Here is a 70,000-nt window from a genome sequence, read left to right as displayed (position 1 = left end):
CATCCAGTGACTTGGCCTCCACTGCCCTCTGTGGCAGGGAATTCCATAAATTCACAACTCTCTGGGTGAAAACATTTTTTCTCACCTCAGTCTTAAATGACCTCCCCTTTATCCTAAGAACCTCCCCTTTATTCTAAGTGCCTTCTCCCATAACCCCTGACACCCGCACTAATCAAGAACCTATCATTCTCTGCCTTAAAAAATATATCCACTGACTTGGCTTCCACAGCCTTCTGTGACAAAGAATTCCACAGATTCACCACCCTCTGGCTAAAGAAATGTTTCCTCATCTCTTTCCAAAAAGAACGGCCTTTAATTCTGAGGCTGTGACCTCTGGTCCTAGACTCTCCCACTAGTGGAAACATCCTCTCCACATCTACTCTATCCAGGCCTTTCACTATTTTGTACGTTTCAGTGAGGTCCCCCCCTCATTTTTCACACAGAGAGTCGTGAGTCTGTGGAATTCTCTGCTTTTGAGGGTGGTGGAGGCCGATTCTCTGGATACTTTCAAGAGAGAGCTAGATAGGGCCCTTAAAGATAGGGGTTATGAGGAGAAGGCAGAAAAACGGGGTACTGATTGTGGATGATCAGCCATGATCACATTGAATGGCAGTGCTGGCTCGAAGGGCCAAATGGCCAACTCATGTACCTGTTGTCTATTCTTATAAACTTGATACAGGCCCAGTGCTGACAAACGGTCATCAGAGGTTAATTTACTAATTCGTGGGATCATTCCTGTAAGGTGTACTGCTCCCACAGAGTTATCTATCTCTGTGGCTGTCGTATCTGCTGACTGCTACTGCCACAGCTCTGTGGTCTGACCACAAACGACAGCAAAGCAGTTATCACGGCAGAGTCCAGGTAAGGTGGGTTATAGGAACACACTACCCCGGCAGTGAGCAGCGGTACCCACTGAATCTGGCAGGACGCAGCCTGGCAGCTGTGTGACCGGGCTGAACATTCACACAACCGTTGACACAAAAAAGCTGGAGCAACTCAGCGGGACAGGCAGCATCTCCGGTGAAAAGGAACGAGGTTGAGTCCCTTCGTCAGGCTGAGAATCGCGGACAGGGAAGCAAGAGAGATATAGACTGTGATACAGCGAGATATAGAACAAATGAATTAAAGATATGCAAAGTAACGATGATGAAGGAAATAGGCCATTGGTAGCCGTGGGCTAGGTGAAACAAGTTACAGGAAATGAGACTCAACAGGATAATTTTCAAACAGGTACAATGACTTGGAGGTGGGGGAGGGACGGAGAGAGAGGAGATGCAAGGCTTAGAAAAAACAATATTCATACCGCTGGGGTGTGAGCTGCCCAAGCGAAATATGAGGTGCTGTTCCTCCAATTTGCGTTTGGCCTCACACTGACAATGGAGGAGGCCCTGGACAGAAAGGTCAGTGTGGCAATGGAAAGGGGAATTAAAGTGTATGGCAACCAGGAGGTCGGGTGGGCACATGGTGTCAGCCTTCTTTTAATCATCTATAAATAAATGGGTGGGAGATTGCAACCTTCACTGTTTCGACGAATGCAATCATCCCGGCATGCACAATTAATAGACAATAGACAAAAGACAATAGGTGGAGGAGTAGGCCATTTGGCCCTTCGAGCCAGCACCGCCATTCAATGTGATCATGGCTGATCATCCCCAATCAGTACCCCGTTCCTGCCTTCTCCTCATATCCCCTGACTCTGCTATTTTTAAGAGCCCTATCTAGCTCTCTCTTGAAAGCATCCAGAGAACCGGCCTCCACTGCCACCCCGGGAATTAACCTCGTAAACCTACGCTGCACTCCCTCAATAGCAAGAATGAAATAAGATCAAATAGACCAAGTTTAGGCTGTGCACGCCATACGCAGGAAGAAGAAGAAATGTTAGTTCCAGGCAGGGCAAGGAGGAGGTGTGTGAGTGTTCTGCTCCTCAGGTACAAGGCAGCCCCACCTGCAACTAAAACACCTTGCCCTTTGCAACTGCAGGTATATCCTCACAGCCCACCTCTCCTTCTCCAGTCCCTTCTACTCCAGTGCTCACACCTTTCTCCAACCTCCACTCCCCCACCTCCCTCCCCCCAGTCCCTCTGCTCCTTTCCCCTCCCTCTACGCTGATCTCCCATCCGCGACTCTCCCATTTTCCTTTTATCCGTATCCCTCCCTCTGGCTTTACATTTCACTTTCCCCTCCTTATACATGGACGATAGGTGCAGGAGTAGGCCATTTGGCCCTACGAGCCAGCACCGCCATTCAATGTGATCATGGCTGATCATCCCCAATCAGTACCCCGTTCCTGCCTTCTCCCCATATCCCCTGACTCCGCTGGCCTCACGAAGAGCTCTATCTATCTCTCTTGCACCATTTCCTCTCCTTTTCACCTTCAGCCTTTGTACTCCACCCATTACCTAGCTTGCCCCCCCCCCCCTCCCCCCGTCTGTATTCTCCTGCCACTTGCCAGGCTTTGTCCCAGCCCTACCTAGCTTTACTACCTTTCACCCGCCTACTCCAGTGTGAGGATGGTGCTGGCCCGAGGAGTGGCCCGCCCATCCCCTCCCCCAAGTGCTGCCCCTGTGTGTCCGTGCTCTCTCTGCATCATGTGCGGGCTGGCGATGACTGGGCTTTGCACACACACACACACAGCTCCGCCTGCCTGCCTGCCCAGGGACACTGCAGCGGGTGCAATCAATACTTCACCACAGATCGCTGCCTGCCCCTCCCCGCTCAATGGCAAGTCACACAGACCCATCCGACCTCTCACTCCCGACCCCGCTCCCACTGACAGGTCACTGGGGTGCAGCTCCAGACCTGTGACAAAGCGATGCCTGCCAGAGTGGGCAGCGACACACACACAGCCCCAACCCGAGTAGCTCAGAGCCCCACGTCAGTGTACTGCCAACCAAAGTGATGCTGCAATCAGCTGGCACTGCACAGCAGTTATATAAAACCGCAAGGGCACAGCATTATGTGCCACACCACAGATGGGGCAAGGATTCACAGCTGATTCCTGGAAGGGTTATTACTGAGGGAGGGGTAGTACTGAGGGAGGGGCAGTATTGGGGGGGCGCCGCACTGTGTGGGGGGGGGGCTTTGGTAAGGGGAGACAAGGGGGCGCCTCACTGTGGTAGGGGCGGGGGTGAGGGGGGGGAGGGAGTGCGCACTGTGTGGGGCGGGGAAGAGGGAGCGCCGCACTGTGTGGGGGGGTAAGGGGGCAACTCACTGTGGGAGGGGCGGGGGGGTGAGGGAGGGGGAGGGGGGGGGTGAGGGGGAGTGCCGCACTGTGTGGGGGGGGGGGGGGGGGAGGGAGTGCCGCACTGTGTGAGGGGGGGGGGGGTGAGGGACAAGGGGATGCATCACTGTGGGAGGGGGCGGGGGTAAGGGGGGGGGGGGGTGAGGGAGCTCCGCACTGTGTGCGGGGGGGAGGGGGAATGGGGTCAGGGAGCGCCACACTGTGGGGGGATGGGGTGGGGTTGCGGTGAGCTCCGCACTGTGTGCGGGGGGGGGGGGGGACAAGGGGATGCATCACTGTGGGAGGGGGTTGGGGGGGGGGAGCTCTGCACTGTGTGCGGGGGGGGGGGGGTAAGGGGAGGCAAGGGGGGCTCCGCACTGTGGGAGGGGCGGTGCTAATAGTGGACCACAATGTTTAAAGGAATCATGTTTTAATGTAATGTCAAACCAATGAGCCATCTGGTCATAGACATTTTGTAAACAGGTCATTCGGCCCATCTTGTCCATGCCAAGCAAGATGCTCAGGAAAGGTTTAGAGGGACATGGGCCATAGGTGGACAGTGTAGATGGGGCATCTGGGTGGCATGGACAAGTTGGGCAGAAGGGCCTGTTCCCATGATGTATGAGAGGCATTTAGATAGGCACTTGAACCAGGGGGATATAAATCTGGAGCAGGCTGATGATATTAGTTGAATGTGGCATCATGGTTGACGGACACTGTGGGACAAAGAGCCCGTTCCTGTGCTCCATGCTTCCGTGTTTTCAATATAAGCACAAGAGTTGTTTCTGGTGTGCTGGGGACAATATTTATCCCACAAGCCCACACCACTAAAATAGATGAGCCGACTCCTTCTCATGTTACTGTTTGAGGATCGTGGCTGCTGCATTTCACCAAATACACAACACAGAACAGGACGGCACAGAAACAGGCCCTTCGGCCCCAACGTCTGTTCTGGACATGATGCCAAGTTAATCTCCTCTGACGGCACATGGTCCATATCAATGTCACCATCTAAAGGACCTTTAAACACTAATATTGTATCTGCCTCCAGCGCCACCCCTGGCAGCACGTTCCAGACACCCCCTCGCCTTTGTGTAAATAAATACTTGCTCTGCTCATCTCCTTTAAACGTTGCCCCTTTTACCTTCAAGCTTTGACCTCAATCCTTTGATATTTCCATCCTTGTGCACAATTACATGACCTTGTGCCCCCTCCTTTGGGGGAGTCCAGAACCAGGGGCCACAGTTTAAGAATATGGGGTAAGCCATTTAGAACGGAGACGAGGAAACACTTTTTCTCACAGAGGGTTGTGAGTCTGTGGAATTCTCTGCCTCAGGGGGCAGTGGCGGCAGGTTCTCTGGATACTTTCAAGAGAGAGCTAGATAGGGCTCTTAAAGATAGCGGGGTCAGGGGATATGGGGAGAAGGCAGGAACGGGGTACTGATTGGGGATGATCAGCCATGATCACATTGAATGGCAGTGCTGGCTCGAAGGGTTGAATGGCCAACTCCTGCACCTATTGTCTATTGTCTTCCACATCTGGAGGCGAGCTATCGTTAGTGTTGTTTCCAATGACGCTGGTTATGGAGCTCATACGGGATTTGAACCGCAATCCAGAGAAAACAATCCAAGTCTGTCCAACCTCTCCCTGTAGCTAACAGCCTCTAATCCAGGCAACATTCTGGTAAACCTCCTCTGCACCCTCTCCTCTGCCTCCGCATCCTATCTAGTGGGGTGACTAGAAATGCACGCAATACTCCAAATGTGGCCTAACCGATGTCCTATTTGATTAAAAAAATACATCTCTTGATGCTCCTGAACACATCATCAGTGATGTAACCTGGGGTCATTGGGTGTTTCGGGTCTTTCAACATCAGACACCCTCACCCAGGCGACCCAGCCGTGGTTGATCAGACCACGACTTGTGTCCAGGTGGCATTCGCTCCTCCCCGTGGACCTCCTCTCCTGATCCAGAGCCATCTTGAGACCTTCTCCACTACCTCTGTGGTGTTCTTGACGGCCCTTCTCCTTGCCACTCCGTTGATGCCCAGTGCACTCAAGGCTTTGTAGAGCGATTGCCCTGCAAAACCTCTGCAGCCAACCTCGATGGGCATACAGCTTGCCCTCCAGCCCTGCTTGCGGCCGTCTATGACCAGCTCTTCGTGCTTGGTCATCTTCCTCTCGTGGGCCTCCTCCAGACGGTCCTCCCACGGCTCTGTCAGTTCCAACAAGACGATGTTTTTGGTCGCCTCTGAGACCAGGAGGATGTCTGGCCTCAGGGTGGTCGTGGCAATGTGCTGTGGGAACTTCAGCTGTTTCGCCAGGTCTAGTCCTGCGCAGTCGCCAGGATTCCTGACGGATTCCCTGGCTGCTGTGGTTCTTGGCAGCTGCACTCCGGCCTTCACGAAGGTGATCATCTGGGTGTTGGGGTGTGTTTGTCTGCTGCAGCATGACTTCTAGACTCTTACACTCAGTGCCCTGACCGATGAAGGCCAACATATCATACTCCTCCTTTACAACTCAATCCACTTGTGTAACCACTTACAGCGAGATGTGGACTTAGAACCCAAGATATCTCTGTACAATCGCTGTATCAATGCTGTTAAGGATAGTGTCTCAGTTAAACGCTCTCTGACACTTCTCCGCCCATTTCTGTAGCCAATCTTATCTCACGCTCTCTGCTTTTACAGCCTGCACCCTGTTTGCTACTCCAGCACTCTTGGTGTCATCTGCAAACTTACTAACCAACCCATCCACATATACATCCAAGTCATTTATACATTTCACAAACAACAAGAGTCCTAGCAGAAGGTAGACAAAAATGCTGGAGAAACCCAGCAGGTGAGGAGCGAAGGAAGAGACCCTTCGTCTCGACTCGAAACGTCGCCTTTTTCCTTTGCTCCATAGATGCGGCCTCACCCACTGAGTTGCTCCAGCATCTGCAGCTACTTCTTCAACAAGGTCCTAGCAGAGATTGCTGCAGAACTCCACTGGTCACAGATCTCCAGCCTGGATATAGCCCTTCCACCTCAACCCTCTTTCTTCTCTCAGTAACAAGTGTGAATCAGCCTACCATGTGGAACCAAAGACCACACGAACGATAAAATGCACTCAGACCAGGATAAATGATCCATTAGGAGATACAGGAGCCATGAAACTGTGACCACCAAGTTCAAGAACAGGGTCTGAAGAAGGATCTCGACCCGGAAACATCGCCTTCCTTCTCTCCAGAGATGCTGCCTGTCCCGCTGAGTTACTCCAGCATTTTGTGACTATCTTCGGTGTAAACCAGCATCTGCAGTTCCTTCCTACACATGATCTACCATGGACAGGTTTTTATTGACAATAGACAATAGGTGCAGGAGTAGGCCATTCGGCCCTTTGAGCCAGCACCGCCATTCAATGTGATCATGGCTGATCATTCCCAATCAGTACCCCGTTCCTGTCTTTTCCCTATATCCCCTGACTCCGCTATTTTTAAGAGCCCTATCTAGCTCTCTCTCTAAGGCATCCAGAGAACCTGCCTCCACCGCCCTCTGAGGCAGAGAATTCCACAGACTCACCATTCTCTATGAGAAAAAGTGTTTCCTCGTCCCCGTTCTAAATGGCTTACTCCTTATTCTTAAACTGTGGCCCCTGGTTCTGGACTTCCCCAACATCGGGAACATGTTTCCTGCCTCTGGCGTGTTCAAATCCTTAACAATCTTATAAGTGTCAATGAGATCCCCTCTCATCCTTCTAAATTCTAAAACATTTGGTTGCATATTTTTTTACAAAACTTTTTACAGTCGAACCCTCGCCAGTGGTTACGAGGGATGTCACGTGACGTCATGGGTTAATGGAAGTGACCTAGTACTTAAGCAGATCTCACCTGGAGATCATCAGTGTACAGGTAGATGAGCTCGAGACAACACCCTCACTCAGCAGCAGCAGTGACAATATGTTAGAGGACCAAACAACCATGTAATATCTGAATAAAGCAACTGTTTGTTCACCACAGTTGGTTCCGCTACACTATATTTATTTGTGTAATGTATTAACCAGCCTATAAAGCAGCAACAATTTAATTTTTCTGTTACCAGTACGCACTCTTGACTCACTACGTGAGCGTGTATAACCGAGTATAAAATCATGAGAGGAATAGATCGGGTAGATGATGCACAGTCTCTTGCCCAGAGTAGGGGAATTGAGGACCAGAGGACATAGGTTTAAGGTGAAGGGGAAAAGATTTAATAGGAATCTGAGGGGTAACTTTTTCACACAAAGGGTGGTGGGTGTATGGAACGAGATGCCGGAGGAGGTAGCTGAGGCTGGGACTATCCCAACATTTAAGAATGAGTTAGACAGGTACATGGATAGGACAGGTTTGGAGGGATATGGACCAAGCGCAGGCAGGTGGGACTAGTGTAGCTGGGACTTGTTGGCCAGTGTGGGCAAGTTGGGCCAGTTTCCATGCTGTCTCACTCTATGATTCTATGACCTTCTTCTTTCATTAAGAAGGTTGATCAGAGAGTTTCTACAGTTTAAAACCAGTGTCCCTTTACTGCTTCCCTCCCACCAGCAGCAGAGATCACAGTCAGCTCAGTCCTGCCTCACCTGAAGGTCAAAGGTGGACAAAAAGGCTGGAGAAACTCAGCGGGTGCAGCAGCATCAAAAGATGCTGCTGCACCCGCTGAGTTTCTCCAGCATTTTTGTCTACCTTCGATTTTCCAGCATCTGCAGTTCCTTCTTAATCACCTGAAGGTCACCTGTCCACCTGAGGTCATGCATACAGTTGGGACAACCGTAATCCCATTCCGATCGTGTTGACATTTCCTTGTCCTTCACTGGCACAGGCCACGGCTGACTGCATGCATTTTGTGCAGGGATTTTTCAGTTGAAATCCTCCCACAGGCGAGATGAATGTGAATAAACTTTGCAACAACTCCACCACACTTTATATCACAGTAAACCACTTCAGCCCAGCCTGGGAGGCTGCTCGGGACTTCCCCCCGCACTCCCCACTGGTACAGATAGAAATCACATTTCCGCATTTCTGTCATTAGCTGGGAATGTTTGAGTGCTGTAGGCAGACCCCTCCCTGCCCCGTCTTGACTAACATAGAAACATAGAAAATTGGTGCAGGAGTAGGCCATTCGGCCCTTCGAGCCTGCACTGCCATTCAATATGATCATGGCTGATCATCCAACTCAGTATCCTGTACCTGCCTTCTCTCCATACCCCCTGATCCCTTTAGCCATAAGGGCCACATCTAACTCCCTCTTAAATATAGCCAATGAACTGGCTTCAACTACCTTCTGTGGCAGAGAATTCCACCAATTCACCACTCTCTGTGTGAAAAATGTTTTTCTCATCTCGGTCCTAAAAGACTTCCCCCTTATCCTTAAACTGTGACCCCTTGTTCTGGACTTCCCCAACATCGGGAACAATCTTCCTGCATCTAGCCTGTCCAACCCCTTAAAAATGTTGTAAGTTTTGTTTTGTAAAGGACCGAACCATGTTTTGCAGCTAGTCACAAGCTCACATGTTATAGTAGGATCGAATCCACTCGCCATTCAATCATGGCTGATCTCTGCCTCCTAATCCTATTTTCCTGCCTTCTCCCCATAACCCTTGACACCCGTTCTAATCAAGAATTTGTCTATCTCTGCCTTAAGAAATATCCACTGACTTGGCCTCCACTCCTCTCTCCTATCTGGGACACATGACAATAAACTCACTTGACTTGACCCTCTGACTAACAAAGTTCCTCCTCACCTTTCTAAAAGAGTGCCCTTTAATTCTCTGGTCCTTGACTCTCCCACCAGTGGGAACATCCTTTAGTCCTAGAGTCATCCAGCATGGATACAGATCCTCCAGCCAAACTTTCACAGGCTGACCAACACTAACCATCTATCAAGAACCAGAGGACATAGGTTTAAGGTGAGTGGGGGAAAGATTTAATAGGAATCGGAAACCTATTTAGACAAACGGTGTATGGAACAAGCTTGCAGAGGAGGTAGGTGAGGCAGGTATTATCGCAACATTTAGATACACGGACAGGTTTAGAGGGATATGGGCCAAATGCGGGCAGGTGGAAGTTGCATAGATGGGACAAGTAGGTGGATGAAGTAGGCTGAGGGGCCTGTTTCCAGGCTGTAAGACTAGGGCTCTATCTACAGATCCCACTTGCCTACGTTTGGCACATATCCCTCTAAACCTATCCATGTACCTGTCTAAATGTTTCTTAAATGTTGCCATAGTACCTGCCTCAACTACCTACCCAGGCAGCTCGTTCCATACACCCATCACCCTTGTGTAAAAAGGTTACCCCCTCATGTTCCTATTAAATCTTTCTCTCCTCACCTTAAACCTCTGGTTCTCGATTCCCTTACTCTGGGCAAGAGACTCTGTGTGTCTCCCCGATCTATTCCTCTCGTGATTTTGTACACCTCTATAAGATCACCCCTCATCCTCCTGTGTTCCAAGGAGTCCTAGCCTGATCAACCTCTCCCCATCGCACAGTCCCTCGAGTCATGGTAATGTCCTCATAAATCTTCTCTGTACCCTTTCCATCTTGACAACATCCTTCCTATAACATGGTTCCCCTCAGTATCTGGATAACTAGTTCCCCTTCATCCTGTTGGTCAGTGAGTTGACCTCAGTCTGCTCCTGACATGAGCACCCTCATTTTCACTGGGTAATCCCTCTAGTAAACAATAGACAATAGGTGCAGGAGTAGGCCATTCGGCCCTTCGTGCCAACACCGCCATTCAATGTGATCATGGCTGATCATCCGCAATCAGTACCCCGTTCCAGCCTTCTCCCCTTCTCCCCATTCTCCCCTGACTCCGCTATCTTTAAGAGCCCTATCTAGCTCTCTCTTGAAAGTATCCAGAGAACCGGCCTCCACCGCCCTCTGAGGCAGAGAATTCCACAGACTCATAACTGTCTGTGAGAAAAAGTGTTTCTTCATCTCTGTTCTAAATGGCTTACCCTTAATTCTTAAAATGTGGCCCCTGGTTCTGGACTCCCCCAACATCGGGAACATGTTTCCTGCTTCCAGCGTGTCCAAGCCCTTAACAATCTTATATGTTTCAATGAGATCGCCTCTCATCCTTCTAAACTCCAGGGTGCACAAACCCAGCCGCTCCATTCTCTCAGCACATGACAGTCCAGCCATCCCGCGAATTAACCATGTAAACCTACGCAGCACTCCCTCAATAGTATTGTGGGCAGTTCTGGTCGCCCCCATTACAGGAAGGATATCGAGGGGGCAGAGGAAGTTCCCCCCATCTGAAGAACAGTCCTGGTTCAACATCATCTGTCCATTCCCTCCACAGATAGTGCCTGACCCACTGAGCAAACCTTCCCTCTGACCGCACGGTGAGCTGCCCCACACACACTGTGGAGTAAACCAACCTATACCCCACACCGTGACCCTCATAGAACCAAAATGCTGGGGTAACTCAGTAGCAAGAATGTCCTTCCTCAAATGTGGGGACCAAACCTGCACACAATACTCCAGGCGTGGGCTCACTAGATTAACCAATCTCTCTCGGGACCTCTGCAGCCATCTGCCACAGTCACGGTTAGGTTCCTCTTCCTAATCCCAGCAATACTGCAGGAGGGGGCCAGGTTGTTGCCAGCCTGCAGTGCCAGGCTACAGATGCAACTGGAAACTATACTAAAGATAGACACAAAAAGCTAGAGTAACTCAGCAGGACATGCAGCATCTCTGGAGAGAAGGAATCGGTGACGCTGAGTTACTCCAGCTTTTTGTGTCTATCTTCAGTTTAAACCAGCATCTGCAGTTCCTTCCTATCCAGGCAAAGGATACCAGACAGCTCTGGGTGGTGAACTAAACCCCTGGGTGAAACACAGGCAGGCACGGTGGCGCAGCAGTAGAGTTGCTGCCTTACAGCACCTGCATCGCCTGAGACCCGGGTTCCATCCTAACTACGGGCGCTGTCTGTACAGAGTTTCTACGCTCTCCCCATGACTGCGTGGGTTTTCACCAGGATCCTCGGTTTCCTCCCACACTCCAAAGACCTACAGGTTTGTAGATTAATTGGCTTGGTGTATATGTAAAAATTGTCCCTGGTGTAGGACAATTTGCGAGGATCACTGGTCGGTGCGGACTGGGTGGGCAGAAGGGCCTATTTCCATGTTGTATCTCTAAACTAAACACTGAACTAACCCACTGGGTGAGACACAGGGCAAGACTGACGGCAGAACAGCACTCAGCCGATAGAATCAACAGATAATAAAGCAAGAAGGATCCCACAGCCACTCCCTGTCTCCTTTCCACACGTACATTTCCCAATTAATTAACCTCGCAAATTATTCCCAGTCGAGTGTGTGAATCAAGCAGCCCAACTCGACTGCGGCAACAAGAAGCCCCACCTAAACCCGTTCTAACTGCCTGCGCTTCATCTCAGGATGAAGGCAACACAATTAGTTAAACTAGCATCTGCAGTTCCTTCTTATACAATTAGATAGTGACAGAAAAAGACACATGATATGTAGAGGAAGGAACTCCAGATGCTTGTTTAATAACCTTGATAGAAGCAAAAAGGTGGAGTAACTCAGCGGGTAGGCCAGCAACTCTGGAGAAAAGGAATAGGTGACCTCTGAAGAAGGGTCTCGACCTGAAACGTTGCCTATTCCTTATCCCCAGCGATGTTGTCTGACCCACTGAGATACTCCACATTTTTGTGTCTGCCTAAGGCAGGGGTCCCCAAGCTTGTTCATCCCGTTTACCCCTGGCAGCTATAACAGCACATAACAATGTTATTTCACTTATTTATGAACAACTAATGATGAACAGATAGCAGAACCAAACACAATCAGTCAATGAGAACAATATGTACAAATCCACAATGAACAACCCTAGCTAGGTGACATTTACCCCCTGGGTTGGGAACCCTTGGTCTAAGGCATATGATATGTTTTCCTTCATCACATTTTTGGAGGTCATGTTGAGTATTGTGGGCAATAGAGAATAGACAATAGGTGCAGGAGTAGGCCATTTCAATGTGATCATGGCTGATCATCCCCAATCAGTACCCGTTCCTGCCTTCTCCCCATATCCCCTGACTCCGCTATTTTTAAGAGCCCTATCTAGCTCCCTCTTGAAAGCATCCAGAGAACCCGCTTCCGCCCTCTGAGGCAGAGAATTCCACAGACTCACAACTCTCTGTGAGAAAAAGTGTTTCCTCGTCTCCGTTCTAAATGGCTTACTCCTTATTCTTAAACTGTGGACCCCGGTTCTGGACTCCCCCAACATCGGGAACATGCTTCCTGCCTCTAGTGTGTCCAAGTCCTTAACAATCCTATATGTTTCAATGAGATCCCCTCGCATCCTTCTAAACTCCAGGGTGCACAAACCCAGCCGCTCCATTCTCTCAGCACATGACAGTCCAGCCATCCCGCGAATTAACCTTGTAAACCTACGCAGCACTCCCTCAATAGTATTGTGGACAGTTCTCGTCGCCCCCATTACAGGAAGGATATCGAGGGGGCAGAAGAGGTTCCCCCCCATCTGAAGAAGAGTCCTGGTTCAACATCATCTGTCCATTCCTTCCACAGATAGTGCCTGACCCACTGAGCAAACCTTCCCTCTGACCGCACGGTGAGCTGCCCCACACACACTGTGGAGTAAACCAACCTATACCCCACACCGTGACCCTCATAGAAAAAGAATGCTGGGGTAACTCAGCGGGACCCGAAACATCACCCATTCCTTCCATCCAGAGATGCTGCCTGTCCGGCTGAGTTACTCCAGCATTTTCGGTCTATCTTCGGTGTAAACCAACATCTGCAGTTCCTTCCTACACTCAGTGACCCTTCCCTCCCCAGTCTCAAACACTGAAGAACCACGCAATAGTTTTGAGGAAATGTACACAATTATATCTTTAAAATTCAGAAGATACTGATGAAATGGAACATCCAGGAGAACCAACAACATTCTCTTCTTATTATGGATAGGAACAGGGATGTGGCTGAAATGGGACTAGCATAGAGGGGCACCTTGATCAGCATGGACTAGTTGGGCCGATGGGCCCGTTTACATGCTGAATGACTCTATCTCATCTGTAGACTATAGAATTTGGAAGGATGAGAGGGCATCTTATTGAAACATATAAGATTATTAAAGTTTTGGACACGCTAGAGGCAGGAAACATTATTCCCGATGTTGGGGGAGTCCAGAACCAGGAGCCACAGTTTAAGAATAAGGGGTAAGCCATTTAGAACGAAGATGAGGAAACACGTTTTCTCACAGAGAGTTGTGAGTCTGTGGAATTCTCTGCCTCAGAGGGTGGTGGAGGCCGGTTCTCTGGATGCTTTCAAGAGAGAGCTAGATAGGGCTCTTAAAGATAGTGGAGTCAGGGGATATGGGGAGAAGGCAGGAACGGGGTACTGATTGGGGATGATCAGCCATGATCACATTGAATGTCGGTGCTGACTCGATGGGCCGAATGGCCTACTCCTGCATCTATTGTCTGTAGACGTGTCCCAACATGCCGACCTCTGTGGGGCTTAGGGAGAGCCAGTGAATAAGCTTGAGCCAAGGGCGGGTGCAGGAAGAACACTCTGCAAGCTCAGGCATGACTGTGCTGAACAGATGGTGTAACTGGAATACACTCGCTGCAACTCACCCCACTGATGTCAACATACAAACCCAAGCCAACACTCCCAGTCTGAGACCGAGGTACACCACGCCAGCGGGGCATTCATAAGGTTATAAGTGATAGGAGAAGAATTAGGCCATTCGGCCCATCAAGCCTACTCTGCCATTCAATCATAGCTGATCTATCTCTCCCTCCTAACCCCATTCTCCTGCCTTCTCCCCATAACCCCTGACACCCGTACTGATCAAGAATCTATCTATCTCTGCCTTAAAAATATCCACTGACTTGTGGCCTCCCCAGCCTTGTGTGGCAAAGAATTCCACAGATTCACCACCACTGACTATGTATAAACACTGCTGTAATTTTTACATGAAAACACAAAATGTATAAAAATGGCCTTTATTATCTGAAGAATCGTTTCAGCCCGACACATTGCCTATTTCCTTCGCTCCATAGATGCTGCCTCACCCGCTGAGTTTCTCCAGCAATTTTGTCTGGCCTTTATTAAAATCTGACATTGTGCATTTTAACCACATGTGATTTTTTTCGATTACAAATCTCAAATTGTGGAGTACAGAGGCAAATAAATAAATGTTGGATCTTTGTCCCAAACTATGGAGGGCACTGTATCTATCTCTACCTTAAAGATATCCACCGACTTGGCCTCCACAGCCACCTGTGGTAAAGAATTCCACAGATTCACCAACCTCTGGCCAAGGAAATTTCTAATCTCCTTCCGTCTATGAACTCTGAAGCTGTGACCTCTAGTTCTAGTCTCTCGGTGGGGGGGGTGATTGCTGATTGTCCACTGTAACCAAGTGAGGGGAGTAAAGTTTAACCCAAGGCGGGGAGTGAAGTTACATGGAATTGGGAAGGAGAGGGTTAAAGCAGTGGGAATTCACCGTGTGGGGAGCCACAGAGCTCCCGGCCCCACACGCAATGCGCCAGGTAATCACGCCATCTTCATGCCGCTCGCTCTCTTCACTCCCGCAACCAGTAGCTCCCGTCACATGGTCACCGGGTAACCGGCGGGGGTGGGGGGGGGGGGGGGGGTGGGCTTTACAACGGGACCCTCAGTCCGCTATAACACAAAATCCTTACTATAGAGGGCTGTTATGATACAATACGATCAAACTTTATTTATCTATTCAGCCATGATCACATTGAATGGCGATGCTGGCTCGAAGGGCTGAATGGCCTCCTCCTGTACCTATTGTCTACCTCTGAAGGGAAATTGAGCTGCCAACAGTCATAAAACACAACAAGGTACATGGAACATTAAAGTGACGAGTGGAAAGTCCATGATTGGGGATGTGCAAAGATTTGGGGGGGGGGGGGGGGGGGGGGGGGGGGGGTGGAAGTAGAGTCAGTCTACCCCAGGGAGACGAGTTGTACAGTTTGATAGCCGCAGGGAAGAGGGCGTTCTGTGCGCGTTGCGATGATTGATTGTGTTAAATTGAGGTTCTCATCCAGTCTAATTGTGAGATGGGTTGGAAAGATCACTCTGATTGTCTGCAGCTTGCAAGAACGCTATCAAGAGCAGGTTTTTGTTTGCTGAGGCAGATTACATGGTCATTATTCCATCACCGCCTTGTGAGAGTTTACTGTGAGCGGTACTGCTGCCTGGTTTGCCACAGTAGACGCGCACTTTAGATTCTATCCCCCAATTATAATCAGCTACAATATCCTGGGGGCATTTAAATGCATTAGCTAAACAGTGCTGGTGCTGGAAATGCAAAATTAAAAGAGGAATTGTAACTCTCAGGGGCTCAGACAGCAGCTGTGGAGAGAGGAGTAATTGTGAGTGGCATTGTGGTGTGGCGGGTAGTGCAGCTGCCTCACGGCACCAGTGACACGGGTTCCATCCTGACCCCGGGTGCTGTCTGTGTGGAGTTGCACCTTCTCCATGAGCTCATAAGTGAGTGAGCCCCCACCTGGGTGCTCCGGTTTCCTCCCACATCCACAGACGGGCGGGTTATTTTCCTGCTAAACATTGCTCCCAGTGTACTTGGGTGTTGGGAGAATGGTGGGAAGTGTTAGAGGCAATGGCGACGAGACAATTGGTCACAGGGGAATAAACGGGACAGATGGAATTAGAGAATAGGCAATAGGTGCAGGAGTAGGCCATTCGGCCCTTCGAGCCAGCACCCCCATTAAATATGATCATGGCTGATCATCCACAATCAGTTCCCCGTTCCTGCCTTCTCCGCATATCCCCTGACTCCGCTATCTTTAAGAACCCTATCTAGCTCTCTCTTGAAAGTATCCACCGCCCTCTGAGTCATGAGAACAATTGCCCAAGAGAACCAGCACAGCTGTGAATAGCCAAATGATCTTGCATGGAATCATAGGCATACAGCATGCCAAAAATGCCCTTCAGCCCAACTCAACCATGCTATCCAACATGTCCCACCTAAGCTAGTCATATTTGCCTGACTTTGGCTCATATCCCTCTAAACCTTTCCTACCTATATATCTGTCTAAATGTCTTTTAAATGTTATTACATTACCTGCCTCAACTACCTCCTTTTTAGTTTAGTTTAGTTTTGAGATATAGCGCAGAAACAGACCCTTCAGACCACCGTGTCCGCGCCGACCAGCGATCCCCGCACATTAACACTATCCTACACACACACACACTAGGAACAATTTACATTTTATCAAGCCAATTAGCCTACAAACCTGTACGTCTTTGGAGTGGGGGAGGAAACCGAAGATCTCGACGAAAATCTACGCAGGTCACGGGGAGAACGTACAAATTCCATACAGACAGCACCCATAGTCAGGATGGAACCCGGGTCTCCAGCGCTGCATTCGCTGTAAGGCAGAAACTCTACCGCTGTGCCACCGTGGCCTCCTCCGGCAGCTCCTTTCACATAGCCGCCACCCTCTGTGAAACAGTTCTCCCTCAGAACTCCTTCAATTCTTTCCACTCTCATCTTAAACCTATACCCTCTAATCATAGCAATACAGCACAGAAACAGGCCCTTCAGCCCAACTCGTCCATGCTGACCAAGATGCCCCATCTAAGCTAGTCCGGGTTTGATTCGTGATGTGTGAAAAAATGGTAGAAAGTAGTTAGGCCTCGAGCGTTAAGTCCATTTCTAGCCAACAACCTTTCTTAAAAAGACAGGTTACACAAAAAAGCTGGAGAAACTCAGCGTGTTCAGCAGCATCTATGGAGCGAAGGAAATAGGCAACGTTTCGGGCCGAAACCCTTCTTCAGACTGATCGGGGGCGGGGACAAGAAAGGTAAAAGGAGGAGTAGCCAGAAGGCTGGGGGATGGGAGGAGACAGCAGGGGGGCTGAGGAAGGGGAGGAGACAGCAAGGACTAACAAAATTGGGAGAATTCGATGTTCATGCCCCCGGGGTGCAGACTCCCCAAACGGAATATGAGGTGCTGTTCCTCCAATTTCCGGTGCTGCTCGCTGTGGCCATGGAGGAGACCCAGGACAGAGAGGTCGGAGGCGGAGTGGGAGGGGGAGTTGAAGTGCTGAGCCACCGGGAGGTCAGCTTGGTTATTGCGGACCGAGCGGAGGTGTTCGGCGAAACGATCGCCCAACCTCCGCTTGGTCTCACCGATATAGATCTGCTGACATCTAGAGCATAGATGACAGAAAGATACATGGATGGAAGGATTGAGAGGGATATGGGCCAAATGCAGGCAAATGGGATTGGCTCAGTAAGCCAACTTGGACGGCATGCACAAGGTGGGCCGAATGGCCTGTTTCCGGTGACTATGACACCCAGCACAGCTGCTGCCTGACTTGCTGAAGATTGCCAGCATTTTCCAGTCTAATTTGCCATAAATCCAGAGGTGTTCTTTCTGCTTGAGTCTCCACAAGGTCAATGGACAGCATCTCCTAGATCTTTTCATGGATCTGGCATTGATATGCAGATCCGAGCAGCTTCAGAAAGTAAGATGTTGGAAATGGGCATTGAAACAGAAAATGCTGGAAGTGTTCAACAGGTCAGGCAGCATCTGCGAAGAGAGGAACAGTCAGCGACCTTTCATCAAAGTGGGAAATGTTAGAGTTCAATAGAATAGACAATAGGTGCAGGAGCAGGCCACTCGGCCCTTCGACCCAGCACCGCCATTCAATGTGATCATGGCTGATCATCCCCAATCAGTACCCCGTTCCTGCCTTTTTCCCATATCCCCGGACTCTGCTATTTTTAAGAGCCCTATCTAGATCTCTCTTGAAAGCATTCAGAGAACCATGACTCCACCGCCCTCTGAGGCAGAGAATTCCACACTCATCACTCTCTGTGAGAAAAAGTGTTTCCTCGTCTCCATTCTAAATAATGTGCAACAATGTGCAGGAGCGTGCCACAATGAGTAACAATGCTCAACAATGAGTAACAATGTGCAACAATGTGCATTAATATGCATCAATGTGTAAAAATGTGCAACAATGTGTAATAATGTGTACCAATATGTAACAATGGGCAACAATTTGCGACAATGAGCCATAATGTACTACAATGATCAACAATGCGTAACAAGTTGCAACGTTGTGTAATAATCTTTAAGAGCCCTATCTAGCTCTCTTGAAAGTATCCAGAGAACTGGCCTCCACCGCCCTTTGAGGCAGAGAATTCCACAGACTCTTCTCTGCGTGAAAAAGTGTTTCCTCATCTCCGTTCTAAATGGCTCATCCCTTGTTTTTAAACTGTGGCCCCTGGTTCTGGACTCCCCCAACATGTTTCCTGCCTCTAATGTGTCCATGTCAAACATGGAGAAGAGGGTGGTGGGCGTAATGGGAATTTACTTTTAGAACCACCCCCGAAGATCTGAAGAAGGGTTCAAAACGGAAACGTCACCTATTCCTTTTCTCCAGGGATGCTGCCTGACCCGCTGAGTTGCCACAGCATGTTTTGTCTACTTCATAAGGCTTGAGCAGTTGAGAATCCTCCTGAGGCCTGGCAGCGTGATCACAAACGGCCACAGCCCAAAGATGGACACAGAGTGCTGGAGTAACTCAGTGGGTCAAGCAGCATCACATACACCCACAGCCCACAGATGGACGCAGTGCTGGAATAACTCAGCGGGTCAAGCAGCATCTCTGGAGAAAATGGATGGGTGACGTTTCGGGTTGAGACCTTTGTTCAGACAGAAATTAGGGGTGGGACTGTTGAAGAGCTGGAGGTGAGAAAAGACCAAGATCGATCAGGGTCGGACATAAATGATCGCAGCAGGGCGGTGCCTGGTAGGTCCATTGTTTTGCTGAGGAAGGTGTGATCTCAAGAGGGAAACAGTCCACACAGGAAACCACTGCACAACACCAACACACCCCACCAGGCAGAACCCAGAGAAATGCATTCCCACTGGGATCTGGAGCAGTAATAGGGAGCCAAGGATATGGATCAGGACTTCCGATCAGGATCTGATTTCAGAGTCAAGGCTGATGGTCTGGAATTTGAGTTGGGATTTTGGTCTGAGATATGTGCTCAGATCAGGAAACAATCTCCTAGCATGGGTTACAGGGTGGGATCAGGAAATGGGATATGGACTGAATTTTTGGGGAATTGGGATCACAGGCTCGGAACCTGGCTATGATCAGCAAGGGGAAGATGGGGTGCTCCAGAATCCAGGACTGACGTCAAGGACAATAAACCCAACTTGACGTGCCGGATCGGGATAGGAGGCTGGGGTCAGATTCAGATTCAGATTCAGATTCAATTTTAATTGTCATTGTCAGTGTACAGTACAGAGACAACGAAATGCATTAGTGGAGGTGAACTCTCTGCAACTGGGACACAGCTAGATTTGACAACAGGCATCAGGGTCGAGAAACACGCACTGGATCAGGAGTTTAAACAATGTTTAAGCAACGTTTGCACAGGTACATGGATAGACAGTAGACAATAGGTGCAGGAGTAGGCCATTCGGCCCTTCGAGCCAGCACCGCCATTCAATGTGATCATGGCTGATCATCCCCAATCAGTACCCGGTTCCTGCCTTCTCCCCATATCCCCTGACCGCTTTCTTTAAGAGCCCTATCTATCTCTCTCTTCAAAGTATCCAGAGAACCGACCTCCACCGCCCTCTGAGGCAGGGAATTCCATAGACCCACAACTCTCTCTGTGTGATAATGTGTTTTGTCGTCTTCGTTCTAAATGGCTTACTCCTTATTCTTAAACTGTGGCCCCTAGTACTGGACTCCCCCAACATCGGGAACATGTTTCCTGCCTCTAGCGTGTCCAAACTCTTAATAATCTTATGTTTCAACAAGATCCCCTTTCATCCTAAACTCCAGAGTATACAAGCCCAGCTGCTCCATTCTCTCAGCATATGACAATCCCGCCATCCCGGGATTAACCTTGTAAACCTACGCTGCACTCCCTCAATAGCAAGAATGTCCTTCCTCAAATTAGCGGACCAAAACTGCACACAATACTCCAGGTGTGGTCTCAGTAGGGCCCTGTACAACTGCAGAAGGATCTCTTTGCTCCTTTATAGGACAGGTTTAGAAGGATATGTGTCAAACGCAGACAGGTGGGACTAGTGTAGATGGGGCATGTTGGTCAGCATGAGTAGGTTGGGCCGAAGGGCCTGTTTCCATGCTGTATGACTCTATGTCTCGGGAAAAAGTACTGGGATTAGGGTCTATGTTTTGGTTAATTAGTAAAATACACCCAAAGTACAGTGAAAAGCTTTGTTTAGCATGCTATCCAAACATCAAATATACCACACGTAAAAACAATCAGTCCAAACACAAGTACAACAGGTCAAGCAAAGGGGAAGATACAGAGTGCAGAATATAGTTCTCAGCATTGTAGCGCATCAGTTCCAGAGACAAAGTCCAATGTCCGCAATGGGGTAGAGGTGAATGGGACAGTACCCTAGCTTATGGAAGGACCGCGACTCAGTAGCCTGATAACAGCGGGGAAGAAGCTGTTCCTGAGTCTGGTGGTGACAGTGAGGGTAAAGATCAGAGGATTGACGTTGGGATCTGGGATTGGATACAGGGATCAGAGCTTGGGTTCAGGAATGTGGATCAGGTTCTGGGTTCAAAGTCTGGGCTCAGTATTTTGGACCATTGACAAGGATCAGGGTGGGGTCAGGGTGTGGGATCAAGGAAAGGAAATACTGAATAGGTTAAGGTGTTAGAATGGGGGACCAGAATTGGGATCGGAGACCTGGGACATTGATCGGATTGGGACCAGGATCACAGAATGGGATCAGGTTCTGGGACCAGGATTGGGATCTGGGACTGGAATCAATGATCCAGGAGAGGAGCAATAATCTGGGAATGGGATCAGAGATTGGGATCGGGATTCGGGACAGGGACCACATCCAGCACCAGGGGCCACAGTTTAAGAATAAGGGGTAAGCCATTTAGAACAGAGACAAGGAAACACTTTTTCACACAGAGAGTTGTGAGTATGTGGAATTCTCTGCTTGGTGGAGGCCAGTTCTCTGGATACTTTCAAGAGAGAGCTAGATAGGGCTCTTAAAGATAGTGGAGTCAGGGGATATGGGGAGAAGGCAGGAACGGGGTACTGACTGGGGATAATCAGCCATGATCACATTGAATGGCGGTGCTGGCTCGAGGGGCCAAATGGCCTACTCCTACAACTATTGTCTAATGACTGGGATTACAGAATTGGATAAGGATCAGGAACCTGTAGCCGGGAATAGGAAGGGGATTCAGAATCAAGGACAGGATCCGGGGTATGGGATCTCAGCACGGGATAGGAGTATGGGGCTGGGATCAGTCCTGGATCAGGGATCTGTGACCAGGGTCTGAGATTAGAAGCAATGATCCGGGGTCAAGGACAGGGATGGGGATCCCAGCAAGGGATGAGGATAGACAAGACAATAGATGCAAGAGTAGGCCATTTGGCCCTTCGAGATGTGGGGCCAGGATCAGAGACTGGGATCAATGATCCAGGATCAGAGACTGGGATCTGGGAAAGGGCTCAGGAGTCTGGGTTGAAGGACATGACTGGGATCAGTGTCTGGGATCTCTCAGTCACCCACCGTCTGTCTACCCGGGAACCAGACGCTCCCTCACTCCCCCCGGCGCTCCCTCACTGCCCTGACCCCCCTCACCCCTCGGGCGCTCCCTCACTCCCCGGGCCCCTCACTCCCCGCGCTCCCTCCCTCACTCACTCACCCTCCGTCGCCCCGGGCCGCAGCGCCGCCATTGACAACACGTGACGTCACCGCGCCGCACTGCGTCAGCCGGGACAAGCCCCGCCCCGTCCCCTGACTGACACCCGGGCGGACCAATGGGAGGCCGGACCCCCCACACCGGCCAATCAAGGCCCAGCCCCCGCTCACCTGCAGGTCCCGCCCTCGCCTCATGTCCACACCTGGGCGGCAGGTGGTCACTGGCCAGGTGATGCTCCACACACGCCAGGTGATGCACCACACACGCCAGGTGATGCACCACACACGCCAGGTGATGGTCCACACACGCCAGGTGATGGTCACACACGCCAGGTGATGGTCACACACCCCAGGTGATGGTCACACACGCCAGGTGATGGTCCACACACGCCAGGTGATGCACCACACACGCCAGGTGATGGTCACACACGCCAGGTGATGGTCACACACGCCAGGTGATGCACACACACGCCAGGTGATGCTCCACACACGCCAGGTGATGCACCACACACGCCAGGTGATGGTCACACACGCCAGGTGATGGTCACACACGCCAGGTGATGCACCACACACGCCAGGTGATGCTCCACACACGCCAGGTGATGCACCACACACGCCAGGTGATGGTCACACACGCCAGGTGATGGTCACACACGCCAGGTGATGCACCACACACGCCAGGTGATGGTCACACACGCCAGGTGATGCTCCACACACACGCCAGGTGATGCTCCACACACGCCAGGTGATGCTCCACACACACGCCAGGTGATGGTCACACACGCCAGGTGATGCTCCACACACACCAGGTGATGCTCCACACACGCCAGGTGATGCTCCACACACGCCAGGTGATGCTCCACACACGCCAGGTGATGGTCCACACACGCCAGGTGATGCACCACACACGCCAGGTGATGCTCCACACACGCCAGGTGATGCTCCACACACGCCAGGTGATGCACCACACACGCCAGGTGATGGTCACACACGCCAGGTGATGCTCCACACACGCCAGGTGATGCTCCACACACGCCAGGTGATGCTCCACACACGCCAGGTGATGGTCCACACACGCCAGGTGCTGGTCACACACGCCAGGTGATGCACCACACACGCCAGGTGATGCTCCACACACGCCAGGTGATGGTCCACACACGCCAGGTGATGCTCCACACACGCCAGGTGATGGTCCACACACGCCGGGTGATGGTCACACACGCCAGGTGATGCACCACACACGCCAGGTGATGGTCCACACACGCCAGGTGATGCACCACACACGCCAGGTGATGCACCACACACGCCAGGTGATGCACCACACACGCCAGGTGATGGTCACACACGCCAGGTGATGGTCCACACACGCCAGGTGATGCTCCACACACGCCAGGTGATGGTCCACACACGCCGGGTGATGGTCCACACACACCAGGTGATGCTCCACACACACCAGGTGATGCTCCACACACGCCAGGTGATGGTCACACACACGCCAGGTGATGGTCCACACACGCCAGGTGATGCTCCACACACGCCAGGTGATGGTCACACACGCCAGGTGATGCACCACACACGCCAGGTGATGCACCACACACGCCAGGTGATGGTCACACACGCCAGGTGATGGTCACACACGCCAGGTGATGGTCCACACACGCCAGGTGATGCACCACACACGCCAGGTGATGGTCCACACACACGCCAGGTGATGCACCACACACGCCAGGTGATGGTCCACACGCCAGGTGATGGTCACACACGCCAGGTGATGCACCACACACGCCAGGTGATGCACCACACACGCCAGGTGATGGTCACACACGCCAGTTGATGCACCACACACGCCAGGTGATGGTCACACACGCCAGTTGATGCACCACACACGCCAGGTGATGGTCCACACCCGCCAGGTGATGGCCACACACGACAGGTGATGTACCACACACGCCAGGTGATGGTCACACACGACAGTTGATGGTCACACACGCCAGGTGATGGTCCACACACGCCAGGTGATGGTCACACACGCCAGGTGATGGTCACTGGCCAGGTGATGCACCACACACGCCAGGTGATGGTCCACACACGCCAGGTGATGGTCCACACACGCCAGGTGATGGTCCACACCCGCCAGGTGATGCTCCACACACACCAGGTGATGCACCACACACGCCAGGTGATGCACCACACACGCCAGGTGATGGTCCACACACGCCAGGTGATGCTCCACACACGCCAGGTGATGGTCACACACGCCAGGTGATGGTCCACACACGCCAGGTGATGGTCCACACGCCAGGTGATGGTCACACACGCCAGGTGATGCACCACACACGCCAGGTGATGGCCACACACGCCAGGTGATGGTCACACACGCCAGGTGATGCACCACACACGCCAGGTGATGGTCCACACACGCCAGGTGATGGTCCACACACGCCAGGTGATGCACCACACACGCCAGGTGATGCACCACACACGCCAGGTGATGGCCACACACGCCAGGTGATGGCCACACACGCCAGGTGATGCACCACACACGCCAGGTGATGGTCACACACGACAGTGATGGCCACACACGCCAGTTGATGCAGTAACTCAACAGGACAGGCAGCATCTCTGGAGATGGGGGAGAAAGCAGGTGGAAAGTCATAGCGTCAACCAGGCCCTTCGGCCCAACTTGCCCGTACCAACCTAGATGACACACACAAAAAACTGGAATAACTCAGCTGGTCAGACAGCATCTATGGAGAGAAGGAACAGGTGACGTTACAGGTTGAGACCCTTCTTCAGACGTGGATGCTCCATTAAAGCTAATCACACTTGACATGTTTAGAGTCATAGTGACACACAGTGTGGAAATAGACCCTTCTGCCCAACGAGGTCACACCAACCAACATGCTACACCAGTCCCACCTGCTTGCATTTGGCCCATATCCCTCTAAACCTATCCTATCCATATACCTGTCTAAATGTTTCTCAAACATTGTGATAGTACCTGCCTCAACTACCTCCTCTGGCAGCTCATTCCATACACCCACCACATTCTGTTTAAAAAAAGTTACACCTCAGGTTAACTATTAAATATTTACCCCCTCCTCTTAAACTTATGTCCTTGGTCTCGATTCCCCTCCTCTGGAGACTGTGCATTTATCCAATCTATTCCTCTCATGGAAGACAGGTGGAGGAGGGACAAAGCCTGGTGAGTGATGTGCAGATACAGGCGAGGGGGTTGAGTCTGAAGAAGGGTTCAGACCCAAAACATCATGTTCTCCAGATATGCTGCCTGACCTGCTGAGTTACTCCAACACTTTGTGTCTAATTATATAAACCAACACCTGCAGTTCCTTATATCAATATTTAAAAGACATTTGGACAGGTACAATAGACAGTAGACAATAGGTGCAGGAGTAGGCCATTCGGCCCTTCGAGCCAGCACCGCCATTCAATATGATCATGGCTGATCATCCCAATCGGTACCCCGTTCCTGCCTTCTTCCCATATCACCTGACTCTACTATTTTTACTCTACTACTATACTAAGAGCCCTATCAAGCTCTCTCTTGAAATCATCCAGGGAACCTGCCTCCGCCGCCCTCTGACGCAGAGAATTCCACAGACACACCATTCTCTGTGAGAAAAAGTGTTTCCTCGTCTCCGTTCTAAATGGCTTACTCCTTATTCTTAAACTGTAAACTGTGTACGTGGATAAAAAATGGTTTAGGGCCCATCCGTGAGCAAATGGGACTTGCTTACATGAGGCATCCTGGTCAGCATTGATGAGTTGGGCCGAAACTGAATACAATACTCCAAGTGCAACCTCACCAATTCCTTGCACCACTGCAACATATCATCCCAACTTCTATACTCAATTCCCTCTGTCGCACTTCCTCCTTTTCTCCTCCTCACCTTGCTTCTCTCTTCCCCACCTCTCCTCTCCCTTTCTCACCCACCTATCTCCTTCATCTCCTTTTCCGCCCCAATGCGCTCCGATCACTTTCTCCCCACCTCTCACTCTTCCTTGCTTTCCCTTTCTCCCCATGTCGCTCCTCTCTCCCCCTCGCTAGTTCTCCCTTTCATCATATCTGTCTCTCCCTCGCTCGCTCTCCCTCCCTCCTCTCTCTTTCTCTCCTTTCAGTTCAGTTTATTGTCACGTGTACCGAGGTACAGTGAAAAGCTTTTGTTGCGTGCTAACCAGTCAGTGGTAAGACAATACATGATTACAATCGAGCTGTTTGCAGTGTACAGATACATGATACGGGAATAACATTTAACGCAACATAATGCCAGCACAGTCCAATCAAGAATAATCCGAGGATCACCAAAGAGGTAGATAGTATTTCAGCACTGCTCTCTGGTTGTGGTAGGACGGGGGCCACAGTTCCAGAACCAGGGGCCACAGTTTAAGAATAAGGAGTATCCATTTAGAACGTAGACGAGGAAACACTTTTTCTCACAGAGAATGGTGAGTCTGTGGAATTCTCTGCCTCGGAGGGTGGTGCAGGTTCTCTGGATGCTTTCAAGGGAGAGCTAGATAGGGCTCTTAAAAACAGCGGAGTCCGGGGATATGGGGAGAAGGCAGGAACGGGGTACTGATTGGGGTTGATCAGCCAGGATCAGATTGAATGGCGGTGCTGGCTCGAAGGGCTGAATGGCCTACTCCTGCACCTATTGTCTATTGTCTATTGACGGCTACGTTGCCTGATAGCAGCTGGGAAGAAACTGTCCCTGAATCTGTGTGTGTTTTCACTCGCCCTTTCTCTCTCACCTCTCTCTCCCACACTCTCCCTCCCTCTCTCCCCCATCTCTGCTCCTCTCCCAGGGGTTGCGCCAGGCTGACTCTGCAGAGGATCACTGACGATGCTGAGTGTGAAGCCTTGATGCTGTTGCTAAGAGCCGCTCACCTGCAGCGCTCCCCTGGGGCCCCGCCGCCTGGCTTCGCGGGGGAGGCTACAGGCGACTCTGGTTTAGATGCTGCTGCAGCCGTGCAGAGCGAGGAAGCCAGTGAGAAGCTGGGCTGGAACCATGCAGCGGTGGGCAGGGCAGGTGCGCCTGCTCACAGCAAGGGTCACAACCACCTGTGGGACCGTCGCCGCTCGGGCCAGCGCCCGCGTGAGGCAAGCGGCCAGAGGCAGGTAAGCCAGCCGACCCAGGGAGTCAGAGTCCCACACACCCTTCAGCCTGACATGCCCCTGACATTGGGGGACGTCCAGAACCAGGGGCCACACAGTTTAAGAATAAGAAGTAAGCCATTTAGAACGGAGACGGGGAAACACTTTTTCTCACAGAGAGTGGTGAGTGTGGAATTCTCTGCCTCAGAGGGCGGTGGAGGCGGGTTCTCTGGATGCTTTCAAGAGAGAGCTAGATAGGGCTCTTAAAGATAGCGGAGTCAGGGGATATGGGGAGAAGGCAGGAACGGGGTACTGATTGGGGATTATCAGCCATGATCACATTGAATGGCGGTGCTGACTCGAAGGGCCGAATGGCCTACTCCTGCACCTATTGTCTATTGTCTATAACCCTCGAGTATCCATCTACACTAACCCCACTGTTTAGTTTAGAGCTATAATGCAAAAACAGGCCCTTCGGCCCACCGAGTCCGCACTGACCAGCGATCCCTGCACACTAACACTATCCTACACACGCTGGGGACAATTTACATTTATACCAAGCAAATTAACCTACAAACCTGTACATCTTTGCAGTGGAAACCAGAGATCCCGGAGAAAACACACACTCTCACGGGGAGAACATACAAACTTCGTACAGACAGCACCCGTAGTCAGGATCGAACCCGGGTCTCTGGCGTTGTAGCTCTACCGCTGTGCCATCATGCCACCCATTATAGACACAAAAAGCTAGAGTAACTCAGCGGGTCAGGCAGCATCTCTGGAGAAAAGGAATAGGTGATGTTTCGGGTCCGAACCTTTCTTCAGAACATTTCTCCACAGATGCACCCTGACCTGCTGAGTTATTCCAGCATTTTGTGTCTATCTTTGGTGTAGGCCAGCATCCGCAGTTCTTTTCCACTTTTTGGCCATTTGATGTTGTGAGACTCTCCCTCACCACCGGATGAGGCAGTCTACTCCAGAGTGCAATCATCCTCTGGAACAGCTCTGTCCAACACCGCAGGAAACTGCCAATAGATGTGAATGTGGCCCAGTCCATCACACAGACCACACTCCCCACCATTGTAGATGTAGCCCAGTCCATCACACACACCACACTCCCCACCATTGTAGATGTAGCCCAGTCCATCACACAGACTACACTCCCCACCATTGTAGATGTAGCTCAGTCCATCACACAGACCTACACTCCCCACCATTAAATCAATATACATTTCACGCTGCCTCGGGATAGCAGCCAACATCAGCAAAGGCCACTCACATTCACTCTTCCCCTCTCTTCTATCAGACAGAAGCTTGAAACCATGCACCACCGGATTCAGGAACAGTTTCTTCCCCACTGTTATCAGATTACAAACAGCCCTTACATAGGGTGTAGTCCCAATCTCCAACCTACTTCATTGCCATGTACTATCTCTGTAATTGTAACCATATAACATCATATACAGTACGCTTAATGTTTGAGGAGGAACTGCAGATGCTGGAAAAATCTAAGGGAGATAAAAATGCTGGAGAAACTCAACGGGTGAGGCAGCATCTATGGAGCGAAGGAATGTGTAACATTTCGGGTCGAGACCCTTCTTCAGACAATGGACAACAGACAATAGGTGCAGGAGTAGGCCATTCGGCCCTTCGAGCCAGCATCGCCATTCAATGTGATCATGGCTGATCATCTCCAATCAGTACCCCGTTCCTGCCTTCTCCCCATATCCCCTGATTCCATTATTTTTAAGAGCCCAATCTAGCTCTCTCTTGAAAGCATCCAGAGAACCTGCCTCCACCGGACCAGACCCAAAACGTCACCTATTCCTTCGCTCCATAGATGCTGCCTCACCTGCTGATATTCTGATATTTTGCACTTTATGTATCTCCGTGCACAGATGATGCCTGATTTAGAGTATTTCCGTTACTTTTTTGTTTTTAATCTGATTTCCAGTACTGCAGTATTGTTCACCTCAGTTTGGTCTCCCCTCTGTGCTCTTTCCTCAATCATCTCGGAAGGACATTCTTGCTATTGAGGGAGTGCAGCGTAGGTTTACAAGGTTAATTCCCGGGACGGCGGGACTGTCATATGCTGAGAGAATGGAGCAGCTGGGCTTGTACACTCTGGAGTTTAGAAGGATGAGAGATCTCATTGCAACATATAAGATTATTGAGGGTTTGGGCACGCTGGAGGCAGGAAACATGTTCCCGATGTTGGAGGAGTCCAGAACCAGGGGCCACAGTTTTAAGAATAAGGAATAAGCCATTTAGAACGGAGATGAGGAAACACTTTTTCTCACAGAGAGTGGTGAGTGTGGAATTCTCTGCTTCAGAGGGCGGTGGAGACAGGTTCTCTGGATGCTTTCAAGAGAGTGCTAGATAGGGCTCTTAAAAATAGCGGAGTCAGGGGATATGGGGAGAAGGCAGGAACGGGATACTGATTGGGGATGATCAGCCATGATCACATTGAATGGCGGTGCTGGCTCGAAGGGCCGAATGGCCTACTCCTGCACCTATTGTGTATTGTTTCCCCTCTTTGCTCTTTCCTCAATCATCTGGGTTCATTTTCACCTGCTCCATACAGCTGTGGTCTCCAGCCCTTCTCCCTCCCTCTAACACCTCCACCATTCCTGCTGTGGCGTTCTCTTAACCCTGGCGCTGAGCAAATCCCTTTCCTCTCTCCGCCCTCTGCAACTTAAAACACTTAGCCTAAAGAAGGGTCTCGACCCGAAACGTCACCTACTCCTTCTCTCCAGAGATGCTGCCTGACCCGCTGAGTTACACCATCTTTTTGTCTTTATCCACAGTTTTAAAGTTTTCAGCTCTAATGGAAGTTAATTTGCTGAAACGTCAACTCCACGTCTCTCTCCACAGACGCTGCCTGACCTGCTGAGTGTGTCTGGCATTTTGTTTGCTGCCTGCATGCCACACACTGCTGTCTCAGTTGTGTAGGAAGGAACTGCAGATGCTGGCTATACACTGTAGATAAGACCCAAAATGCTGGAGTAACTCTGCGGGACAGGCAGCATCTCTGGGGAGAAGGAATGGGTGATGTTTCGGGTCGAGTCTGAAGAAGGGTCTTGACCCGAAACACCACCTATTCCTTTTCTCCAGTGATGCTGCCTGTCCCGCTGAGTTACTCCAGCTTTTTGTGCCTATCTACTCTATCAGTTGAGTGGCACCATCTGTTGGCAGCTGTTTGCAGTGCAATTGCATGTTGTCCGTGTGGTGTGGTTGGAGACCAAGGGACTGCACACTCTCTCCTGCCCTGCTGCTGCCCTTTCTCTCAGAAGGGGGAGAATCTCTGGAATTCTCTTGCCCCCCCCCGTTTGGTCAAAGCAGATCATTACATAGATTTCAGATGGATTTACATTAATATTTGTATTACCAGGTTACCGGAAACTCAACAGCCAGAAACAGACCCTTCAGCCCGCCTAGTTGGCATACTGAGCTAGTCCCATTTACCTGCGTTTGGCCCATATCCCTCTAATCCCTTCATATCCATATATCGTTCAAATGTTTTTTAAATGTCGTAATTGTACCGGCTTGTACAGCTTCCTCTGGCAGCTGGTGCCAGAAACAGACCACCCTCTGAGTGTAGAAGTTGCCCCTGAGGTCCCTCTTAAATCTCTCCCCTCTCACCTTAACCCTGTGCCCTCTAGTTGTAAAATTGCCTACCCTGGGAAACAGCCTGTGAGCATTCACTTTATCCGTGCCCCTCATGATCTTGTCCACCTCAATAAGGTCACCCCTCAGCCCCCTACGCTCCAAAGGACAAAGACCCAGCCTATCCAACCTCTCCCTGTAACTCAAGCCCGCAAGCCCAGGTAACATCCAGGTGAATCTCTCCTGCATCCTCTCCAACTTAATGACACTACATCGGGCTTTATCTTGCATTAAATGGTGTACTGTTTATCTTTGTCCTGCGGCCGGCCTGATTGTAGGCAGGTACCGTCTTTTCTTTGACTGGGTAGCACGCAAACAAAAGTTTTTCACTGTGCCTCGGTCCACGTGTCAATAATAAACTAAACATGGTACTTAATTTGATCAGTACAGGTGTCAGGTGTCATGGGGAGAAGGCAGGGGTTAGGAGGGAGAGATAGATCAGCCATGGTTGAATGGCAGAGTAGACTTGATGGGCCGAATGGCCCTAATTCTGCTATCACGAACAAGCTACCAGTGGAGGTAGTTGAGGCTGGGACTATCCCAACGTTTAAGAAACAGTTAGACAGGCACATGGATAGGACAGGTTTGGAGAGATATGGACCAAGTGCAGGCAGGTGGGACTAGTGTAGCTGGGACATGTTGGTAGGTGTGGGCACGTTGGGCTGAAGGGCCTGTTTCCACACTGTATCACTCAGTGACAAGTGTAGCTGGGACATGTTGGCAGGTGTGGGCAATTTGGGCCGAAGGGCCTGGTTCCACACTGACATTTGAAGTTAATGACAGAGGTGAGTTCTGGGGTAGATGAGCCATGATTATATTGAGTGGTGGGGCAGTTGTGAGGGGCCGAGGGGCGTGCTCCTGGTTTCTGTGTTCTGCGTGCCATGGTGGTGTGAGCAGTGACGGTCTGCCTTCTTGTCCGTGCAGTATCGGCTCACCGTGGATCCTGGACCCGATGGGTGACGCCTACTACTACTGGCTCATCATCTCCAGTCTCCCCGTGGCCTACAACTGGATCATGCTGGTCGCCAGGTGAGACTCAGGCCCACTGGTAAGTCAGGGAGAGGCCAGCTCATGAGCTGGGACCACACTAGTCCACAACAGCAGCCCTGCTCTTCCTGGGAGGTTCTGCATGTGATGCCAGGTCAAGAATGTCATCAGACATGTGTAAGCAGGAACTGCAGATGCTGGTTTAAACTGTCGACAGAAAGCTGGAGTAACTAAGCGGGACAGGCAGCATCTCTGGAGAGACGGAATGGGTGACGTTTCAGTTCGAGACCCTTCTTCAGATGGTCTTGACCTGAAATGTCGTCCATTCCTTCTCTCCAGAAATGCTGCCTGTCCCGCTAAATTACTCCAGGTTTTTGTGTCTAAGTTATCAGACATTGTTGGCTTTGGGCAGCACGGTAGTGCAGCAGTAGAGTTGCTGCCTTACAGCGCCAGAGACCTGGGTTCAATCCTGGCTAAGGGTGCTTGTCTGTACAGAGTTTGCACATTCTCCGCATGCCTTGAGTTGGTTTCCTCCGGGTGCCCCGGTTTCCTCCCACATTCCAAAGACGTGCAGCTTTGTAGGTTAATCGGCTTGGTGTAAATGTAAATATTGTCACTAGTGTGTGTAGGATATTGTTAGTGTCCGGGGATCGCAGGTCGGTGGAGACTCGGTGGGCCGAAGGGCCTGTTTCTGCGCTGTATCTCTAAACTAAACTAAACTAAAGATTAGATTAGATTAGATTAGATTAGATTAGATTCCTTTATTGTCATTCAGACCTTTCGGTCTGAACAAAATTATGTTGCCTGCAGTCATACACAGGATCAATAAAAACAAAACATACAATAAACACAAATTAAACATCCACCACAGTGTGTTCACCAAGCACATCCTCATTGTGAGGCAAAGTCTTAGTCTCCGTCTCTTCCCTCCTTGTTCTCCCTCTGTGCTGAGGCGATCGATCCAGGCCGGAGATGCCGCCCTCCAGTCCAGCGGACCTCCGTGGTGATGTCGCCGCCGCCGAAAGCCGGAACGCCGTCTCCGCTCCGAGACGGCCCGCCACAGCATCAGCTCCGGGCAGCCGCCCCAGCTCCAGGCCACCGCCCCAGCTCCGGGTCCCGCAGTCTCCGCTCCGGGCCGCCGCCCCAGCTCCGGGTCCCGCAGTCTCCGCTCCGGGCCGCCGCCCCAGCTCCGGGTCCCGCATTCTCCGCTCCGAGCCGCTGCCCCAGCTCCGGGCCGCCGCCCCACCTCTGGGTCCCGCAGTCGCCGCTCCAGGTCCTGCAGTCTCCGCTCCGGGTACTGCAGTCTCCGCTCCGGGCCGCTGCCCCAGCTCCGGGCAGCCGCCCCAGCTCCAGGCCGCTGCCCCAGCTCCGGGTCCCGCAGTCTCAGCTCCGAGCCCCGCTGCATCAGCTCCAGGCCGCCGCCGAAAGCCAGAACGCCGCACCAGCAAGTCGGGCCACCGCTGCCTTAGCCCCGAAGACGGCCAGCCTCTCGTTGGTGAGTCCTGGCTGGCTCTGCCTCCGGAGCCTCGGGGTCAGTCGCAGGCTGGAGGCCGCCAGCTCCGCCATTAGGCCTCAGCGCAGATGGAGGCAGAGAAGAGGGATACGACACGAAAAAGTCACATTCCCCTGAAGGAAGAGACAGAGAACATGTTTCACCCCCCATCTAACACAACCCAACAAACTAAAACTTAACCAAAACAAGACAAAAAAAACAACAGAAAAAAGTAAAGACAGACGGACTTGCAGGCGAGCCACAGCTGTTAACAGCGCCGCCACTTCCGGATGCACAGGTACTGAGAGATACAGGTAAAATTAAAATCCTACTGCAGTATCACAGGCACAGAGACACAGGTAATGTAAATTATAAAAGGACTGTCCCAAAAAACAGGGCGTGAGGGCAAACATAATTAGAAAAAAAACAAGTCCCTGTTATTGCAAGAATCGTAAAGTTCAAGTCAAGGATATTTAATTGTCATCTGTTTCGCAACATAATAGTAAAAAATTTAGTTTGCCGCAGCTTTACAAGCCCGTAAATACAATAAACGCAGATAAATATTTTCATAATCAGTAATACAATGAATTCATAATTGTGATACCATAATTCAAAACTGAGGTCTGTCGCATAACCAAAGACACAGTCCACAGTAGATCACTGTTGCAGAGGTTAGTGTTGTGCAGTGTTCAAGATCCTGATTCATTGCTGGGAAGAAGCTGTTCTTGAACCTGGAGCTCACGTTTTTCAGGCTCCTGCATCATCTTCCCGATGGTAGCAGTGAGATGAGAGCGTGGCCAGGGTGATGTGGGTCTGTGACGATGCCGGCTGCCTATTTGAGGCAATGCCCTTTGATGCCCATTCTCATAGTGCGGTGAGGTAAAGGTACAGTGAAAATATTGCTGCCGCATCGCGAGCAGAGAGACTAAGACAACATGCATATGCATAAATTACAAGATTCCACAACAAACCAGCAGAAAAAAGACATTGGTGCAAAAATATAATTAGAAAAAACACACAATTAGAAAACAAGTGAGTCCCACCGCAAATTGGAGAAGCCGCCTCATATTTCGCTTGGGTAGTTTGCACCCCAGCGGTATGAACATTGACTGCTCCAATTTCAGGTAGTCCTTGCTTTCTCCTTCCTTCCCCTCCCCTTCCCAGCTCTCCCACAACCCACTGTCTCCAACTCTTCCTTTCTTCTTCCCGCCCCCTCCACCTCCACATCAGTCTGAAGAAGGGCCTCGACCCGAAAGGTCGCCCATTCCTTCGCTCCATGGATGCTGCCTCACCCGCTGAGTTTCTTCAATTAGAAAACAAAATAAGTCTCCAGTAATGCAAGAGGTGGTCTGTGGTGTTCTGTTGCTGAGGTGGGATTGGGGTCGTGCGGGTCGGTTCAAGAACCTGATGGTTGCAGGAAAGTAACTGCTCCTGAACATGGTGGTGTGGGACTTCAACCGCAGACATGGGAGCCACAGAGATACGGGAAGTGACAGCGACAGATGGATATACTCACAAAATAGTGGGTGAGAATGTCACAGAATAGTGGGTGAGAGTGTCACAGAGAGAGAGAGGATGAGAGTCACAGAGATTAGGGAAGTGAGCACAGAGATAGGGGAAGTGAGAGAACCAGATATAGAAGTGAGAGCCACAGAGGGAGGGACGAACGAGGGGAGGAGGGATTTAGAGGGGGTGAAGTATACAGCGAGGGGAAGGAGAGATTCAGGGAAGGCAAGGTATATTGATAGAGGGAGAGGAGATGCAGAGGTAGAAGCAGGAGAGATGGGGAGGGGTTGTTAGAGGGTGAGATAGACAGAAGGGGGAGGTGTGTAAACAGAGAGGTGGAGAGGGTGAGGCATTCAGAGAAGGGATTGTACAGAGAATGGAGGGGGAGGAGGGTTGGAGTGGGAGATATATGGAGAGAAGGGAGGTGTATAGCAAATGGATACAAAGTGCTGGAGTAACTCAGCGGGTCAGGCAGCATCTGTGGAGAACATGGATAGGTGAAGTTTCACAGAGTGCTGGAGTAACTCAGCGGGTCAGGCAGCATCTCTGGAGAACATGGATAAGTAACCTTTTGGGATGGGACCCCTCTTCAGAATGATTGGGGGTGGGGTGGGAGCTGGGAGAGAGCTCTCTATATAGTAAGAGGGTTTAGAAAGATCTGGATTGGGTGAGGTGAACAGAGACGGGTGAGAGGATGTGTATGCAGAGAGACAGAGATGCAGAGGGAACCCAAAGCAGCACAGTCACGCGGTCCCTGCATGCATTGTACCATCGTTCACTCACTGCTCCCTGTGCTTGCTCTCCAGGTGTAGCTTCACTGAACTGCATTGCAGGTACCTGACCATCTGGCTGGTTCTGGACTACCTGTCCGACTTTATGTACCTGCTCAATATGGCCGTCAGGCTCAACACAGGTCAGTGTGCCAAAGGGAGAGGAGGAGGGGAGTGGAGGACCAGAGGGGGCTCAGGAGAGGGGAGGGGGGGGCTCAGGGGAGGGGAGAGGAGGTGAGGGAAGCTCAGGTGAGGGGACCGGAATGGGTTTACGGGACGGGAGGAAGGACTCAAGAGTGGGTAGGGTTGTGGTTTTAGAGAAGAGGAGGAGGAGGGGGGGGGGGGTGCTTACCAGATGGGAGCATATGCGGGAAGGAGTGGATTTGATGTGGGGTCTGCACGGTGGTGGGATGATGGTTTGGGATAACAGATGATGAAGGGGTGGAGAGCAGGGGGATGGGATGAAGGGAGAGGGCTTACTGAGGGGTGGGGGATGTGATTTGGCTGGGGGTGAAGTGAGGAGGTGGGTGTGCATGGGGAGTTTGTGGATATGAGTGGGGTGGGGAGAGGTTTGGAGATGATGGGGGGGGGGGGGGATGGGAGGAAGGGGTCCAGTGTGGTGGGGTGGGGGGGGGGGGGGGGTGGAGGGTGCAGGATGGGATGCGGTTGGGGGATGTGGGCTGGGGGAGAGGTTTGGAGGGTGGGGTGGTGGGTAGATGAGAGGGTGGAGGACGAAGGACAGGTGTAGGGGATGGGTGGTGGTGAGATGAGGGTGTGGATGCTGGGCTCTGGGGTAGACAGTAACGGGCTGAAATGTTGTCGCTTTTCGCGTCCAGAATTTTCGGCACTTTTCGCCTCTTAATTTTCGCGCTTGTCGCGTCCTGAAATTTCGTTGATTTTTGCGTCTGGAATTTGCGTCGCTTTTCCCGCCCTGAATTTTCGTCGCTTTTCGCATCCTGAATTTTCGTCGCTTTTTGCGTCTTGAAATTTAATCGCCTCTCTCTCTCTCTCTGTCTCCACTACAGGCCACCTGGAGCAAGGCGTGTTGGTGACGGCACGCCGGCCCATCGGCCGCCGCTACCTGCGCTCCGCCACCTTCGCGCTGGAGCTGTGCTCGCTGGTGCCGGCCGAGGTGCTGGGCCTAGCCCCGGGCTTGGGCCTAGTCCCGGGCCTGGGCCCTGTCGTGTGCGCGCCCCCGCCCGCCCTGCGCCTCAACCGGCTGCTGCAGCTGTCGCGGGCGCGCGAGTTGCGGGAGCGCGCCGAGACCCGGTCGGCGCGCCCCCCGCTGGTGCGCGTGTCCGCGGCCATGGGCCTGCTGCTGCTGGCCATCCACTGGAACGCGTGCGCCTACTTCGCGCTGTCGTCGCGCCTGGGCCTGGGCAGCGACGCCTGGGTGGCGCCGGCCGCCGGGGCCTCGGGCCTGACCCGCCAGTACCTCCACAGCGCGCACTTCTCCACGCTCGTGCTCGCCACCATCGGGAACACGCCGGCGGCCACGCGCCCGGAGGAGTACCTGTTCGTGGTGGGCGACCTGCTGGCCGCGCTGCTGCTGATCGCCGTGGTGGTGGGCAGCGTGGAGTCGGCGGTGCGCCAGGCGGCCAAGGCCCGGCTTGGGGCCTACCCGGACGCCCGCGGCCTGAGGCGGTTGCTGGGCGACGCGCGCGCCCCCGCCAGCCTGCGGGAGCGCGCGGCGCGCTGGTGCCGCCACGTCAGCGCGTACGGCCGCGCCGTGGACGAGGAGCGCGTGCTGCTCCTGCTGCCCGAGCGGCTGCGCGCGCTCCTGGCCGCCCACGTGCGCGCCCCCGCGCTGGCCCGCGTGCGGCTGTTCGGCGGGAGCGGGGAGGCCACGAGCGCGGGCGAGGGCACGAGCGGCGGCAGCGGCCTACTGGAGCGCCTGGCGCCACGACTCAGGCCTCAGGCCCTGGCGCCCCGGGGACACGGTGTGCCGCCGCGGGGACGTGGGCCGGCACATGTACCTGGTCCGCGACGGCTGCCTCGCCGTGATCGGGCCCGACGGACTCCCCATCGCCACCCTGCACGCCGGCAGCTACTTCGGGGAGATCAGCGTCCTGCACATCCCAGGTGAGGGGACGTGTGTGGGTGGGGGAGGAGGTGTGGGGTGGGGAGGGGAGGGTGAGGGGTGGGGGAGGGTGGGGGTTGGGTGTGGGGGGGGGGTGGGTGTGAGGGTGGGGGAGGGGTGGGGGAGGTGTGTGAGGGTGGGTTGGGGTGTGAGGGTGGTGGGGAGGGGTGTGAGGGTGGGGGGGAGGTGTGGGGGGTGTGGGGGAGGGGTGGTGTGAGGGTGGGGGGGGGGGTGAGGGTGGGGGAGGAGGAGGTGTGGGGAGGTGGGGGAGGGGTGTGAGGGTGGGGGAGGAGGTGTGGGTGGGTGGTGGGGGGGGTGTGTGAGGGTGGGGGAGGAGGTGTGGGGGTGGGGTGTGAGGGGGGTAGGTGTGAGGGTGGGGTAGGTGTGAGGGGGGGGGGAGGGGTGTGAGGGTGGGGGAGGAGGTGTGAGGGGGGGGGTGGGGGAGGGGTAGGGGAGTGTGAGGGTGGGGGAGGGGAGGTGTGAGGGTGGGAGAGGGTGTGTGGGTGGGGGAGGTGTGGGGGGGAGGGGAGGTGTGAGGGTGGGGGGTGGAGGGTGGGAGGGGCAGGGTGTGAGGGTGGGGTGAGGGTGGGGGAGGTGTGAGGGTGGGGGTGTGAGGGTAGGGGAGGGTGTGAGGGTAGGGGGGGGGGTGAGGGGGGGGAGGTGTGATGGTGGGGGGGGGGGGGTGGGGGGGGGGGGGGGGTGTGAGGGTGGGGGGAGGGCGGGAATGGTGTGAGGGTGGGGGCTGGGGAGGGTGTAAGGGTGGGGAGGTGTGGGGGGGGCAGGTGTGAGGTTGGGGGGGGTAGGTGTGAGGGTGGGGGGGGGGAGGTGTGAGGGTGGGGGGGGGAGGTGTGAGAGTGGGGGGGGGGGCGGTGTGAGGTGGGGGAGGGTAGGGGTGGGGTGGGGGGGGGTGGGAGGGTGGGGGGTGTGGGAGGTGTGGGGGGGGGGGGGGTGAGGGTGTGGGAGGTGTGAGGGGGGGGGGGGGAGGGTGTGAGGGTGGGGGGTGGAGGGTGGGGAGGGGAGGTGTGAGGGTGGGGAGGGTGGGGGGAGGTGTGAGGGTGGGGGAGGGGAGGGGTGGGAGGGGAGGGTGGGGGGAGGTGTGAGGGTGGGGAAGATAGTGTGAAAGCCGGGGAGGGATGGGGCAAGTTGAGAGGGTGGGGGTGGATGGAGATAGGGATGGAATGGGAGGGGGGGGGGAAAGTGAGGGTGGGATAGGCAAGTGGACGAAGAGGGTGAGGTGGAGCGAAGATGAGGTGGGGACCAAGGGAGTGGAGGGCATATCGAGAGGGTGGGGACATAGAAAGGGATGGGAGGGGTGACAAAGGTGTGAGGGTGGGGTGTGTAGAGAGGGGAGGGCAAATGAAGGGAGGGACGGGCAAGGGCAGGAAAGGTGAATAGAGGAGGGAGAGGGTGGGGTGGGCAAGGAGTGGGTGGGGGGATAGAGGTGGGGAGGAGGGTGTAGTGAATAGTGAATGGGAGAGGTAGGGTTGTGAGGTGTATTGAGGGGAGGAGGGTGGGGAAGGTGAGAGGGCGGGGTGAAGGGAGGTAGGGAAGATGGCGGAGCGGGAGGAGAGGGTGTGTTGCGGAAGGGAAAGTAGGGGATGTGGAGGGAGGGGGTGGGGATTGATGGAGGAGGGAGGATGGGGAAGGTGAGGGAGGGAAAGGTGTGGAAGGAGTGGGTGGATAGAGGTGGAGGGGAGGGTGCGGGGGTATAGCGAGTGTGGGTGTGTATAGGTGGGGAGACAGCAAGAACACGAAGAGTGTTGATAAGGGGAGTAGAGGAGTGAAATATGAAGCTCGGAGAGGGATATACAGTAGGTGGAAGGTTGCAGGGGTGGAGAGATGGGTGGGACAGTGGGAGAATGGGTCAGATTTGCCATGTCTGACTGTCGCTAATTCTCTTCCAAATGTGAGTAAATCCTGTCCAAAGAATCCTCGCCAACAGTTGCCCTACCACTGATACAAGGCTCGCTGGTCTATAATTCCTTCTACAGGTGCACAACCTTTTATCCGAAAGCCTTGGGACCAGACACTTGTCGGATTTCGGAAATTTTCGGATTTCAGAATGGAAGATTTTAGCGTAGATTAGGTAGGTAGGGGGGGCTTGAAAAAGTCTGGAGCTGCTGTCCTCCCGGGTGAGGGGAGACTCATTGGCATAAATGTGTCAGTTAGTTTGGAGGGATTTTAGGGTGGTGGAAGAGGGGGAAACTTTAATTCTTAGTCCTACAGGTCGGCGACTCCCAACCTCGGGGAGGGGGGGCTCCGTCCGGCCGGGTGGCGATTGTAGCTCCGGGAGGCTGCGAGGCGCTCCAAATGCGGCCCGCGGCCGGGACGTCCCAGCTGAGGGGGAGTCGGAAATCGCAGGCTGGGATAGCGGGGAGCGGGCAATGCCTTACCGGGTCGGTGGGCAAGGGAGGCTGTGGCGGGGGAGCGTCGCTGGATTTGGAGCCGTGGAGCTGGGTCCGTCCGGGCGGTATAGGGTTGGGAGCTCAACCCCGGCAACTCTACCCCTGGCTGCGCGGCTCCAAATCAGCGACGAGTTGTGTGTCGGCGGCCACAGCGGGAGCTAGCCGCACGGTGAGGTAAGGCATTGCCGCTCCCCGCTGGTATCCCAGCGCTGCGACGCTGCCGACTCCCGACATTCGCGGAGCTGGGGCGTCCAGGCCGAGGGCCGCGCTGGATACAGTCGCAGCCATGGGGTAGAGTTGCAGGGGTCGGAGAGATGGGCCGCCCGGACGGCCACAGTGCGGAGCTGGCACAGATTTGACCATCCCCGTCTCTCGACTGGTCGGGGACTAATTAAAGTTTACTTCACCCCCCTTCCAAAAAAGCCCTAAAACTAAACTGTCATTTAAGCAATGAACAGATCCTCCCGCCAACAGCTTACAGTAGTACTACCACTGATAAACAAGGCTCGGAAAAAAATGGTCTATAATTCCTTCTACTTCCATCCTTAAATAAACTTTAACTACTCTCCAGTGCTCTGGAACCTCACCTGTGGTTAGAGAATATCCAAAGAGCTTTGTCAAAGCACCCACAATCTCCTCTCATGCCTCTCTCAATAAACTGGGATAGATCCCATCAGATCCATGGGATTTATACCTTCAATGTCCTTCAATGGCAGCAACACCTCCTCATCCTTGATCTCAAACTGCCCTTGTTGTCCACACTGATAACATTGTCCCCCATGTCCTTGCTGCAAAATACTCCTTTAGTGCCTTGCCTACATCCCCAGACTCCAAGCACAAATTCTCTACCTTATCAATAGACAATTGGTGCAGTGCCATTCGGCCCTTCGAGCTAGCACCGCCATTCAATGTGATCATGGCTGATCATCCTCAATTAGTACCCCGGTCCTGCCTTCTCCCCATATCCCCTGACTCCGCTATCTTTAAGAGCCCTATCAAGCTCTCTCTTGAAAGTATCCAGAGAAACGGCCTCCACCGCCTTCTGACGCAGAGAATTCCACAGACTCACAACTCTCTGTGTGAAAAAGTGTTTCTTCATCTCTGTTCTAAATGGCTTACCCCTTATTCTTAAACTGTGGCCCCTGGTTCGGGACTCCCCCAACATCGGGAACATGTTTCCTGCCTCTAGCATGTCCAAACCCTTAATAATCTTATATGTTTCAATAAGATACCCTCTCATCCTTCTAAACTCCAGAGTATACAAGCCCAGCCGCACCATTCTCTCAGTATATGACAGTCCCGCCATCCAGGGAATTAACCTTGTGAACCTACACTGCACTCCCTCAAGCGGACCTACTCCCTGAGCAGTTCTACCTTCCTCCCTGGTTACATTCTTTTGTCTAATTATGCCTCTTTCCCTCTTCCAGTGCCCTCTTTCCCATCAGGTCCAACCCCCACTCCCTCACCCTCACCTCGTTTCCAAGCCCCAGGCTAAGCCCATAATGACAGGCCCCAGCCACTGCCTACAAGACAACATCCCAGTGCTGGGCATGCCCCTCCCTCCCACTGTAGACGCAAAATGCTGGGGTAACTCAGCAGGACAGACAACATCGCTGGAGAAAGGAATAGGTGATGTTTCGGGTTTGAGACTCTTCTTCAGGAAAGGGAAACGAGGATATGAGACTCTTCTTCAGAATGAAAGGGCAAAAAAGTAGAGATATAGAAGGTGATTGTAGAGAGGGGCTATAGAACAGAAATGAAACTGAAAGACGGTGCAAAAAAGTTGGATGATGATAAAGGAAAACAGGCCATTGTTAGAAGGTGAGGGGGTACTTGAAGGGCATAGGAAGCAGGGTTACAATATTAGAGGTCATATTCATACCACTGGGTTGTAAGCTGGCCAAGCAAAATATGAGATGCAAGTTGCTTTGGGCTTCACTGACAGTGGAGGAGGCCCAGGACAGAGAGGTCAGTGTTGGGATGGGAAGGATGACGCGCTGCCCGTTTTGTCTCTGGGGCGGGGTAGGCAACAAGTCGGGGAACCGGAGGACAGCGACCATCCAGAGTGTCGGCTACTCGGACCTGCTGGTGCTGAGCAAGGAGGACCTGGCTGAGGTGCTGCAGGAGTTCCCCGAGGCTCGGCAAGACCTGGAGGAGAAGGGCCGGGAGATGCTGCGGAAGATGGGGATGCTGGAGGAGGGGGAGGCCTTCCCGGTGGAGGTGGACAGGGAGGGCCTGCTGAAGAAGGCCGAGCGGTTGGACAAGGCCCTGGATTCGCTGCGCACCTCGCTGGCTCGCCTGATAGGCGAGAGACAGTCCGCCCTGCATAAAATGAAGCTGCGTCTCAGCCGGCTGGAGCGCTGGCTGGACACCCGCAAGGAGGCCGGCCCGGTGGCACCGGCCCACGGCCACGACCGGGGACAGGCCAAGGCCTTGGTCCATGGGCAGCCTCAGGACCAGGCCCAGGAACCAGAACCAGAACAAGCCCAGGCTTCAGTCCATGGGCAGACGCAGGCCCCGGCCAAGAAACGAAAATGGAACCAGCTGAAGGCCCTGGTCTTGGGCCACAAAGAGATCCAGACCCAGGTCCCAGTGGAGGATCCAGGGCAGCCCTGAGCCCAGGCCCAGCCCCGGCCATGACCACAGGGAGCTCCACTTCTATGCCGAGACCCAGGTTCCTCACCCGTGCCCCAGGCTGAGACACAGGACCAAGCCCGGCAGCAGGCCCAGGGCAGGGTGTGAGCAGTCACAGGAGCAGAGTCAGGCCTACTTCCCTCAAGCACTCTCCCCAACCCCAGGATCACAGACTGTGTGAGCCTCTCTGTTGGATAGAACCTGGGGTTCACTGGCTGGGCCCAGGTTTAGGGTGACCAGGGCTCAACATGTCCGGCTCACCGAGCTGCCAGAGTGTGCAGGTCAAGAGTGTTTTGGTGTTATATGCCTCAGATAGAGCAATGATATTCTTACTGGTAGCAACACAACAGATATGTAAATTTAGTATACTGTAAAATATATTAAATGAGAAAAATAAGTTCTGTGTGTGTATAATTACATGTACACACAGTTACATACATACATAAACGCACACACACACATATATATACACAACACGCGCGCGCGCACACACACACACACACACACATATATATAGTGTAGGAAGGAACTGGAGATGCTGGTTTAAACTGAAGATGGACACAAAAATGCTGGAGTAACTCAGCCGGACAGGCAGCATCTGAAAAGAAGTAATGGGTGATGTTTCTGGTCCCTTCTTCAGACTGAGAGTCAGGGAAGAGGAAACGAGAGATATAGATGATGTAGAGAGATAAAGAACAATGAATCAGTTATGCAAAAAAGTAACAATGATAATGGAAACAGGCCAATGTTAGCTGTTTGTTGGGTGAGAATGAGAAGCTGGTGTGACTTGGGTGGGGGAGGGATGGAGAGAGGGAATGCAGGCGTTATGTGAAGTTAGAGGTTAAATTTCATACCACTTTCATACTACTGGGCTGTAAGCTGCCCAAGCAAAATATGAGATGCTGTTCCTCATCTAAAAATGCATTTAGACTCACTCTGACAATGAAGGAGACCGAGGACAGAAAGGTCTGTTAAGGAATGGGAAGAAGAATTAAAGTGTTCCGCAACCAGGAGATCAGGTTGGTTCAGGCGGACTGAGCGAAGGTGTTCCACGAAACGATCGCCCAGTCTATGTTTGGTCTCACCGGTGTATAAGAGTTCACATCTTGAACACCGCGTACAGTGGATGAGGTTGGAGGAGGTGCAAGTGAACCTCTGCAAACCTAAAAGGACTGTCGGGGTCAGAGTCGAGGGAGGAGGTATAAGGACAGATGTCACATCTCCTGCGGTTACAAGGGGAGGTACCTGGGGAGGGGGTGGTTTGGGGGGGAAGGGATGAGTTAACCAGGGAGTTGTGGAGGGAACGGTCTCTGCGGAAGGGGTAGAGATGGGAAGATGTGATGAGTGTTGGGATCCCGTTGGAGGTGGTGAAAATGTCAGAGGAATATGTGTTGTATGCGACGGCTGATGGGGTGAAATATCCATATATACATCTTACATCAACTAAAACTCTGATCTAGTGCTCTTCCGGTTTTGCGTTTTTTTTCATTTTGCACAAGAACGGTTCAGGATAGCACTACGATTTTTCGCCACCTTACTCACCATTCTCCTGTGCTACAAGGGCAACAAGTTTTGTTCCGATCGATGGTATATTTTAAAAGTTATTAAGGTTTAAACATCTTAAAACCCGCACACGCGCAGATTGGTCTCATGTCAGTCGCCAGGATGGCAACGCACCTTCCTGCACCATCACTGCACTGATTGGCCAGGTCCGCTGTCAGTCACGGGTGGCACCCGCCGCGCCCGGTGAGGAGAATATAAAGCTGAAGGTGTGGAGTGAGCATCACTAACGCTCCGCCGGCTGGAGCTGCGTCTGCGGGCGCCTCCTTGGTGCCGTACAGGCGGGTGAACGAACGGCCGAGCCCACTTCACGGCCTCCGTGGTGCCCAGCCGTGGGCGCTGCCGGCCGCTTCTTCCGAACTGGGCCGGTGTTCTATGCAGCGATCCAGGAGGCACCCTGACCACGGTGGTGAGGCCTCGCGACAATGGGACCGCGGTGGCAATGGAGTGGTGGTGGGGCCTCGCGGTGGTGGTAGGGCCTCGCGGTGGCGGTGGGGCCTTGCTGAATTTTAAAATCCACTGAGAAATCTATTTCCTCTTTTTTCAGTTTGTTCCTGTCTCATGTCTGGTGGGGGGGAGTAGGGAGTGGGGATTAGAGGGAGAGGAGGGCAGTGTGGGAGGTGAGGAGGGATAGTGGGGATGATAGGTTAAGGAGTAGGGAAGGTGAGGGGTAGAGGAATAGGAGGGGGGTAAGGTGGGGAGAGGAGTTATGAAGGGAGGGAGGGAGTGACTGAGGGTAGGGGAAAGGAGAGGAAGGGAGACGTGAGGAAGGGATTGGGGGAGGAGAGGGGAAAGAAGATGGAGGGTGAAGGGGAGGGGGAGGGAGTGCTGGGGGATGAGGGAAAATGAGCTGCACCTGCGCAGTTGGGGGCTATGCGGGAGTGGTGGAATATTGCATTGAAGTCTGCACTTAGTCTAGCACACACATAAAAACAAACAACAATAGTGCAAAAAGACACAACTGATGTCCCCAAGTCCATGTTGATTGGAGCGTATTTGGAGGTTGTCGTATTTACTAGAGGCGCTGCACTGACGGCAGCCGTTGCCTACAGCCCGTTTGTTTTTCAATCTTTGTTTTTATTTTTAGTCAGTTTAAAGTTTGTTTTTGGGGGGATCTTTGACTTATCTATGTGGGGGAGGGGGGCAGGGTAAGGGGGAAACTGTTTCCCAGTCGCTTCCTGGAGGCGACGCGACTATTTCTCCGAGTCGCGTCCTCGCCCCCCTCCTCGCGGCCTACCACGTGGATCGGAGCGGCCTTTGAATTGAATTGAATTTAATCCTTTTTTGTCATTCAGACCTTTCGGTCTGAACGAAATGTTGTTGCCAGCAGCCATACATGTAATAATAACAACACACAATAAACACAAATTAACATCCACCACAGTGAGTTCACCAAGCACCTTCTCACTGTGATGGAGGCAAAAGTCTTAGAGTTACTGTCTCTGCCCTCCTCTTCTCCCTCTGCGCTGAGGCGATACCCCACCGGGCGATGGTAAGTCAGTCCCGCGGTTCAAGCTCCGCGGCCCGGGGGTGGTCGAAGCTGCCGCCCTCCAGTCCACCAGACGCAGCTGTTGCCATGGGAGCTCCGGAAAACAGGCACCAGCCCGACGATGTCGGCCACTGGCCCCCGGCCGAGCCCCGGATTCAGGTCGCCGCCGCCAGAATGCAGCCTCAGCCACCGGAGCACCGTCTCCGCCCCGCACCGGGCCGCCCACACGAGAGCGTCTCAGCCCCGCACCGCGCTGCCCACATGGGAGCGCATTCCAGCCGAGAGCCGGGCCGCCCACACGGGAGCGCCTTCCAGCCGGGACACAGGCCGCCCACACGGGAGTGTCTCAGCCCCGCGCCGTCCGCCTTCACCGGAGCGCCGAGTCGTGCAGCTGCCGGAACGTCGCCACAACTCGAAGACGGCTAGCCTTGCGTTGGTGAGTCCTGGCTGGCTCTACCTCCGGAGCCTCGAGGTCGGTCGCAGGTTGGAGGCCGCCAGCTCCGCCATTAGGCCTCAGCTCAGGCGGGAGAAGAGAAGGGGGATACGACAAAAAAGCCGCATTCCCCCCAAGGGAGAGACAGAGAGCCCTGTTTCAGCCCCCCCGCCCCCACACATAACACCACCTAATAACCAAAAGTTTAACTGAACTAGTCAAAAAAAACAACACAAAAAAGTATTGTAATTCCGGTGGCGCTGGTGCCAGCAGCCTCCACCTTCAGCCGGGTATCTTTTTGTTTTTTTAGTTATGTTGATGTGTGTTTTTTATGATTTTTTTAATGTCTTTATGTGGGGGAAGAGGGCACGGTGCGGGGGATACCGTCCTTCAGCCGCTTCCTGGTGAGGACGCGACTATTATTCGAGTCGCGTCCTCGCCCCCACCCTCCCCCCCCAGCGGCCTACCTACCTGGATTGGCGCGGCCTTTCCTGCCGGGATCGACCAGAGCTCCAGCAACGGCGGGACAGCGCTGAAACATCGCGGGGCTGGCGATGCCTTACCGGGGGTCGCCGTCTGGAGCCCGGAGTGTTGGACCTGCTGCACCAACATCATGGAGCTGCGGTTTGCGGAGCTCCCAACGCGGGCGGCGCTGATCAACAGCGCGGGGTCCTGTGACTCTGCCCGGCTCGGCCTGCGGACTCGGGAGCTGCGGACTCCGGCTGCGGGAGGCAGCTGATCAGGAGGTCCGGGCCGCTGAGGAGGAGGATGTTCACCGTCGGGGATCGGCGTTGGCGTTCCACCAGTGAGGGCCTGAACATCGGGCCACCCGGGGCGGCGACTGCGGGTGCTCGGAACGCCCCGACCACGGATGAACATCTGGGAAGATCGGACGGGAGGCTGGCTGGACTATGGTGCCATCCTCACCTTGCTGCCACTGTGTTGTGTCGTGGACTTTCTGTGTTTGTGCTTTTTTTCAATTCTATTTTATTTTTTTAATATGTTTTAATATTTATTATTTATTTATTTTTATGATACTGACTGTAAAGGGAAATTCATTTCGTTGTCTCTAATTGAGACAATGACAATAAATTTGAATACAATACAATACAATACAAAAACAGACAGACTGGAGGCGAGCTGCAGCCGTTTCACAGCGCCGCCACTTCCGGAAGGCTGCCGGGGACCGGGACCCGGACCAGAGTGACAACAGCAGTAGCGCAGCGTTGAATTCACCGCGGAGCGGGCAATGCCTATCTGGATCGCCGTTTGGAGCTCCGGAGCGTTGGGCGTGGAGCTGCGGTTTGGGAGAGCTTCCAACGCGGGCGGCGCTGACCATCATCGCAGAGTCCTGGGGCCCTTTGCTGAGGGTCGCCAGCGTTGAATCTCCGCCCAACGCGGCCAGCGGACTCCGGTAGGAGGTGGCCGACTCGGGAAGGACATTGTGGAACATTAGAAGAAGAGGACTGACTTTGGTGCCTTCCCTCACAGTGGGAAACTTTGATTCTGCTGTGTGGGGATATTGTGTTCTCTTATTTTTAGTGTATGGTGATTACATTTCACTGTGCCAACTGGCACATGTGACAAATAAATTATCTTGTATCTTTTTAATAACCGGATGGCTAGCCATGGGTGTTTACAGTGGCCGGCCACGACACAGGCCTGGAGGAGGGAATGGCCACTGCTGCCTCTTTCTGCGGGTCCAGGCCAGGCATTCCCGGTCTCGGTAGGGTCTGGAACAGCACGCACCTCCACACAAGATGCTCCCCATTTCAGGTACCGCCATGGACAAAGACCACCCTGTAGTAGAGCCTTGACAACAGCCACCCACTGACAGCACAAACACCAATTAAATAAACTGCAGAATTAATGTTGTCCATTCCTCATGAGTCAGTGGACAAAAGAGTGTGTCAGTATTTACAGGGGGTCCCGTGGAAAGTGTCAGTATTTACAGGGGGTCCCGGGGAATGTGTTGGCATTTACAGGGGGTTACAGGAAGTGTCATTATTAGATATTTCCCACAGAGGTCAGTATTTCTCCATGTTCCAGCAACAGCTGAGGTTTAGCGATAGACACAAAATGCTGGAGTAACTCAGCGGGACAGACAGCATCTCTGGAGAAAAGCAATAGGTGACATTTCGCGTTGAAATCTCCCTTCTTGACCCCCCTTTTCTCCAGAGATGCTGTCTGACCCGCTGAGTTACTGCAGCTTTTTGTGTTCATCTTCAGTTTAACCCAGCATCTGCGGTTTCTCCCTACACAGAGGTTCGGAGCCCTGGCTGAGGTATATGAATCACCATTAGACACGGGTGTAGTGCAGGAAGACTGGAGGGTGGCAAATGTTGTGCCTCTTTTTAAGAAGTGTTGCAAAGAATAATGTGGGAACCAGTGTGCCTAACGTCTGTGGTAAGAAGTGTCGGAAGGAACTGCAGATGCTGGTTTAAACCACTCCTCACAAACGTTAGTTTAGGTTAGAGATACAGAGCAGAAACAGGCCCTTCGGCCCGCCGAGTCCGTACCGACCAGTGACCCCTGCACATTAACATTATTCTACGCTAGGACAATTTTAACAATTTGTACCAAGCTGATTCACCTACAAACCTGTACACTTTGGAGCAAAGGAGGAAACTGGAGCATTCGGAGAAAACCCTTGTGGGTCACTGGGAGAAGGTACAAAGGCCTTGCAGACAAGCTTCCGTAGCCAGTATTGAACCCATGTCTCTGGTGCTGAAAGAGTTGCAAGACAACACCTCTGCCACTGTGCTGTTACAGGGATGATTCTGAGGGATAAGAAAATGCATTAGGAAAGACGGGATAGACACACAAAGCTGGCGTACAGTAACTGTACAGGCAGCATCTCTGGAGAGAAGGAATGGATGACGTTTTGGGTCGAGACCCTTCTTCAGCCCCTGGGGAGTGTTGTAGAGCAGAGAGATTTGGGAGTGCAGGTACATAGTTCCCTGAAAGTGGTCTTGACCCGAAACATCACCCGTTCCTTCTCTCCCGAGATGCTGCCTGTCCCGCTGAGTTACTCCAGCTTCTTCGGTATAAACCAGCATCTGCAGATCCTTCCTACACATCAGGAAAAAAACGGGTGTGATTTGGGATAGTCAGCATAGTTTTGTGTGTGGGAGATTCTGATTCATGATTCTGATTGATTTTTTTTTGAAGAAGTCACCAAGAGGATTGATGAGGGCAAAGCTGTAGATGTATTTAGATGAGGATGTGCAAGGCATGATGATGAGCAACTTTGCAGATGGCACTGAAGTGGGTGTTATCAGAGAAGAGATTTATAAAAAATTACAGCAAGATCTTGATCAGCTGGGAAAGTAGGCAGATGGAGATTAATGCAGATCCGGGTTGCCCTGGGGAGTGTTGTAGAGCACAGGGGGTTAGGAGTGCAGGTACATTGTTCCCTGAAAGTGGTGTCACAGCTAGATACGGTTGTTTAAGAAGGAACTGCAGATGCTGGAAAATCGAAGGTAGAGTGGAGCAAATGCTGGAGAAACTGAACGGGTAAGGCAGCATCTATGGAGCGAAGGAAATAGGCAACGTTTCGGGTCGAGACCCTTCTGCAGACTGATGTGGGGGTGGAGGGCGGGCGGGAAGAAGAAAGGAAGAGGCGGAGACAGTGGGCTGTGGGAGAGCTGGGAAGGGGAGGGGAAAGAAGGAAAAGCAGGAACTACCTGAAATTGGAGAAGTCAATGTTCATACCGCTGGGGTGTAAACTACCCAAGTGAAATATGAGGTGCTGCTCCACCATTTTACCGTGGGCCATGGAGGAGGCCCAGGACAGAAAGATCGGAATGGGAGGGGGAGTTGAAGTGCTGAGCCACCGGGAGATCAGGTTGATTATTGCGAACTGAGCGGAGGTGTTGGATGAAGCGATCGCCAAGCCTGCGCTTGGTCTCACCGATGTAGAGCAGCGGATGCAATAGGTGAGCTAGATATGGTGGTCAAGAGACGTTTGGCACATTGGCCTTCATCAGTCTTACAGAGTATTGAGTCCAGAAGTTGGGCTGTCATGTTACAGTTGTACAAGGTGTTGGTAGAAACATAGAAAATAGGTGCAGGAGGAGGCCATTCGGCCCTTCGAGCCAACACTGCCATTCATTGTGATCCTGGCTGATCGTCCCCTATCAATAACCCGTGCCTGCCTTCTCCCCATATCCCTTGACTCCCCTAGCCCCTAGAGCTCTATCTAAATCTCTCTTAAATCCATTCAGTGACTTGGCCTCCACTGCCCTCTGTGGCATGGAATTCCATAAATTCACAACTCTCTGGGTGAAAAGGTTTTTTCTCACCTCAGTCTTAAATGACCTCCCCTTTATTCTAAGACTGTGACCCCTGGTTCTGGACTCGCCCAACATTGGGAACATTTTTCCTGCATCTAGCTTGTCCAGTCCTTTTATAATTTTATATGTTGCTATAAGATCCTCCCTCATCCTTCTAAACTCCAGTGAATACAAGCCTAGTCTTTTCAATCTTTCCTCATATGACAGTCCCGCCATCCAAGGGATCAATCTCGTGAACCTACGCTGCACTGCCTCAATCATAAGGATGTCCTTCCTCAAATTAGGAGACCAAAACTGTACACAATACTCCAGATGTGGTCTCCAAAGCCCTATACAACTGCAGAAGAACCTCTTTACTCCTATACTGAAATCCTCTTGTTATGAATGCCAACATTCCATTAGCTTTCTTCACTACCTGCTGTACCTGCACGCCAACTTTCAGTGGCCGGTGTACAAGGGCACCCAGGTCTCGCTGCACCTCCCCCTTACCTAACCTAACCCCATTGAGATAATAATCTGCGACCTTGTTTTTGCCGCCAAAAGTGGATAACCTCACATTTATCTATATTATACTGCATCTGCCACGCATCTGCCCACACACTCAACCTCCTAACATCCTCTTCACAGCTCACACTGCCAAACTTGCTAGTGTTGCTCCTAATTCCCTCTTCCAAATCATTAATATGGTAAACAGTTGCGGCCCCAACATCAAGCCTTGCGGCAATCCACTCGCCACTGCCTGCCATTCTGAAAAGGACCCGTTCACTCCTACTCTGTTTCCGGTCTGCCAAACAATTTTCTATCCATGTCAACACCCTACCCCCAATACCATGTGCTCTAATTTTAGTCACCAGTCTCACCAAAGGCTTTCTGAAAGTCTAGATACACTACATCCACTGGCACCCCTTCATCCATTTTACTTGTCACATCCTCAAAAGATTAGTCAAGCATGATTGCCCTTTCATTAATCCATGTTGACTTGGACTAATCCTTTTACTGCTATCTAAATGCCCCATTATTACCTCTTTAATAATTAACTCCAGCATCTTTCCCACCACCAAAGTCAGGCTAACTGGTCTTAATTCCCCGTTTTCTCTCTCGCTCCTTTCTTGAAAAGTGGGATAACATTAGCTACCCTATAATCCACATGAACTGATCCTGAATCATTGAACATTGATGAGGCCATATTTGGAGTATTGTGTTCAGTTTTGCTCACCCTACTATAGGAAGGATGTTGTTAAGCTGGAGAGAGTGCAGAGATTTACGAGGATGTTGCCACGATTTAAGGGCCTGAACTACAGGGAGAGATTGTGTAGGCCAGTAATTTATTCCCAGTTTGTTCAGGCTCTCCATGTAGCTAATAACCGCTAATTGAAACATCATTCTAGTGAATTTCCTCTGGACACTTTAAAAGCCTCTACATCCTCCCTATTTAATTTTATTATTAATGTTTTATGTGTCATTCCTAACTCATTGTATGTCATGTCATCACTTGCGGGCGGAGCACCAAGGCAAATTCCTTGTATGTGAATATTTGGCCAATGAGTAGGAATGTTACAAAACTTACCTTCAACGGCGCTGCAGTTCTGTCACTGGCCGTGTGCGCGACTTTGGCGCCTTTGAGGGGGGGTGGGATTCAAATGCCACTTTCTCCTGCCTGTCCGAGATATATTTATCTCGTGCTTCTACCTGATGCTGAATAATCGTTCCGACTGCCGTTCTCGGAATTAAAAAAGAAAAACCGCGAGACAATTTATTGGCTGGAGTAAAATTAAAACGCGGCTTCTAATGCCGTCAACGCCAACAACGGGACGGGTCTCACGTACGGGACAAAACATAAGGTAAGTCGTCTATTTTACATACACACTTGCTTCTTAGGATTACTTTAATCAAAATATCATCGGCGAAAATGTCATTATGTAAATTTACGAACCGGCAGTGTTTTTCCTGCCGATATGGGGTTTAAATTCACCGCAAACCGCAACGTTCCAATCGATTGCATTCCACAAAAACCCACTCGCAAGATGATTAAAATGCCCATTAATTTACTGGAATTAAACACTAAATACCTTCCATTTGGCCTATAAATTCATGACAATGAGATTTAAAAATCATGTTATATTGTGAATTCTTGTGTGAATGTTATTTGGACACTTAGGCTATTTAAAAATTTTAACCTTTTCTTAAGAAATGGATAGATGTTTAGATCTATTAATTGAATTTTGTAATTAGCTACAATATGGTAATTAACTAATTATCTGCTTTAATTTCAGGTCATCCAAGTAAGATTGTTTCATATTTGTTTCAGAATGCTTCAATCTATAATAACTGAAAAATTCATTCAGTTCTCCTAATTTTTAAGAAAGTTATGGGCTTTTGACTGTCCTCGATCACAGCTTTTGAGCTACAGTGGCTTGCAAAAGTTTTCATACCCCTTGAACTTTTCCACATTTTGTCACGTTACAACCGCAAACGTAAATGTATTTTATTGGGATTTTATGTGATAGACCAACACAAAGTGGTGCATAATTGTGAAGTGGAAGGAAAATGATACATGGTTTTCAAATTTTTTTACAAATAAAAAACTGAAAAGTGTGGTGTGCAAAGGTATTCAGCCCCCCTTAGTCAATACTTTGTAGAACCACCTTTCGCTGCAATTACAGCTGCAAGTCTTTTGGGGTATTTCTCTACCAGCTTTGCACATCTAGAGACTGAAATTTTTGCCCATTCTTCTTTGCAAAATAGCTCAAGCTCAGTCAGATTGGATGGAGAGCGTCTGTGAACAGCAATTTTCAAGTCTTGCCAGAGATTCTCAATTGGATTTAGGTCTGGACTTTGACTGGGCCATTCTAACACATGAATATGCTTTGATCTAAACCATTCCATTGTAGCTCTGGCTGTATTTTAGGGTCGTTGTCCTGCTGGAGGTGAACCTCCGCCCCAGTCTCAAGTCTTTTGCAGACTCTAACAGGTTTTCTTCCAAGATTGCCCTGTATTTGGCTCCATCCATCTTCCCATCAACTCTGACCAGCTTCCCTGTCCCTGCTGAAGAAAAGCATCCCCACAGCATGATGCTGCCACCACCATGTTTCACAGTGGGGATGGTGTGTTCAGGGTGATGTGCAGTGTTAGTTTTCTGCCACACATAGCGTTTTGCATTTAGGCCAAAAACTTCAATTTTGGTCTCATCTGACCAGAGCACCTTCCTCCACATGTTTGCTGTGTCCCCCACATGGCTTGTGGCAAACTGCAAACGGGACTTCTTATGGCTTTTTTTCAACAATGGCTTTCTTCTTGCCACTCTTCCATAAAGGCCCGATTTGTGGAGTGCACGACTAATAGTTGTCCTGTGGACAGATTCTCCCACCTGAGCTGTGGATCTCTGCAGCTCCTCCAGAGTTACCATGGGCCTCTTGGCTGCTTCTCTGATCAATGCTCTCCTTGCCCGGCCTGTCAGTTTAGGTGGACAGCCATGTCTTGGTAGGTTTGCAGTTGTGCCATACTCTTTCCATTTTTGGATGATGGATTGAACAGTGCTCCGTGAGATGTTCAAAGCTTGGGATATTTTTTTATAACCTAACCCTGCTTTAAACTTCTCCACAACTTTATCCCTGACCTGTCTGGTGTGTTCCTTGGGCTTCATGATGCTGTTTGTTCACTAATGTTCTCTAACAAACCTCTGAGGCCTTCACAGAACAGCTGTATTTATACTGAGATTAGATTACACACAAGTGGACTCTATTTACTAATTAGGTGACTTCTGAAGGCAATTGGTTGCACTGGATTTTATTTAGCGGTATCAGAGTAAAGGGGGCTGAATACTTTTGCACGCCACACTTTTCAGTTTTTTATTTGTAAAAAATATTGAAAACCATGTATCATTTTCCTTCCACATCACAATTATGCGCCACTTTGTGTTGATCTATCATATAAAATCCCAATAAAATACATTTACGTTTGTGGTTGTAACGTGACAAAATGTGGAAAAGTTCAAGGGGTATGAATACTTTTGCAAGTCAATGGAAAAGCGATAAGGAACAAGATGTTAATTTCAGAGTATGAAAAAGCCCATAACTGTTTTAATATTGAAGATATGAAAATGAATTAGGAGTGAAATTAAACTTCTTTTTATGCTTTATCTGATGGGATAAATTGCCGACTTGATATTTAAAATCTCAAAATTTTGTAACATTGCTACAATAAACGTATTCAATTCTGTAATGTGGGCAGACCTGCACACAATCTTTCAAATGCACCCTAAAAAAGTCCTACTGAGGTACAGTGAAATGCTTTGGTATGCATAATATCTGATGTACTAAGCATAAATAGAATTGTCAGATTTGTCGAATAGGTAGAACAAAGGGGAAGATACTGACACTATCAAATATAGTTCTCAGCATTGTAGCGCACTAGTTCCAGAGATAAAGCCATACTGTGGCTGCGCTGTGGGGGGGGGGGGGGGGGGGGGGGGGGGGGGCGCGCAGCACTGAGGGAGCGTAGCTCTATGGGAGGGGCGATACAGTGAATGCAATCTCATTAGCTCCAGTTTGCACTGGACCTCTACAATAAGAACATCTGTAGTTAGTTCCGCTCCAAACCTGTCATCAAACTCGGATCTGGGACCCTGCTCCTCGCTCTGCAACTGGAACCTCAACAACATCTTCAACAGACCGCCATCGGAATGAAAGGGTGTCTCAGTGGTTTACCACAATGATGCCTGGATTAGAGGGGATTAGCTACAGGGAGAGGTCGGACAGACTTGTTTTGTTTTCTCAGGAGCGCCGGAGGATGAGGCGAGACCTGATAGAAGTATATAAAATTATAAGCATAGATAGGGTAGACAGTCAGAACCTTGTCCCCGGGGTGGGGATGTCAAAGACTAGAGGGCACAGCTTTAAGGTGAGACTGACAATGTTTAAAGGAGACGTGCGGGGCAAGTGTTTTACACAGTGCCTGGAACTCGCTGCCAGGGGTGGTGGTGGAGGCTGATGCAATAGTGGTGCTTAAAAGGCAGTTAGTTTGGCACATGGATATGTATGGAATGGAAGGATATGGATCACGTGCAGGCAGATGAGACATGGTCTTGGCATCATTGTCGGCACAGATATTGTGGGCCAAAAGGCCTGTTCTTGTGCTGTACTGTTCGATGTTTCAACATTTCCTCAATAACCGTCAACACAGGAGCACCTCAGAGCTGAGTCCTCAGTCCCTGCTCTACTCTTGCTGTACCCATGACTGCAGCCAGGTACAGGTCCAACGCCATCTTTAAATCATTAACAATCCCATGGTTGTTGGACAAATAATGGGTGTGATAATGTGCTACAACACAGGGGAGATTGATAATAGATACAAAATGTTGGAGTAACTCAGGACAGGCAGCATCTCTGGAGAGAAGGAATGGGTGACGTTTTGGATCAAGACCCTTCTTCAGATCCAAGAGATTGTTAATCCCATTGAACAGTTCTCTTGAGGCAGTCATACCCCCATCCATATAAACGGGACTGAGGTGGAGCGCGTCTCCAGCTATAAATTCCTCGGAGTACATATCTCGGAAGATTTGTCCTGGTCCCTCAACACCTCCAAGCTGATCAAAAAGGCACAGCAGCGCCTTTACTTCCTGAGGAGGCTCAAGAAAGCCCACCTGTCCCCCCGGATCCTGACCAACTTTTACCGCTGTACCATAGAGAGTATCCTGACCACCTGCTTCATGGTATGGTACAGCAGCTGCACTGCTGCGGACAGGAAGGCACTACAACGGGTGGTGAAAACCGCGCAGCACATCTTTGGTGCCCCGCTCCCTGCCATGGATGCCCTCCACCGAAAACGGTGTCTGAGACGGGCTGGGAAGATCATCAAAGACCCCTCACACCCCAACCATGGACTGTTTGCCCTCCTCCCATCAGGGAGGCGGTACAGGAGCCTCAGGTCATGTACTAGTAGGATGAGGAACAGCTTCTACAACAATACAATCACATTGCTGAACTCGGAGTCTCGCCGATAGATTTCTCCGGTCCCTCCGTCCCCATTGTTTAATTATTCTGTATTTTTTGATTATTCTGTATCTTCTCTCTTTCTATTTTTTTTATTTCTTTATGCACAACTACTACGGACTGACGCAAAACTGCATTTCGTTGTACTCATACTTGTATTTGTGCGATGACATTAAAGTTGAATTGAATTGAATTCTCAATGTTAGCAACGCCAAGGAGCTGATTGTTGAAAGCCGGGGATCCATGCACATGTCTTCACTGATGGGACAGCGGTGGAGAGAGTCAACAGCTTCAAGTTCCTGGCCCTGCATATTTATGAAAATCTGGCCTTGGACCAGCATATTGATACAATCATAAAGCAATCTCATCAATGCCCCCACTTCATTAAAGGATTGAGTAGATTCTGTGTATGGACAAATTCTCTTTCCAACTTCTACGGTTGGAGAGCACACTGACTGGTTGCATGCAAGTACAGCAGGCAGTGTAGAAAGCGAATGGCATGTTGGCCTTCATAACAAGAGTCGAGTATAGGAGCAAAGAGGTCCTTCTGCAGTTGTACAGGGCCCTAGTGAGACCACACCTGGAGTATTGTGTGCAGTTTTGTTCCCCTAATTTGCAGAAGGGCATTCTTGCTATTGAGGGAATGAAGCATAGGTTTACAAGGTTAATTCCCGGGATGGCGGGACTGTCATATGCTGAGAGAATGGAGTGGCTGGGCTTGTATACTCCGGAGTTTAGAAGGATGAGAGGGGATCTTATTGAAACATATAAGATTATTAAGGGTTTAGGCACGCTAGAGGCAGGAAACATGTTCCCGATGTTGGGAGAGTCCAGAACCAGGGACCACAGTTTAAGAATAAGGGTAAGCCATTTAAAACGAAGATGAGGAAATGCTTTTTCACACAGAGAATTGTGAGTCTGTGGAATTCTCTGCCTCAGAGGGCGGTGGAGGCCGGTTCTCTGGATACTTTCAAGAGAGAGCTACATAGGGCTCTTAAAGGTAGCAGAGTCAGGGGATCTGGGGAGAAGGCAGGAACGGGGTACTGATTGTGGATGATCAGCCATGATCATATTGAATGGCGGTGCTGGCTTGAAGGGCTGATTGGCCTACTGCTTTTTCTGTTCCCATTCCTGCTTTTACCCCATATCCCTTGATTCCGTTAGCCCTAAGAGTTAAATCTAACTCTCACTTGAAAACATCCAGTGAATTGGCCTCCACTGCTTCTGTGGCAGAGAATTCCACAGACTCACAACTCTCTGGGTGAAAAGGGTTTTCCTCATCTCAGTCCTAAATGGCCTACCTCTTATTCTTAAACTGTTCTGGGCTCCGCCAACACTGGGAACATTTATCCTGCATTTAGCCGATCTAAATCCTTAAGAATTTGACCTCCCTACCATCGAAGGGATCTACAGAGAGTGGTGGACACTGCCCGGTCCATCACAGGTACTGACCTCCCCACCATCAAGGGAACTACAGGAGTTGCTGCCTCAAAAAGGCAGCCAGCATCATCAGACCCACACCACCATGGCCACACAATCATCTCGATGCTACGGTTGGGAAGAAGGTACAGGAGCCTGAAAACCGTGAGCTCCAGGTTCAAGAACAGCTTCTTCCCAGCAACTACCAGGCTGTTGAACACTGCACAACACTAACCTCAGTAACTGTGATCTACTGTGGACTGGGTCTGGTTGCACTAAAGACTATATCCACACTGTCACTCAGTGTCCATTGTCTACCCAGTCATTCTGTGTGCCTGTTCTGTATCAGGGCGTTACAGCTTCATGTTGGCAAACTGTTCCAAAGTATTGCGTAGGAAGGAACTTACACTGAAGATAGACACAAAATGTTGGAGTAACTCAGCGGGACAGGCAGCATCTCTGGAGAGAAGGAATGGGTAACGTTTTGGGCCAAAACAAATCTTCAGACCTCTGGAAGAAAGGTCTTGACCCTGAAACTTCACCCGTTCCCTCTATCCAGAGATGCTAACCGTCCCACTGAGTTACTCCAGCATCTCAATAGACAATAGGTGCAGGAGTAGGCCATTTGGCCCTTCGAGCCAGCACCGCCATTCAATGTGATCATGGCTGATCATCCCCAATCAGTACCCCGTTCCTGCCTCCTCCCCACTTCCCCTGACTCCGCTATCTTTAAGAACTATATCCAGCTCTCTCTTGAAAGCATCCAGGGAACCGGACTCCACCTGAGGCAGAGAATTCCACAGATTCACAACTCTCTGTGAGAAAAAGTGTTTCCTCGTCTCCGTTCTAAATGCCTTACCCCTTTATTCTATCTTCGGTGTTTCAAAATATTGCTGTTCTCTGATTATTTAAGGTGTTGAACTCAAGAATAACTGAGCAGTGTTTACATTCCAGAGTTATCAGTGTGTGTATGTCTCGTGTGTTCTGACAGGTCTGTGTGTAAACTGCACAGTATGCGGAGGGACAGATTGTGCGAGGGTGGGGGGGGGGAGGAGTGAGTGGGATAGGGAGGGGAACGAGTGGCATAGAGTGGAGATGGGAGCGTGAGAAGGAGGGACACGTGGGGGTGAGTATGAAATGGAGAGGTCGAGCAAGGGTGATCTTCCCGTCATACAGCGTGTAGCTGAGGCCACAGATAGCAAAGATAGACACAAAACGCTGCCGTAACTCAGCGGGTCAGGCAGCACCTCTGGAGAGAAGGAATAGGTGACGTTTCGGGTCGAGACCCTTCATCAGACTGAGAGTGGGATGGGAGGGAAACAAGGTTTGTAAAGGTTAGAGAGGATGTTGCAGAACTCATGTCAGAGAGAAAAGGAGAACTTTTTCAAAGCAGGCATACCTTGCGGTTTCGCAGTGGAGCAGACAATGTGTAGGAAGCAACTGCAGATGCTGGTTTACAAAAAAAGGTCACAGGCTGACTGACCCGCTGAGTTACTCCAGCACCTTGTGCCAAACTCTGCTCAGTTTTAGTCCCTTGCCTGAATAATGATATAGAAAATAGGTGCAGTAGACCATGGCTGATCATCTAAAATCAGTACCCAGTTCCTGCTTTTTCCCTATATCCCTTGATTCCCTTAGCCCTAAAAACTAAATCTAGCTCTCTTGAAAACATCCAGTGAATTGGCCTCCACTGCCTTTAGTGGCAGAGAATTCCACAGATCCACAACTCTCTGGGTGAAAACGTTTTTCCTCATCTCATCCTAGGGTATCCAATGAGGTAGATGGGAGGTCAGGACCGCCCTCTGGTTGGTGAGAGGACGGTTCAGTTGCCTGATAACAGCCGGGAAGAAACTCCACCCTCCCTCCATTCTCTGGTCCCCACTCCCCCTCTGCTTCCACTCCCCGCTCCCACTCTCCATCCCCGCAACCACTCTCTCTCCACTCTCTCTCCATCCCTGCTCCCACTCTCTCTCCATCCCCGCTCTCACTCTCCCTCCATCCCCCACTCCCACCCTCCCTCCATCCCCGCTCCCACTCTCTCTCCTTCTCCGTTCCCACTCTCTCTCCATCCCCGCTCCCACTCTCTCTCCATCCCTGCTCCCACTCTCTCTCCCATCCCCGCTCTCACTCTCCCTCCATCCCCCACTCCCACCCTCCCTCCATCCCCGCTCCCACTCTCTCTCCCATCCCCGCTCCCACTCTCTCTCCATCCCCCACTCCCACTCTCTCTCCATCCCCGCTCCCACTCTCCATCCCTGCTCCCACTCTCTCTCCATCCCCGCTCTCACTCTCCCCTCCATTCCCCACTCCCACTCTCCCTCCATCCCCGCTCCCACTCTCTCTCCATCCCCGCTCCCACTCTCCATCCCCCACTCCCACTCTCTCTCCATCCCCGCTCCCTCTCTCCATCCCCGCTCCCACTCTTTCTCCATCCCCGCTCCCACTCTTTTCTCCATCCCCGCTCCCACTCTCTCTCGATTCCCGCTCCCACTCTCTCTCCATCCCCGCTCCCACTCTCTCTCCATCCCCGCTCCCACTCTCTCTCCATCCCCACTCCCACTCTCTCTCCATCCCCCGCTCCCACTCTCTCCATCCCCCACTCCCACTCTCTCTCCATCCCCCACTCTCGCTCTCCACCCCCCCACTCTCTCTGACCATCCCCGTTCTCACTCTCCCCATCCATCCCCCACTCCTACCCTCCCTCCATCCCCGCTCCCACTCTCTCTCCATCCCCGCTCTCCCTCTCTCCCATCCATCCCCCCTCCCACTCTCTCTCTCTCCATCCCCCACTCTCTCTCCATCCCCCGCTCCCACTCTCTCTCCATCCCCCACTCACTCTCTCCATCCCCCACTCACTCTCTCCATCCCCCACTCTCTCTCCATCCCCCACTCCCACTCTCTCTCTATCCCCCCACTCCCACTCTCTCCCCTTTCTGCACAACTAAGCTGTCCTGATCTACTATCTACCTCGGACTATCTTTAATCAGAATTTGCACAAAATGCGATTCCCTTATCGTGCATCTGTAAACGGCTCGACTGTAATCATGTATTGTTTTCCCACTGGCTGGTCAGCACGCAACAATAGCTTTTCACTGTACCTCGGTACACATGACAATAAATAAACTGTTTCCCCCCTCCCCCCCCCCCCCCCCCCCCTCCGTGCAGTGCCTCACATTGACAGGATTGATTGCTGTTTGTGCCTTTGTTTTATGGCAGCAGTTTCTCTCTTTTATTACCTGAAAGCCGTGAAGAATCAGGCTGTGTGATGAGCCAGGAATGTGAAGAGGAGGCGGGAGGCGATGGGGGGGGGGGGGGGGGGGGGGGGGGGGGGGAGAGAGAGGATGTGTGAGCACCCACTCACATCTTTACAACCTGCTCCAACTGGGTCTCTGCCCTCTGCACACACTCCTCTATTCACACAGTCTCTCCATCACTCTCTGCCACTGTCCCCCTTATTATTGCTCTGTCCTCTATTTCATTTCATTTTTCTCTTTCTTCTCCCTATTATCTCATTCTCTCTCTCTCTCTTACGCACTCTATTTCACCTTCCCATCATCTTTCTCTCTCTCTCCAATCCTTTCTATTTCCCTTTGTTGCTTTTTCTCCCACACAATCTTTCTCTCTTCCTCCTCCTTCCTTCCTCCATCAGATTTATCTCTCTTTGTCTCTCTCTCCCAACCTCTGTCTTTCACTTTCTTCTTTCCACTCTCTATAATTCTTTCCTTTCCTCTCTCTCTCTCTCTCCTTCCCCCCCGACTCTCTCCTTTCGTCTCACTTTCTCACTCTCTCTCTCTCTCTCTCTCTCCTTCTCCCTCTCTTTCTCTCCCATCTGTCCTCTCTCTCCCCCCCTTTCTTCTCTCTTACCTCATTCACCAGCACTCCATCCAACCACCATTTGCCCAATGTTTGGAGCATGCCCCCCATGCAACGAGCTGCTGTATTGCCAGATGCGTCTGATCCCGGTCTGGGGACATTCGTCCTTTCCCGGGACATCGCGGCCTCCAGACCTCATTGTGGATTTGGTCTAAACACGGTCCCACAAGGTGGGCCACTTCCATGGGAGAGCTGACAGTCAGTGCCCTCGACACTAAAACACAACATTAAGAGTGAAACACAAAGTGCTCGAGGAGCTCAGCGGGACAGGCAGATCAGCTTGAATGGCGGTGCTGGCTCATAGGGCCGAATGGCCTACTCCTGCACCTATTGTCTAGGCGAGGGAATAGACAGAAGGATTCCGGCCTGAAATGTCGTCTGTCCATTTCCTTGTACACACTCCTCCTTTCCCACTCACTCTCCTTCACTCTCTGCCCCCATTCTTTCTATCAGTGCCCTCCTCTATTTGACGTTATCTTTCTGTCTACTTCCAAATATCTCACACACTCTATTTCACCCCCTTGCTTTCTCTCTCCCTCTTCCCATCATGAGAGGGTGGGAGAGAAACAAAGAGAGTGTGTACAAGGATAGACAGAGAGAGAGAGAAATAGTAGGGTCCTGTGGAGATGGCGGGGCTGGGCAAGGTCTGGAATGAAACCTGTATTTACAGTGGAGCTGGATATTGGGGCTGGTGAGTTGAGGGGAGGGGACAGAGACATGGAGGAGTATGTCAGCATGACAAAGGAGGATGTGTAGGAGGGCCTGGAGTAGAACCTGGCCAGGTAGATCCAGGGAAAGAAACATAGAAAATAGGAGGCCATTCGGCCCTTTGAGCCAGCACCGCCATTCATTGTGATCATGGCTGATCGTCCCCTATCAATAACCCGTGCCTGCCTTCTCCCCATATCCCTTGACTCCACTATCCCCTAGAGCTCTATCTAACTCTCTCTTAAATCCATCCAGTGATTTGGCCTCCGCTGCCCTCTGTGGCAGGGAATTCCACAAATTCACAACTCTCTGGGTGAAAACCTTTTTTTCTCACCTCAGTCTTAAATGACCTCCCCTTTATTCTAAGAAGACACAAGGAACTGCAGACGCTGGAATCCTGAGCAAAACACAAAGTGCTGGAGGAACTCAACAGATCAGACAGCATCTCTGGAGAACGTGGATAGGTGATGTTTCAGGTCATGCCCATTCTTCACCCATTTTGATGGGGTGGGGAGAAAGTTTGAAGAGAGAAGAGGCAGGACAAAGCCTGTCGAGTGATAGGTGGATACAGGGGCGGTGGAGTAAGGGACAAAGGCTGGAGGTGAAAAGAGAGAGGGAGGGAGACTGGTGGAAGGGGGAGGAGGAGGGATAATGGGGGACTCGGAGATGGGAGATGAGCATACGGAAGGGAAAGGATTGGGGGTGACGGGGGGGGGGGGGGAGGGAACAATGGAGAGGTGGGTTGATGTGGGGCGGGGGAATGGGGTGAGGAGGGAAGGGGGGGATGGGGAGATGATGAAGGAGAGGTGATATGGGCAGGAGGATAGGGAGGTGAGGAGGGTAGATGGGGAGGTGAGGGGGGGGGGGGGGGGGCTGCGAAGGAGATTTGAAGGGGGATGGGGAGTGGATATAAGGAGGGGGAAGGGGAGGTGATATGGATGGGGAGGGGAGGTGAGATGGGGAGGGATGAGGGAGGTGGAGGGGAGGTTAGGAGGTGTTTTGGGCAGGGGAGATGAAGAGGGATGGAAGGAGACTGGAGAGAAGCAGAGAGGGCAGCATGGAGCAGAGGGTCGAAGGGCTGGTCTTGAGCTGTTAACTTGATGCACGGATCAGACCGAACTGGACAATTCCTTCAGGAATCCTAAAATATTTTGATTAGTAGAAAGATAAATCTTGGTGCAGATGCCAGCACGGTTCTGATACAAATCCAATTGAGATTAAACTGTGCGTGGTTGTCTTGATTGCAGCCTGCTAATATGTGTCTATAAATGAATTATCTTGCTCCTATTAAACGCCCAGGGGAATTGGATGAGTGCAGAGGCAATTTAAGGAAATTACATATCTCTCCTTTAAAGGAATTACAGGTTCTTATCATCCCTGGACCATTGGTGAAGTATCAGACTGCAACGTGACTGTTTAACTCCCCTGCCTGAAACAAAGGAGCTACGCACGAGATGGTCTGAGAGTGGAATAAATCCTCAACTCCAAGTGTTCAGGGGCTCTCAGTGAAACACTCGTCAGATCAACACAACAAACTTCCCTCTTGTAAGCTGGGCAGAGTGCGGAGTAGATGTACGAGGATGTAGCCAGGACTCGAGGGGCCTGAGCTACAGGGAGAGGTTGGGGCAGGCGAAGGCTTTAATCCTGGAAGCGCAGGAGGATGAGGGGTGATCTTATAAAGGTGTATAGAATCATGAGAGGAATACAGTATTTTACCCAGAGTGGGAGGGAGAATCGAGAACCAGAGGACATGGGTTTAAGGTGAGAGGGGAAAGATTTAATAGGAATCTGAGCGGCAATGTATTCACGCAGAGGGTGGTGGGTGTATGGAACGAGCCCCCAGAGGAGGTAGTTGAGGCTAGGACTAAAACAACATTAAAAGACACTTGAACAGCTGTGATAGCGATAGGAACAGAATTAGGCCATTCAGCCCATCAAGTTTACCCCACCTCACGGCTGATCTATCTCTCCTTCCTAACCCCATTCTCCTGCCTTCTCCCCATAACCCCTGACACCTGTACTAATCAAGAATCTATCTATCTCTGCGTTAAAAATATCCACTGACTTGGCCCCCACAGCCGTCTGTGGCAGGTAATTCCACAGATTCACCACCCTCTGACTAAAGAGATTTCTCCTCATCTCCTTCCTAAAGGAGCATTCTTGAATTCTGAGGCTGTGCCCTCTGGTCCTGGACTCTCCCACTAGTAGAAACATCCTCTCCAAATCCACTCTATCCAAGCCTTTCACTATTGGGTAAGTTTCAATGAGATTCCCCCTCATTCTTCTAAACTCCAGCGCCCAGTGCCGATATACACTCATCATAGGTTAACCCACTCATTCCTGGGATCATTCTTGTAAACCACCTCTGGACCCTCTCCAGAGCCAGCACATCCTTCCTCAGATATGTGATCCAACATTGCTCCCAATATTCCAAATGTAGGTACATACATAAATTGGAAAGGTTTACAATGACGTGAAGTAAATGCAGGAAGGTGGGTCTAATGTAGATGGGGCATGATGGTCGATATAGACGCGTTTGGTCGAAGGGCCTGTTTCCGTGCTGTGTGACTCATGACTCTATGATGACTAAACCTGATTACAAAACTCTCTGACTCATTCAGTGAAGATCGAACTGTAAACACGGACTCTGTGAATCTTAATAAATGTTTCCAGTTGTTTCATTCTGCTGGTGTATTTAGTTTAGAGACACAGCAGGGAAACAGGCTCTTCAACCCAACTTGCCCACGCATACCAACATAGAAACATAGAAAATAGGTGCAGGAGTAGGCCATTCGGCCCTTCGAGCCTGCACCGCCATTCAATATGATCATGGCTGATCATCCAACTCAGTATCCTGTACCTGCCTTCTCTCCATACCCCCTGATCCCTTTAGCCACAAGGGCCACATCTAATTCCCTCTTAAAAATAGCCAATGAACTGGCCTCAACAACCTTCTGTGGCAGAGAATTCCAGAGACCCACTATCTCTGTGTGAAAAATGTTTTCCTCATCTCGGTCCTAAAAGATTTCCCCCTTATCCTTAAACTGTGACCCCATGTTCTGGACTTCCCCAACATCGGGAACAATCTTCCTGAAGAATTTTATAAGTTTCTATAAGAGCCCCCCTCAATTTTCTAAATTCTAGTGAGTACAAGCCGAGTCTATCCAGTCTTTCTTCATATGAAAGTCCTGACATCCCAGGAATCAGTCTAGTGAACCTTCTCTATACTCCCTCTATGGCAAGAATGTCCTTCCTCAGATTAGGAGACCAAAACTGTACGCAATACTCCAGGTGTGGCCTCACCAAGACCCTGTACAACTGCAGTAGAACCTCCCTGCTCCTATACTCAAATCCTTTTGCTATGAATGCTAACATACCATTTGCTTTCTTCACTGCCTGCTGCACCTGCATGCCTACTTTTAATGACTGGTGTACCATGACACCCAGGTCTCGTTGCATCTCCCCTTTTCCTAATCGGCCATCATTCAGATAATAGTCTCCTTTCCTGTTTTTGCCACCAAAGTGCCCCGTCTATACCAGTTCCACCTGCCCGCGTTTGGCCCATATCCCTCTAAACCTGTCCTATCTACGTACCTGTCTAAATATTTCTTAAATGTTGCGATAGTCCTTGCATCAACTACCTCCTCAGGCAGCTTGTTCCATACACCCATCACCCTCTATGTGAAAAGGTTGCCCCTCAGGTCCCCATTAAATCTTCCCCCCCCCCCCCCCTCACCTTAAACCTGTGTCCTCTAGTTCTCGATTCCCCTGCTCTGGGCAAGATGTGCATGTACGGCACGATCTTGCCATCTGCCATTCCCCTTCCTGGTGGGAATGAACATAGGCAGACACAAATATCAGGCGCAGAATATAGAGAGCATTGTTGCACACTGTAACAGAGCCAGAGGAAATAGTCCAAGGCTCGCTGTGAGGTAGGGTGGAAGACTGAGCTGTTGTTGGAAGAGTCATAATCAACTGAAGTGGAGTAACTCAGTGGGTCAGGGTCAGGCAGCATCTGTGGAGAACATGGATAGGTGACGTTTCACAGAGTGCTGGAGTAACTCAGTGGGTCAGGCAGCATCTGTGGAGAGAAGGAATGGGTGACGTCTTCGGTCCGTGCTGACCAGCGATCCCCGCACATTAACAGTATCCTACACCCACTAGGGACAATTTTTACATTTACACCAAGACAATTAACCTGCAAACCTGCACGTCTTTGGAGTGTCAGATTCAATTTTAATTGTCATTGTCAGTGTACAGTACAGAGACAATGAAATGCATTATTGTGGGAGGAAACCGAAGATCTCGGAGAAAGGTCACGGGGAGAACGCACAAACTCCGTACAGACAGCACCCGTAGTCGGGATGGAACCCGGGTCTCCGGGGCTGTGAGGCAGCAGCTCTACCGCTGCGCCACCGAGTTGGATATATCCACCCTGGGGAACAGGTTCAGACTGTCTACCCTGTCTGGGCCTCTCATCACCTTGTATACTTGGAACTGAATGTGCGGAGTGGCTCTGGTGAAGATAAACATGGCATGTGGGGCGTTGTTTTGCTTGGCTGCGATTTGTGACACAGTGCTGGTGAAGTAATCTAACATTTACACATTCCATCCGGCTATCAGACATTCACCGTGCGGGGCGGAGCGGTGAGGGGCTGGTGTTTGGACCAGTGGGGCAGCGGGGTGATCCCCCCCCCCCCCCGGACCCCCCCCCTCAATCCTGCCCCAACACCGGCCAGCGGAGGGAGGATTTTTTAACCCGGGACAGGTCATACACAGAGTGGTGCAACACAGGCCTGGATAGAGTGGATGTGGAGAGGATGTTTCCACTCGTGGGAGAGTCTAGGACTAGAGGGCACAGCCTCAGAATTAAAGGACGTTCTTTTAGGAAGGAGATGGGGAGGAATTTCTTCAGTCAGAATGTGGTGAATCTGTGGAATTCATTGCCACAGAAGGCTGTGGAGGCCAAGTCAGTGGATATATTTAAGGCAGAGATCGATAGATTCTTGATTAGTATGGGCGTCAGGGGTTATTGGGAGAAGCCAGGAGAATGGGGTTAGGAGGAAGAGATAGATCAGCCATGCTTGAATGGCGGAGTAGACTTGATGGGCCGAATGGCCTAATTCTGCTCCTGGTGCTTGTGAACATGAACAACCCCCATCCAGAAGCTTGGGTGGATTTTGACACAACCTCCTACATAACGGGGAGATCTTATGAGGAACAGGCCCTTCGGCCCACCGCATCTATACTGACCAAGTTCCCATTAGCCTACATTTGTCGCACAATCCTCTAAACCCTTCCTATTCATATATCTGGCCAAATGTCTTTTAAGAGTCATATTTGTACCCATTTTTACAGCTTCCTCTGGCAGCTCATGCCAGATATCGACTATATTCTGAGTGGAACATTTCCCCTGAGGTCCGTCTTAAATATCTCCCCTCTCACCGTAAGCCTGTGCCCTCTAGTTTTACAACCCTCTACCGTGAGAAAAAGACCGTGAGTGTTCACTTTATCCATGCCCCTCGTGGTCTTGTGTAGGAAGGAACTGCAGATGTTGGTTTAAACCGAAGATAGACACAAAAAGCTGGAGCAACTCAGAGGGAAAGGCAGCATCTCTGGAGATAAGGAATGGGCGACGTTTCGGGTCGAGACCCTATCTTCAGGTTCTTGTACACCTCAATAAGGTCACCCCTCAGCCTCCTACGCTTAAAAGGAAAAATCTCAAACCTGACAAATCTCTTCCTTTCACTCAAGCCCACAAGCTAGTTGTTGAGTTTATTGTCTTGTGTACCGAGGTACAGTGAAAAGCTTTTGTTGCGTGCTAACCAGTCATCGGGGAGACTAAGCGTAGGTTATCCTCTGCTCTAGGTGTCAGCTGATTTACATCGGGGAGACTAAGCGGCGGTTGGGCGATCGTTTCGCCGAACACCTCCGCTCAGTCCGCAATAACCAACCTGACCTCCCGGTGGCTCAGCACTTCAACTCCCCCTCCCATTCCCAATCCGACCTCTCTGTCCTGGGTCTCCTCCATTGCCAGAGTGAGCAACAGTGGAAATTGGAGGAACAGCACCTCATATTCTGCCTGGGGACCTTGCGTCCGGATGGCATTAACGTTGAATTCTCCCAATTTTGCTAGCCCTTGCTGTCTCCTCCCCTTCCTTAACCCTTGAGTTGTCTCCTCCCACCCTCCTATCCGCCCGCTCCTCCTCCTCCCCTTTTCCTTTCTTCTCCCCCCCCCCCCCCCCCCCCATCAGTCTGAAGAAGGGTTTCGGCCCGAAACGTCGCCTATTTCCTTCGCTCCATAGATGCTGCTGCACCCGCTGAGTTTCTCCAGCAATTTTGTGTACCAGCGGAAAGACAATACATGATCAGTTAACATCCGGGTGATTCACTTCTGCACACTTTCCAACTCATTGACCTTTAGTTCATTTTGGAGATCCAGTGCGGAAACAGGCCCCTGGGCCCACCGAGACCGTTCCAACCAGCGATCCCCGCACACTAACGCTATCCTGCACACACCAGGGACAATTTACATTTACACCAAGCCAATTAACCTACAAACCTGTACGTCTTTGGAGTGTGGGAGGAAACCGAAGATCTCGGAGAAAAACCCACGCAGGTCACGGGGAGAAGGTGCAAACTCCGTACAGACAGCACCCGTAGTCGGGATTAAGGCAGCAGCTCTACCCGCTGCGCCACAGTGCCGTCCTGACATCCTTCCTGTAGCTGGGCGACCAGGAACTACACACACACACCTCTGCGCATTTTTTTGCTCCAGTATTGTGGTTAGTCATTCATTTTGTTGACGATATATTATCCATGTGTATTGTATTTACAGACATGTTAAGCTGCAGCAAGTAGGATCTTCATCGTTCCGTTGTCGGTACATTTCACCTTAAGCTAAACACTCTTCACTCTGCAAGTGTGGTCTCACCAACAACCTGTACAACTGCATCATCATTACCCAACCTTATACACAACACCCCTTCCCAATGAGACCCATCGTGCCAACGGCCATCTCCCCCGACCCCCTGATGTCACTCTCAGCCACCGCACCCCTGTACCCCCACATCTCTCTGCCCTGCAAGCCTTTCCATTGACTCCATCTACACCCCACGCTGCCTCGGCAAGGCCAGCAGCATCATCAAGGACCAGTCTCCTCCCGGTCACTCCCTCTTCTCCCCTCTCCCATCAGGCAAGAGATACAGAAGTGTGAAAATGAATACACACCTCCAGATTCAGGTACAGTTTCTTCCCAGCTGTTATCAGGCAACTGAACCATCCTACCACAACCAGAGAGTGGTGCTGAACTACTATCTACCTCATTGGTGACCCTCAGACTATCTTTGATCAGACTTTACTGGCTTTACCTTGCACTACACGTTATTCCCTTTATCCTGTATCTGTACATTGTAAACGGCTCGATTGTAATCATGTATTGTCTTTCCGCTGACTGGTTAGCACGCAACAAAAGCTTTTCACTGTACCTCGGTACACGTGACAATAAACTAAACTGAACGGAATCATTTCCAGTCAAGCCACTCTGGGTCACACCCTAGTCCCACAGTCCCACTGTGGGTGGGGAATCAGTCACCGTGGCTGCACCTTCTCCGGCTGTCAATCAGGA

The 70,000-nt window shown here is 51.4% G+C and overlaps 1 protein-coding gene across 1 annotated transcript; it reads left to right on the top strand.

Moving 5' to 3' along the window:
* Nucleotides 1-26,835: 26,835 nt before the first annotated feature.
* LOC129698439 (cyclic nucleotide-gated cation channel alpha-4-like) lies at nucleotides 26,836-42,991 on the top strand. Its single transcript, XM_055637584.1, is given in 7 exon segments — nucleotides 26,836-27,090; nucleotides 28,965-28,981; nucleotides 31,657-31,761; nucleotides 35,524-35,630; nucleotides 36,474-37,408; nucleotides 37,410-37,569; nucleotides 41,999-42,991. Coding segments are annotated over 7 exon segments (2,169 nt in total). The 3' UTR covers nucleotides 42,589-42,991.
* The last annotated feature ends 27,009 nt before the right edge of the window (nucleotides 42,992-70,000 follow it).

Source organism: Leucoraja erinacea, chromosome 6, assembly GCF_028641065.1.
Source record: "Leucoraja erinacea ecotype New England chromosome 6, Leri_hhj_1, whole genome shotgun sequence".
NCBI lineage: Eukaryota > Metazoa > Chordata > Chondrichthyes > Rajiformes > Rajidae > Leucoraja > Leucoraja erinaceus.
Note: the sequence above shows the minus strand (reverse complement) of the source record. Positions and strands in the feature narration are given on the sequence as shown.